At 39.0% G+C, this 72,089-nt stretch overlaps 1 protein-coding gene across 2 annotated transcripts; it reads left to right on the top strand.

The window, feature by feature from the left end:
• The first annotated feature begins 23,477 nt into the window (after window positions 1–23,477).
• LOC103698021 (calcium-dependent protein kinase 26) lies at window positions 23,478–51,695 on the top strand. 2 transcript variants are annotated; one of them, XM_039120687.1, is made up of 7 exons: window positions 23,478–24,617; window positions 27,453–27,596; window positions 27,685–27,837; window positions 28,842–28,957; window positions 31,225–31,392; window positions 48,281–48,505; window positions 51,426–51,695. In XM_039120687.1, the coding sequence occupies exons 1-7, from the start codon at window positions 23,897–23,899 to the stop codon at window positions 51,471–51,473; spliced, it is 1,575 nt and encodes a 524-aa protein (XP_038976615.1). In that variant the 5' UTR covers window positions 23,478–23,896; the 3' UTR covers window positions 51,474–51,695. The 2 variants fall into 2 exon arrangements, with proteins under 2 accessions (XP_038976615.1, XP_008778195.2); XM_008779973.4 differs by having other exon boundaries at window positions 23,479–24,617; window positions 51,437–51,617.
• The last annotated feature ends 20,394 nt before the right edge of the window (window positions 51,696–72,089 follow it).

The raw sequence follows: 72,089 nt of genomic DNA, 5'->3' as shown, positions 1-72,089 counted from the left end.
GTAGAAACCAACTTGACAGCGAAAACGATGCCCCATGAACTTCTTCAAGGTCCCTAAGGTAGTTACCAATTTATTTAACAATTCTATTTTAGTGCATACAACCTTGTTCATATGGTAGTTTACTATAAACTATTCATATGAAGCTGGAAGGGATTGCGGAATCAAATCCGTTTGCAATTCCTTGTGCATGGTCATGCCAAGCTTCTCAAGCTTCTCTAAGTCCTTTATCATGGTCAAACCATGATCATGGACAGACTATCCATCGTGCATCTTGGCTTTGAAGAGCCTCTTGGACACTTCAAACCGAGCTGCGTGACTCTGATCACCATACAACTCTTGCAGGTGATTTAATATGTCCCTGGCAATCTTCATGTTCTCATGCTGGCATTGTAATGCATTGGACATAGATGCCATTGTGCAGCACCTAACTTTATTGTCATTGTTCGTCCACTTAACAAGCGTCTTACGCTGATCAGTGATCGGACGGATTGGCAACATGGGGATTCCATGGTCTAGCATATACCCGAATTTCTCACAATTCAAAACTATTTTTGAAATTTGCTGAGCCAATCTTTATAATTGGGTTTGGTCAAACGGTTGTTCTATAGGATATGAGTTAAGAGTCTAGAAGCTGACTTTATAATCCTCAGAGAGTAAAGATTCTAGTTAGACTTTTGTACTTGATCCTAATCTGTTCTAAGGTCTTTTAGAACAAATGTAACTCCCACTATTTTCTCGAATCCCTCACACTCCCCTGGTAGGGAAACGGAAATTTCACACGACTAGGGTTTCTAGTGGGTACTGCGGTCCCACCAATTTACATGCCACCTCACCTAACAGTTATTGGTGACACATAGATTGATGAATGTACAACTCTTGTACAATGCTTCTCAAGTATGTTGCAGTGTAACTTGGTCTCTAAGCCATGAAAACCTCACCTAACAGTTATTGGTCCCATTTCTTAGTTAAGTCAGACCCACCGTATAACCGTAGGAATAAAGTCGTCATTGGGTCCTCCCCTAACAGTTATTGGTGCCCAACCCCACCTTTACCCTACAACATCTCATGTCTATAGAGAGGTCCAGCCCCCCGATGCAACTTGACCACTGTGTCCAGCCGAGACAAATCAACATCGGAAAGACCTTAGCAGCTCTACTACAGTGGAAGACCTATTGACTTAATATTGGTTAATCAGGTCTCAGTGTTTGCAACTTGAGCTCTTCATAAGAGGTGTTGCGGGATTTTCACCCCGGCAACAGCCTTAGTCCCAACCGAGCCGAGCAGAAAGAGACCGCGTCCCCCACGAGGTATTGTCCGCTTTGGGCGCTCCGGTCCGCGCGTCCAGCGCTGACGGAGGGAGACGTTTCCGGCCCGCGCGTCCAGCGCTGACGGGGGGATTGCCCTCACGGTTTTGTCCCACAAAAGGGCCCTCGTGAGGAAAAGGCTTCGCCCTCCTCATTATAAGGCACGGAACCTTTCCGCTCTAGCCGATGTGGGACTAAATTCAAGGCCCCCTCCCCCCCCACAACATAGCCCCCCCAGCGGGAAGGTTCCGGCCAGGTTTTACCCCAACGGGCCCCCACAGTCCTGGAGGGTAGTCAATGGAGAGAGGAGGCTGGCCCTCCTTCTAGCGCCATCTGTTGCGGGATTTTCACCCCGGCAACAGCCTTAGTCCCAACCGAGCCGAGCAGAAAGAGACCGCGTCCCCCACGAGGTATTGTCCGCTTTGGGCGCTCCGGTCCGCGCGTCCAGCGCTGACGGAGGGAGACGTTTCCGGCCCGCGCGTCCAGCGCTGACGGGGGGATTGCCCTCACGGTTTTGTCCCACAAAAGGGCCCTCGTGAGGAAAAGGCTTCGCCCTCCTCATTATAAGGCACGGAACCTTTCCGCTCTAGCCGATGTGGGACTAAATTCAAGGCCCCCTCCCCCCCCACAACATAGCCCCCCCAGCGGGAAGGTTCCGGCCAGGTTTTACCCCAACGGGCCCCCACAGTCCTGGAGGGTAGTCAATGGAGAGAGGAGGCTGGCCCTCCTTCTAGCGCCATCTGTTGCGGAATTTTCACCCCGGCAACAGCCTTAGTCCCAACCGAGCCGAGCAGAAAGAGACCGCGTCCCCCACGAGGTATTGTCCGCTTTGGGCGCTCCGGTCCGCGCGTCCAGCGCTGACGGAGGGAGACGTTTCCGGCCCGCGCGTCCAGCGCTGACGGGGGGATTGCCCTCACAGTTTTGTCCCACAAAAGGGCCCTCGTGAGGAAAAGGCTTCGCCCTCCTCATTATAAGGCACGGAACCTTTCCGCAAAGCGCCCAAAGCGGACAATACCTCGTGGGGGACGCGGTCTCTTTCTGCTCGGCTCGGTTGGGACTAAGGCTGTTGCCGGGGTAAAAATCCCGCAACAAGAGGTAATCGAACAATTGGCCAGGTAAGCAGGTGGGAGGCTCCCCTTACTCAGAGAGTAAGGTCCTAATTAAGTAACCACCTTTCATGCTTTCCTAGACACCAATTAGATCAATTAATCTAATATGACTTGCTCATGTCGGTTCACTCTCGACTTGATTGAGGAGGTTTTGATTTAGGTCTCAATTGGGTTTGCTACATCACATGTAAACCTATCTACCCGATTCACATTCACATCACATGCAAACGGCACATTGCAGGCAGTTATAATCGCAGCAATAATTAAAGCTAAACTTTAAATAGGTGATGATCATGGATTCTAGTTAGGTCGTATTACAAGCACATGCACGTCAATCGATCAACTGGTCTTCAACTCTTGAATTGGTTCCAAGCCTCCTTGATTCGATCCTTGATCAACTCTTGATCCAATCGCCATCAACCGCTTAGACCCCTGTTCATCTCATGCCTTGTCTTCAACTTGATCGTTGACGTACATCACATCACAGGAATACAACCAGATGTAAAATAAAAATAAAAATAAATTACATCTCCTTTTAGGAGGCACGCAGGCCTCTCAAAATATCAAATAAGATACATGCAAGCATCTAAAAAATTAAATGACATCGCAGATCACATCGCAGGTCATTACATTTGATACCAAAAGGGTCTGAATCCTATGATCATCACCATATGCAACAATTATAATTTCAGATTTGAAAACTAACTGATTATATCATGACATAGGTTGCTGATCATGCTAATCATGATTTTAATCTTTGTAATCCCATTAACAATGCTATTAGAATCATCTTTTTATCACATAAAAATCAGCATGCAAAAATCAGCACCCCTGAAAAATTTGCATGCAGAAATTTTCTGCATGCATGATCATTCAATTTTCAGATCTAATATGCCTTTAGATAATTAATTCTTACCTTAATCTATGAAACCAGGGCTCTGATACCACTGTTGGGAACCCGCCCATGCCGCTGATATTTCAAAAAATTCAGATGGCAGCGGAATCGGCATAAGCGGGATCGACGTTCATCGCATAAACGTTGTTTCATGAATCGTTCGTAGTTAGATAAGAATTAAAACTTTTTAAACCTTTAAGAAGATCAGATCTTCACCTTGTGCGGGTAGATGATCACCGCAAACTGAAGTTCGTGGTCTAGGATGAAGGTTTGCTTGAAGCCGTTCAAGTGTCCGGCCTCTACGGGTATCCACACGAAGCAGTGATCCGATCAAAGCTCTCTTGTCTTCCCGGGGTGCTAGCTCCCTTGCAAAGACTTCTTTTGATGGCTGATTTCCTCTCTTTCAATCAACCCTTGATTGTGCTTGAGAGGAGGAAGAAGAAGGATGAAGAAGAGGAAGAAGAAGAATCCCCATGCAGCCTTCTTTCTTTTCCCTGCGTTGGAAGGAAGAAGGGAGGAAGAGGATGCCGCCAACACCTTTGGCTTTTATCTTCCTTGCTTGCGGCTGAACCAAGAGGAGAGGAGAGGGAGGCGTACGGCAAGGAGGAAGAGGACTTCTTCTATGCCCTAGGTGCCGCCCACAAGTCCCTTTTTATAGACATGTGGAGCTCCTAACATTTAGGAGTTCTTGATGTCTTTCCTAAGAGGGGGCGCCGTCTCTTCTCCCTTCTCCATGTGGAAAGGGGAGGGGCTTATCCCCTTCCTCATGGTAAACCCTAATCCATATTAGGTAGGGATTGGAATGCCCTAATGTGGTCAAGCCCTAATCCAATTAGGCTTAGCCCAAGGGTGAACCAATTTGGATCCAATCTAGGTAAGTCCTAATCCAATTAGAACTTAAATCAATTTTGACTCAATTGAACTCTTCAATCCTAATCCAATTAGGAGTCTTATTGATTCATTAGATTAATAATTAATTGTGACTTAAGAAACCCTAATCCAAATTAGGACATATATAATTTTAGTCCTAATCCAATTAGGACTCTATTTGAATCCGAAGTCCTAATCCGTTTAGGACTCTAGGAATCCTACTCCAAGTAGGAATCCAATTTTGATTCAAAACTCCTAATCTCATTAGGATTGCAGGAATCCTATTCCAAGTAGGAATTCCAGTCCTACTCCAAGTAGGATTTCCAGTCCTAATCCAATTAGGACTCTAGGAATCCTACTCGAAGTAGGACTCTTGTTTCAAGTCCAATTAATTAATTCCCTTTGTTCCTTCTTCAACTGAATATCAATCGAATTTATTACTTATGATTCATAATCACTTTTCAACCATCGGATCGGTCAATACTTCTAGTGTGTGTGACCCCATAGGTTCTACTCTGACTGGTAGTGAGATATATTATGATCTCTATCACTATATCATTGAAAACTCCTTTCAATGGGTTGGAACGATTCCAACTCAACTCATTAGGGTTTATCGATCATCGAGATAATCCCTGTGAGTCCCACCATCCACCAGTGACACCTAGCAGCATGTAGTGGCTACTCAGTAGAATAGAAAGATGAACCTCTAGATGCAGTTACCATGTGATACAGTCCTACTATCGTGGATCCCTACAGGACGGAGGTCATGGACAACTCGTCAAACCCCATCGTCTGTCATATATCAAAATTTATTCGACTCGAGTTCGATAGTGGAAAACTCTTTCTTCACTTTATATTACTGCCCTGGCCAAGGTCTTAGAACTCAGCCTAACAAATCACATAGGATCACTCCTCTTCTGTCAAGGTCGATAGATTCCTTGTAGGTGCATATCCTACTCCTACAGTGAACCTACTGCAGCCAATCTACACTGCATGGACCCATATGGCTAGAGACCATGTATGTGTGCAGTCAAACTACAATAACCTCACTGTGAGTAGCCGAAGCACCGCAGGTCAAAGGACCAGTCACACTACTGCAACATCAAGCAAGTCACTGACGAGTGGATAGACATCCAAGTGACTTCTTGTCTTGGTCACGCTCAGTACCCTTGTTCTCTAACAAGCACCTGTACTATCACTTCAGTGTCCCTACACTGTGGACTCAAGTCTCGTCTATCCAGAAGGAAAGTGATCTGTGCACTGATCGGATCGATCACCGTCCTCGTGATGATCCATTGATCAGGAGCATTTAGAAATTAATCACCAATGATACATGGCTCAAATTCTCAACTCTTGAGAATATGTATCATCATCTTATTAATTTCTTGGACGATTCATAGACACATAAATAATATGAATGAAAAGATGCCTTTTATTTATTCAATAATAAATAGTCAAGTACAAAATTATGTCCCTAGAATTAACAATGTGTCAGCCAGATTGGCTTCTAGGGCATACATCTAACATGAATCAAGTAAGAAACAAATAGTTTGAAACAAGAACAAAAGGAAGCTTCTCAAAAAGCGTATTTAAACAATATAAGCAAAGAAGAGTTAGAAGCCCTCAAACAGATTTTGGAGGTTGAGAAAGGGGCTTTTCAAACTCTTTGACTCCTCTTGAATGTGATGTTGATTTGCTGTCAGGAGGTGAGCCTTGAATGTGAGGAAGACGGTTGGAGAGTTGACTTCAATGCACTTCTTCCTTCTTTTTCTTGTAATTACTCTAGAGAGCCTTTGGTTGGTGGAAATCCCTTTTGCTTTGAATGGAGTCTCTCTTTCTTACTCTATTACTGTTCACTCAGGCTATTTAAGCCATTCCCAATGAAAAATAGCCGTTAGATATACTTTGATGGCCGTTCTGCACACACTGCAACTCCTGACAAAATGTCCGTTGGAATCGGAGTCGACTCGCTCGATCAGGAGTCGACTCGAGTGTTGCTGGAGTCGACTCCGGCTTTACTGGAGACGACTCGGCCACTATTTAAAATTCGAAATAAAGTGCCGTCCCATTCTGGAGTCGACTCAGCTGAACCTGGAGTCGACTCGCCAATTGTCCGGAGATGACTTTCCCTTCTGGAGACGACTCGGTCTTCAGGATTCCAAAATCATCCACTCGATTTTACTTCCTCGAGTCGACTCGGATTTTCTTGGAGTCGACTCGGCTCTCAGAGCCGGAAAGACAGGTCTTCTATCTTTGAACTTGAACTGTCTCGGAGTCGACTCGGACATTGCGGGAGTCGACTCGGCTCTCAGACACCGAAATACCGATCTTCTGTCTTTGGAGTTGAACTGCCTCGGAGTCGACTTGGACTTTGCGGGAGTCGACTCGGCTCTCAGACACCGAAGTACCGGTCTTCTGTCTTTGGAGTTGAACTGCCTTGGAGTCGACTCGGACTTTGCGGGAGTCGACTCGGCTCTCAGACACGAAGTTGGCTCTCTGACTTTTAGCCTTGCATTTCTCTGAGAGTCGACTCTTGCTTCCTTAGGAGTCGACCTGCCAACCGTCGGAGTCGACTCGAGTTCTTCGGGAGTCGACTCGGCTCTCAAAGTCCAAAATGGCTTCTCTGTCTTTCTATCTGTTACTCCATGGAGTCGACTCGTACTTTGCTGGAGTCGACTCGGCAAACATCGGGGTCGACTCGAATTCTTCCGGAGTCGACTCGGTGACAGGTTCTGAGATATATCTTTCTGTCCGGCTGTCTGTTCTCAGTCGGAGTCGACTCGTAATGTGTAGGAGTCGACTCGAGCTTGTGCCAGTGCTTCTGATACGCTTGGAGTCGACTCGTAATCTTCCGGAGTCGACTCGAGATTCAGACTTTGGTTCAAGTTGATTTCCATACTTAGCCAAAGTGTATTGAACCAAAGCTAGAGACACTTAAACATAAAATCACAAATATTTGACTGAAACACTAGATTGAATTCATTAGTATAACATAAGATATACTCAAATGCTTTGAGCTCATCAAAATCAAATAGGGTTATAATCAATCACTCCACAATCTCCCCCTTTTTGATGATGACAAAACATTGAGTATTTGTAAAGTGAATTGCTCAACCAAAAGGAGATTTATAATAAAGTTTTGAAATGAATTCAAGTGTCTAGTCATTTAATTTATCCAAAATTGAAACGTGTGAAACAGTAAATTCTGAAGTTAAAGCTCCCCCTTTCATTTGGAATTATATAAGCCTTCATGTCATGCAATCAATTGTTTGGCTTATATATATTTAATGATTTTGCTTTCTTAAGATTTCAGATTCTCCCCCTCAATACATGCATTCAACTTTGTTTAGATTCTTTGAATTTTCTTTCAGTGTGTTGAAGCTTTTGAGCTTCTATTTTTGGTTTTAGAGGAAAAATCTGCCAATTTGTTCTTGAGTATGATTCAACTAATCTCCGAATATCCCTTGAATAGATTCTGGAGATTACTCCTTTAGGAGCCCCAACAGAGAGATAATGAGCCTCGAGGTATCGAATCCACTTAGAATAAATTACTTTGTGCTTTAAAAGTTTTCTTTTTATTGATTCCCTTTACATTTCAATTCAATATATTTTCTTCCTCTTTTTGTCATCATAGCAAAAAGGCAGAAAGCACAGTAAAATACAAGAACTCAAGAATGCACAATTTTTGCAAAGAATTTCTACTCATTGTATTTATCCAAAATTGAGTACAAGTGTGATTACATATCAAGTGAGTCCTCAAGGGACTGTACAACATAAAGTAAAAAAGAACATACAACTCTAGCCCTTGCTCAGTCTAGTGTGTTTGATGACCATGCTTAACCCCTCATTGATGTTTCCCAGTTGTTCAAGAATCTCTGAGGTGGCTCTAGACTGAATCCTCGATATGTTGTTCACACTTTCTTGGAGGGTGTCGAGTTTGAAGATCAGTGCATTGGCTAGTCTCTCAGCACCCTGACTCTGGTTGCCTAGTTCATGTTTGATGCTATCTCGCATCTCCCTTGTGTCGTCCTTGACGTCACTTATGTTCCAGTATTGACCTTGAACTAGGCTTCGAATGTTGAAGATCTCCTCCTTCAGATTTGCAACCATCTCTGTCACGGCTGCTAAGGAGGGTACTAACTCGGTGGAGGGAGTACTCTGAGGACCTCGGAGCTCCCTCAGCAGATCATCTCGCAGATCCCTCACTATCTCCTGCCGCAACTCTCGGAGCTGCTCAGAAGATATGCGGACCTCCAGTGGCTGCTGCTGAGTAGATGGGGCAGTGGAGGTGGAGGGCTTCGTATGTGCAGGACCAGAGGTAGAAGGATGGGTGGGTAGATCTGTATGGTGGTCCTGGTCATGATCAGAGGCAGGAGAGTGATGAGTGGTAGGGTCAGATGAAGTGGAAGGTCTCCGTACCCAGACTCCCTCTACTCTATGAAATTCCATCCTATGAAGAGTCCCCTCACCCATGCGATCTGTGTGACGCAGTGAGCGAGAGGGTTCCCCCTCAGGAATGGGGACCTCTAACTCCCTAAATATCAAGGTGAACAGCATGCCATAGGGAAGACTGAGCCTAGGTTTATCTAGAGGCTCACAGAGGTACTTGTAGATAAGTTTGGGGAAGTTGATAGGAGTGTCCTGGAGTATATGGTACATCAGGGCTAGGTCCCTCTCTGAGATAAAGTCAAACCTCCCAGTCTTTGGGAAGAGAGTCCTAGAAATGACACTAAGGAGAAGCCGCATTTCAGCCGACAGCTGATTTGCGAACACCTCCTCTATGGGGGACTGTGGAGGACTCCCTAAGACTGCTATAATGGCCTCAGTCCTATCTAGAGGGTGAGTGGGAGAGATCCCTTCTTGGGAAAGATGGAGGACTTGGGAAATGAAGTCCTCCGAGATGAATATAAGGACACCAGCTACGGTTCCCTAGATACCACCACTACCCCGGGCTACAGTCCCATAAAACTTCCTAACTAACCCCGGGTAAGTTGGAAGGTCTAAGGAATAGAAAAACTCTAGCCCTTGTGCCCTAAGATGATGCCCTAGGGTGAAGCCTTCCCGGGAGAGGAAGTCAAAGTCGACTTTCCTCCCGGTGGAGACCGCCTTCCCGGCGCACGGACACGAGGGAACCGGCCTAGGCGGGCAAGAAACCAGAGGTGGTGGCCTCACGGGTTCATTCCGAGCCTTTGACCGTCGCTCAGCCCCGCTCGCAGAGATGGGTCTCTTCCGGCTCGGTACAACTGCTTTCCTAGGCATTTTTGACCTAGACATGGGAGAAGAACTAGGAGAAATGGAGGAAAACTCGATGGAGAAGACCTAGAATGGGTCGGAGACGAGGTCGGAGACGGCTCTAGGGTTTTGGAACGGTGTCGGCTGTGAATAGAAGTATCGATTGAACGTTTCGATTAGGGTTAAAACATCGGATTTCCGACCTCGAGTCGACTCTAGTAAGTCGCGAGTCGACTCCCCTATGATGCCATCGACCTCGAGTCGACTCCGAAATATGCGCGAGTCGACTCCCCCATGATGCCATCGACCTCGAGTCGACTCCGAAATATGCGCGAGTCGACTCCCCCATGAGCCGACTCTAAAATGTATCCGAGTTGACTCGAACTCTGGCACACACCCAAAAATCATGTTATTTTCGTGCCACAAGAGATAGTTATAGACTTATCCAAGATTTAGGAGCTGAATTGATGATCATAGATAAGAAATCCTATGTTTACCATAGACTAATCCTCAAAATCTATGAACTAGAGGAGAGTATCACGAGAATGGATCAATCACTCCTAACCCTCTTCTAAGTATACAAAAGCGATCCTCACTCAGGGGTTTTGTGAAGATATCAGCAAGTTGATCATCAGTACACACAAATTGAAGTGTCACATCATCATTCAGTACATGATCTCTTATGAAGTGATGTCTTATCTCAATATGTTTAGTTCTTGAGTGCTGAATTGGATTTTTAGTTAGATTAATGGCACTTGTATTATCACAGTTAATGGGAATTTTATCTTGTTTAATGCCATAATCTTCAAGTTGTTGTTTAATCCACAAGATTTGAGCACAACAACTCCCGGCAGCAACATATTCGGCTTCCGCCGTAGATAATGCAACCGAGTTTTATTTCTTGCTAAACCAAGAGATTAAATTTTCTCCTAAGAATTGACATGACCCGCTGGTGCTTTTTCTATCAAGTTTACAACCAGCAAAATCTGAATCTGTATACCCTATTAAGTTTATGCTAGATTCTTTAGAGTACCATAAATCTATATTTTTCGTTTCTATTAGGTATTTAAAGATTCTCTTGACTGCAATTAAATGTGATTCCTTAGGATTAGATTGATATCTAGCACACATGCATACACTAAACATGATATCAGGTCTACCTGCAGTGAGATATAATAAAGATCCTATCATACCTCTATATATCTTTTGATCTACTGATTTACCTGATTTATCTTGGTCTAGTTTGCATGATGAACTCATGGGTGTGCTGATTGACTTGTTTCCTTCCATATCAAACTTCTTAAGCATCTCCTTGATGTATTTGGCTTGATTGATGAAGATCCCTTCTTCAGATTGTTTGATTTGGAGCCCGAGGAAATAGTTCAGCTCTCCCATCATGCTCATTTTAAATTCACTCTGCATTAGGTCAGCAAATTCTTCGCAGAGGCGATTGTTAGTAGCACCGAAGATAATATCATCTACATAAATCTGAACTACTAACATATCTTTGTTTTTCCTTTTCAAAAATAATGTTGTATCAACGTTCCCTCTAGAGAATTCATGATCTAACAGAAATTTGCTAAGTCTTTCATACCATGCTCTAGGTGCTTGTTTCAAACCATAAAGTGCTTTGTTTAATTTATACACATGATTGGGGTATTGATGATTTTCAAAACCAAGAGGTTGTTCTACATACACCTCCTCATTAATATACCCATTCAAAAAGGCACTTTTTACATCCATTTGAAATAATTTGAAATCTTTAGAGCATGCAAATGCTAGTAACAATCTAATTGCCTCAAGTCTAGCTACAGGAGCAAAAGTTTCATCAAAGTCTATATCTTCTTCTTGATTATACCCCTTTGCTACTAGTCTAGCCTTGTTTCTAATCACGATTCCATTTTCGTCAAGTTTATTTTTATATATCCATTTGGTTCCTATTATTGAATATTCAGAGGGTCGTTCAACTAGGTTCCATACCTTGTTTCTAGTAAATTAGTTTAGTTCTTCTTGCATTGCATTTATCCAATTTACATCCTTTTCAGCTTCTTCTATGTGTTTAGGTTCAAAGTGTGAGACAAATGCTAGATGATTATTTAAGTTTCTAAGAGATGCTCTAGTCCTAACAGGTTGAGATGGATCATCTAAAATTAATTCCTTAGGATGCCCATGAGCATACCTCCAAGCCTTAGTCAGCCCATGATCCACAATTGCCTCTTGGCTTGATGATGCATTTCCAATTAGTTTTTGTTCATCTTCTTGTAATGTCATCTCATCAATCTTTTCTTCAAGAATTTCTGCATCATCATCAGGAACATCTCTCTTGCTAGAAGAGATATCATTAGTATCATCAAAAACAACATGTATAGACTCTTCAATAACAAGATTTCTTTTGTTAAATACTCTATATGCTTTACTTGATGTAGAATATCCCAAAAAGATACCTTCATCAGATTTAGAATCAAATTTACCTAAGTTATCCTTGCCATTATTATGAATGAAACACCTACATCCAAAAACATGAAAATAGTTTACTTTGGGCTTTCTATTTTTCCAAAGTTCATAAGGTGTTTTCTTTATAATGGGTCTCAATAGAACTCTATTTACGATATGACATGATGTATTAATGGCTTCTCCCCAAAAATACTTAGGGAGGTTACTTTCACATAACATGGTTCTGGCCATTTCCTCTAGGGTTCTATTCTTTCTTTCTACGACTCCATTTTGTTGTGGTGTCCTAGGTGCAGAGAAATTATGAGTTATCCTATTTTTACTACAAAATTCATCAAATAGATGATTTTCAAATTCCGTTCCATGGTCACTTCTAATAGCTATGATTGAAGCATCTCTCGCATTAGTTACTTCCTCATGAAATTTCTTAAATACAGAAAACGCTTGATCTTTATGAGCTAAGAACATGACCCAAGTATATCTAGAAAAATCATCTACAATAACAAGACCATATTTGTTTCCACCTAGACTTGTGGTAGTTGGTCCAAATAGATCCATGTGTAGTAGTTCAAGAGGTCTAGAGGTAGAGACACAATTTATGGATTTAAAGGAGTTCCTTGATTGTTTGCCATATTGACAAGCTTCACAGATTTTATTTTTCTCAAATTTTAGTTTTGGCAAACCTATTACAGAATCTCTTTTAACTAACTTAGATATTGTATCCATACTTGCATGTCCTAATTTACGGTGCCATAACCAACTTGCATCATTAACCTTAGTATCACTAGCAATTAAGCAAGGACTGTTTTTAGCAAGATCATCTAGATCTACTACATAGACATTTTCACGTCTTATTCCTTTGAATACTAAGCTATTATCAATTGAGTTGGTTATGATGCATAAGGATGGTTTAAACAGAACATCAAAATCCTTATCATATAATTGACTTATGCTAAGTAAGTTATGTTTGAGACCATCTACTAATCGTACATTATCAACAAAGGTTGAGGAGGTGATTTGTACTTTACCTATACCAACGATGTGACCTTGGTTATTGTCTCCAAATGTCACTGCACTTCCCTTTTTATGCTCAAGGGTGAAGAATTGGTCTTTGTCACCCGTCATGTGTCTTGAGCAGCCACTATCCAAGTACCAACAGTTTTTGTCGACCTTGCCTGCAAGACACTCCTACACAAGGAAATCATACAATTTTAGGTATCCAAGTTTTCTTAGGTCCTTCATGGTTAGTAATGTTGGTTCCTTTTGGAACCCAAACCTTTTTAATTTTTCTTTTAGCTTTTCCTTTTCTATGATCACACACATTAGCTTTATATCCTATTTTTCCACAGCAAAAACAGGTTATATTCTTAATTTTGCTTTCTCCTGCTTTTACAAAGAAATTACTAAGGAGCTTTTGCTTATTTTTAGGTTTATACCCTAAACCAGCTCTATTGAATACAGCTCGTTGACTATTAAGTATCATTTCTAATTTTTCAGAACTATATGTAAACTTTTCTACAAAAGGTTTGTATTTTTCAAGTTCTTGTGCCAACTTTTGTTTTTCTGTTTTTAGTGCGTTTAAGTCTTTTGTGAAATTATCTCTAATAGTTTGTTTATCCTTTTTAAGTTCAGAAATTTCTTTGGTTAGTTTTTCGTTATCTTTAATTAAGGTATTCGTTTTTTGAATTAACATTTGCTTGCTTGTTTTAAGTTCTAAATTTTCTTTAATGATAAAATCCTTATCCTTAACTAATTTATCGTATTTATGGAGGTGAGATTGATTGGTTAGTTTTAGCTCTTTATTTTTAAGATTTATTGTTTTATATTCATCCATTAATTCATTAAACGCATCATACAATTCATCAAAGGTAAAATCTAAATGCGTTTCAGATGTTACCTCATTTTCGTTTGCCATAAAACAGAGGTTGGCCTTATCCTCTTGTTCCTCATCCGATGATGATGATGATGAATCGGAATCCGATAGGGTGGAGACGAGGACTTTCTTTTTCTTGTACTTGCTGGCCTTCTTGAGCAAAGGACAGTCCGCTCTGAAATGTCCCGGCTTCTTACATTCATAGCATCCGATTCCCTCATTTTCCCTTTTCTTACCTTTATCATTGTAATAGGAACTTGAGGGACCTCTCCTCTGATGAAAGGACTTCTTTCGGTTGATGAATTTTCTGAACTTACGCACGAGAAGAGCCTCATCATCATCTCCCTCATGATCTTCTTCTTCATTGCTGCTACTGCAAGATAAATCCTTGTTAGAAGAAGTAGATTTGAGAGCTATTACCTTTTTCTTATGAGAGGATTCTTCTTCGCTGTGTTGTTTCATTGTGAGCTCGTGCGTCATTAGGGATCCAAGAAGCTCCTCAAGTGGAAGCTTGTTCAAGTCCTTGGCTTCTTGGATTGCCGTAACCTTGGCCTCCCATGACCTTGGCAAACATCGAAGAACTTTCCTGATAAGGTCACTGTTAGTATAATTTTTGCCAAGGCTTTTTAGGCCATTGACAATGTCAGTAAATCTAGTAAACATGCAAGTGATAGTTTCATTGGAATCCATCTTAAATAATTCATACTTATGAACTAGTATATTTATTTTGAATTCTTTTACTTGATTTGTGCCCTCGTGGGTCACTTCAAGTCTATCCCATATCTCTTTTGCAGAATTGCAAGTCAAGACTCTATTGAATTCATTTCGGTCTAAAGCACAATAAAGCACATTCATTGCTTTGGCATTTAGTTGTGCCTTCCTTATATCATTATCATCCCAATCCTTTTCAAGTTTGGGTATAGTAACACCCTCTACAAAAATTGATGGGATGTATGGTCCATTAAGTATGGTGGTCCACATCTCATAGTCTTGTGCTTGGATAAATATTCTCATCCTAGCCTTCCAATATGAGTAGTCGGTTCCATTGAAGAATGGAGGTCTATGGGTGGACTGGCCCTCAATATGAGAAGATCCAAATGGGGTTGTCATTTTGATCTTTTACTCTTTTGGTAGAAGAGTTCCGGCTCTGATACCACTTGTTGCCCAAAAAGACAACCCAAGAGGGGGGGTGAATTGGGTTTTAAAGTAATTATTGCAATTAAAAACTTTGTGAGTAACTAATTAAAACTTATTGCAAGTGGTTTAATTAGTTGCTATATGCAGTGGATGAAGGGAAAGGAAGAGATAATGAAACAATCACAAACTCAAGCGATTTTATAGTGGTTCGGAGCTAACCCTTTCTCCTACGTCCACTTCCTAAGCCTCACTTGGGAGTTCACTATAATCCCTCGGATTACAGCCGGTTGTTTTACAAGTTCACAACCCAACTTGTTGTTTTATGAGATCACGACGAACTCGGTCGGTTTTCACAGGCTCACCGACTAGAACCACCCGATTGTTTTTCCGGGATCACAATCAAACCCTTACACCGTTGGTTTTAACCTCGGCTCACCAACAAACCTTGACACCCTTGATTCAATCCCCTGATTGAATCAAGTAAGAAACAAATAGTTTGAAACAAGAACAAAAGGAAGCTTCTCAAAAAGCGTATTTAAACAATATAAGCAAAGAAGAGTTAGAAGCCCTCAAACAGATTTTGGAGGTTGAGAAAGAGGCTTTTCAAACTTTTTGACTCCTCTTGAATGTGATGTTGATTTGCTGTCAGGAGGTGAGCCTTGAATGTGAGGAAGACGGTTGGAGAGTTGACTTCAATGCACTTCTTCCTTCTTTTTCTTGTAATTACTCTAGAGAGCCTTTGGTTGGTGGAAATCCCTTTTGCTTTGTATGGAGTCTCTCTTTCTTACTCTATTACTGTTCACTCAGGCTATTTAAGCCATTCCCAACGAAAAATAGCCATTAGATACACCTTGATGGCCGTTCTGCACACACTGCAACTCCTGACAAAATGTCCGTTGGGATCGGAGTCGACTCGCTCGATCTGGAGTCGACTCATGCTTTACTGGAGACGACTCGGCCACTATTCAAAATTCGAAATAAAGTGCCGTCCCATTCTGGAGTCGACTCGGCTGAACCTGGAGTCGACTCGCCAATTGTCCGGAGATGACTTTCTCTTCTGGAGACGACTCGATCTTCAGGATTCCAAAATCATCCTCTCGATTTTACTTCCTCGAGTCGACTCGGATTTCCTTGGAGTCGACTCGGCTCTCAGAGCCGGAAAGACAGGTCTTCTGTCTTTGAACTTGAACTGTCTCGGAGTCGACTCGGACATTGCGGGAGTCGACTCGGCTCTCAGACACCGAAATACCGATCTTCTGTCTTTGGAGTTGAACTGCCTCGGAGTCGACTCGGACTTTGCGGGAGTCGACTCGGCTCTCAGACACCGAAGTACCGGTCTTCTGTCTTTGGAGTTGAACTGCCTTGGAGTCGACTCGGACTTTGCGGGAGTCGACTCGGCTCTCAGACACGAAGTTGGCTCTCTGACTTTTAGCCTTGCATTTCTCTGAGAGTCGACTCTTGCTTCCTTAGGAGTCGACCTGCCAACCGTCGGAGTCGACTCGAGTTCTTCGGGAGTCAACTCGGCTCTCAGAGTCCAAAATGGCTTTTCTGTCTTTCTGTCTGTTACTCCATGGAGTCGACTCGTACTTTGCTGGAGTCGACTCGGCAAACATCGGGGTCGACTCGAATTCTTTCGGAGTCGACTCGGTGACAGGTTCTGAGATATATCTTTCTGTCCGGCTGTCTGTTCTCAGTCGGAGTCGACTCGTAATGTGTAGGAGTCGACTCGAGCTTGTGCCCGTGCTTCTGATACGCTTGGAGTCGACTCGTAATTTTCCGGAGTCGACTCAAGATTCAGACTTTGGTTCAAGTTGATTTCCATACTTAGCCAAAGTGTATTGAACCAAAGCTAGAGACACTTAAACATAAAATCACAAATATTTGACTGAAACACCAGATTGAATTCATTAGTATAACATAAGATATACTCAAATGCTTTGAGCTTATCAAAATCAAATAGGTGTTATAATCAATCACTCCACAGTCTCCACACTGTAGACTCGAGTCTCGTCCTTCCATAAGGAAAGCGATCTATGCACTGATCTCATCGGATTGATCACCGTCCTCGTGATGATCGGTTGATCAGGATCATTTAGAAATTAATCACCAATGATACATGGCTCAAATTCTCAACTCTTGAGAATATGTATCATCATTTTATTAATTTCTTGGACGATTCATAGACACATAAACAATATGAATGAAAAATATGCCCATTTATTATTCAATAATAATAAAGTCAAGTACAAAATTATGTTTCAGAATTAATAATGTGTCAGCCAGATTGGCTTCTAGGGCATACGTCTAACACCAACCGCCGCACACCCATAGGAAACTCTCCCCACGTGCATACAAGGCATCTTAACCAAATATCTCAAATATGTAACCAAAATAATTCAACTAAAATAAATGCAATCTTATTTCATTGACTGACACAAATTATAAAGTCTCACAGTTCTAAAATACGCAACGGAACAATAAACTACTAGCATGTAAAACTTGGTTCTTTAAATAACAAAACCTTACAATGTCTAACAATAGTCTAAGATAAAACATCCATTTAAATAAATCATAATCTAAGATAACTTGTGCCTCAGTTCTTCTAGTCGCTCTCTCATTATGTAAAACCCTGATCGTTCTAGTTCTTCGGATCTGTAAAAATAGTAAGAAATCATATAATGAGCTAGACAGCCCAGTAAATAATAAATAACTTAACTAGGCAATTCATATAATAACATAAAATATAAATACAAATTACGACGAATCAGCATAATGACATAATTAATTTTTCTTTTCAAACACAAATCCATTGAAATTCGTATCTTTCAAATATCCATATACATAATCATAAATCCAATTTGAAACAAATCACATTCAACTCAACAGCCTTTAACTACGACCACACTTATACCCTATGGCAGGCCAGAAACAGAACCGCACTTATACCCTGCGGAGTGGGTCAGAATACCGCACTTATATCCTACGGAGTGGGCCAGAATACCACACTTATATCCTGCGGTGTGGGCCAGAATACCGCTTTTATACCCTGCGGTGTGGGCCAGAATACCACACATATACCCTGCGGTGGGGCCAGAATTGCCAATGCATAACCCCCAATTGGCAGGGTCCATAACATAGTCAGGCTGAAGTTCTAAATCTGATGCATATCAAAAATTTTTTGGTAACATAATAGATATATCATAATCCGATCTAAATATGCATATACGATGCAAGAACAGTAAATATGACAATAGTCCAAAAAATATTATTCTAATTCACATATCCATTTTTCATTCAAATCATCATCTCGTAAAATTCATAAATCACATATAAATTCATCAACAATTTATTCAATGCAAAAATAATATTATATAAATGAAGAGTCTAGAAAAAGCAGTTCATTACTTACATCGAACGCGATTCACAACAAATCCAATTAATCTCACAAATTCCTTGCAGAACCTAATATCCAAAAATCATATTTTTTTAAAAAAAATCATCATAATATATATAAAACTTAAATTTTAACATCCTCCCACGGCCGACCCTGCAGAAGTGTCCAGCACCCCGAATTCAGGTTCATACCCGTAAACCACCCTCCTCCTTTTATTATTATTATTATTATTATTTTTATTTTTATTTTCTTTCTTTTCTTTCCTTTTCTTTCCTTTTCTTTTTCTTTTTTTTTCTTCTCTTCTTTTCCAGAATCTTCTCCCGACTTCTTCTCTTCCCCCATTTTCTTTCTTCTTCTTTCTTCTCCTGCAAAGGGAGGTCGGCGAGCTCGGAAGAGGCCAAGTCGAGGCCGGCGGTGCCCACGGTGGCCAGCCCTCTCCTTCTTCCCGTGGAGGAGGCATGCGCACGGGAGAAGAAGAAGAGCCCGCGGCAGTCGGCCTTCTCCGTCTTCCCTCTTTTCTTTTTTCTTTCTTTCTTTCTTTCTTTTTCTTCAAATGGTATAACAAAGAGGTGAAGGTTAGGAACCCTTACCTCAGCCCCGGCGAAGATCCGACAGCACTCTTTCTCTCCGGCGGCAAATGGAGGAGGAGAACCCATGCCGAAGAAGACCGACCCAACAACCCTCTCTCTCTCTCTCTCTTGGGCAGTAACACGAAGAAGAATCCCCCAAGGAAGGAGGGGACTTGGGGTTTGGCAGCTTCTCTTTGGGTGGCCTCAAAAGAGAAGATGAAAAAACCCTAAAATAGGGCTTCCTTCTTCTTTGAGATGGATCCTTCCATCCCGCTGTGCACGTGAGGCCGAAACTTGGGACTGGGCTGGTCAAATGGACCGGGCCCAGTTCCAGGGTCTCACACCTGGAATGGCTTGGGAAGGAGAAGGAACTATCTCTTCGACCTTTGGTTCTTCTTTCTGATGGAACTAGGGTTTTCGTCCACTTCATCAATTGAGCAATCTACTTCTTAGGAGCCATGAGAGACCAATCCACCCAAAAGGAAAGAATTTTAAGTCGAGGATGAACTGATTTTGGAGGAGAAGAGGGTAGGAGAGAGTTTCGAATAGGAGGGAGTAGACAAAATGAACGAGAATTGGGATCATTCGGATATGATATCCATCTTCTGACATAGGGGTTGGCTCGAACTTACTTTTGAGTCAGCTCCTGAGTGGTGAGGTCGTCCCCTCAATTTTGAGAGTTGACTCCTCCACCGCTAGCAGAACTTTGAATTAACTCTTGAGTCAACTAAAAGCTCCTCCTTACGCCAAGGGATTAGCTTCTTATAATCTAGAGTCGACTCCTCATATTCAGAGTTAGCTCACAAAGAAAAGTAATTCAATATTTTTATTAGAATGAAAACTGAAATTTAATTGATTGAATACAATAATAAGGAGTTTAATCATATAGATTTTAGTAGAAAAGATTGTAAAACTCCAAATCCACCTCTAATTAAACAAAACTTGTCTTTACTAAAAGGTTTTATAAAAATATTAGCTAGTTGCTTCTCAAAACAAATAAAATCAATTATTACGTTATTATTTTGAATATGATCTCTTATGAAATGATGTCTTATCTCAATGTACTTAGTTTTTGAGTGTTGTATTGAATTTTTAGTTAAGTTGATAGCATTTGTATTATCACATCTTATGGATATTTTGTCAAGTTTTGTACCATAGTCTTCAAGATGTTGCTTAATCCACAATATTTGAGTGCAACAAGTTTCGATTGCTATGTATTCAGCCTTTGCTATAGACAAAGCTATCGAATTTTATTTCCTGCTAAACTAGAATATTGAGTTAACTCTTAAGAATTGGTAAGTTCCACTAGTGCTTTCTTTATCAATTTTGCAACTAGCAAAATCTACATTTGAATACCCAACTAGGTTGATTTAGGATTGTTTAGAGTACCATAAATCTAGATTTTGTGTTTTATTTAAATATCTTAATATTCTTTTAATAATAATTAAGTGTAATTCTTTAGAGTTAGATTGATATCTTGCACACAAGCAAACACTAAACATGGTATTAGGTTCCATTTAATTATTTTTAATTTATCCAATCTTCAAGTACTTATAACACAAGGAATGCTAGGCCTTTGCATGTGTAGTCAACTTTGGACCTGCATAGGAGAAAACTAACTCAAATTTTACCTCTCCATATGTTCTCGTCTCCTTCCTCATCATTAGGTAATTCAAGAGTAACAACAGCTTGATCAATCCTCCCTAATCCTTAGTTAAGGCTGTAAATGGGTTGGGTTGACTTGTGACCCGACCGGCTTAAACTTGACCCGACCCGACTCGACTTGAATTAGAGGACCCGTGGAGCTGGGTCAGATCCTAAAATTGGACCCATTCTATTTTTCGGGTTGGATTTGGATTTATTGAATTTAGATGCGATTCAATCTTATGGCCCGCTCCGACCCGATCCAACTCGAATATGTAGTTTTCGTACATTTGAACCGTTTGAAAATGAAGCTCCCTTTTGGGGCCATTGTCCTATATCTAGCAATAAATTCTTCCAACTCTTTAGAAAATTCACACCTTCATCCCACAATGTTTATCTTTCCAACTTTCCAGAATCTGGAAATGCTGGAGAGGGGAAGGTCCAGTCCTTGGCATGTCAATGTTGGACAGAAAGACCAGCATGGCTGAAGAAAGATCTGCGCCTCGTGCAATAAAACCTATCGCGCTTCGAAAGCCTCTACGTGGCCTTTTTCTCCTCTTGGAGGCAACGTCGTAAAAGTGCTTATGTTCGGATGCGCAGTGTAACATTCCTTGCACAGACATTCTTGACGTTAAGTATCAGCAATAACATAAAAATATAGAGGGCAACGCATTTTCGTATTTGAAGGTCTGAAGTGTCTCCCCGCTATAACAAAGATCTGCTCATACAAACCAAACTTCGTAACTCCTACTCCCACCACTTTGAAATGTTCGCAGGCAAAATCAACATCCGCCGTGGATCCGTTCAAAGCACGCCTACCCCTCCCCAATTTAAAAGCACCCAACCCCGCCAAGCCCAACCACAGTGCCGTTGTCGCCCATACCGCAAGCAATCCAACGCATACACAAACACACCGAAAGAAGAAAAAAACACGAGAGACGGAAAGCAGACAAAAGCCCACATTTTTCATCGCAGCAGCAAATTAACACCCACAGAACTAACACAAGCACCCTCCAACTAATCTAGAGGATCCATGGCAGTTGCATCCCGCGCTCTCTCTCGGCGCCTCAACGTCAAGGTCGTAAGCTGCTTTCGACGCCGCAAGCAGGCACCTGCTGTCCCCATCGCCACCGCTGCCGCTGCCCGGAGAACGGTGAAGCCGGAAAAGGCCAGGCGCCGATGCGACGTCTTCGTAAACCACAGGGGAGCCGACACGAAACGGACCGTGGCAGGTGCGGAGGAAGATTCGGGTCGGGTCCACTGCCTACACTACCTCATGAACGATGATCACAGCACGCGGAAACGGGAGCAAATATATGCTGGGCTCGGCTTGCCAGTTTATCCGTAGACTGCATCCAAATCCCGCCTGATCTGAACCGGACCCGATCCATACCTAAATTTTTTGGGTCGGGTCCGGGTTATAAATGGATCCGATCCGACTCGAATAATTTATTGAGTCAAAAATTGTAGCCGTGGATCCGAACCAATCCAACCCGATCTTCTTGTGAGTTGGGTCTGAGTCCAAAATTAGAATCCGGATAAGAAACCGGATTAGATCGGGATTACTCAAGATCTGACCAAACTCGATCCATTTGCACCCCTACCTTTCATATTGACATATACTAGAGCTATATATAGGCTAACTGACACATTACTCACACCTAGAGTAGCCTTGGAAAACTTGTGCCAACCTTGGTTGACACATGCGAATTCATGTCAAACAAAGTCCAAGACATATCAAACTAGAATCAAACTAAATACTATAGCCCAATGGAGTCAAATCTTATTAATATTTCATCCAAATCATGGAACCAAAGATTTCTTAGTTAGATCTGCATATAAACTTAAAACAGATAAAAAATAACCCGCATAAATATGTATATTAGTTTCTTGTGAGCCATTCTCTTATGTGCTATTTGGTAACCCAAATAGAATTACTAAGGTAATCGTAGATCACCAGTGGTCCTTATCTCGAAATAATCTGATCCTCGATGATCTAAGATCACCATATTTGGTATGTTATGTTTGCATGATTAAAGATTTTTAGATACTTACAAGTGACCTGTTTGGAATCCCATGGGAATCCAAGTTCAATGACCATATAATACCAAAATCACCCTTGATATATTTCATAAAAACAAATGTATTAGTTCTATAAATTATTAATCCTATAAATATATATTAATTATTTATAAAATTAATATTTTTGTTTATACTTATAATATATTATTTTTAATACTAATATTTATTTGAATAGGAAAATAAGGTAAATAAAAGTAATATATTAAATAATTTTATTATATAAACACAAAGTATAATAATATATTTCTACTATAATTTAAAATTATCATTGAATTGTAATATGATAATAAAATAATTAATAATATATTATAATATAATATATATTATAAATACAATATATGATATCAACACAGTATAATATAATATTTATAATATTGAAATAATATATTAACGGTATATTTATATATTAATTTTTTTGTTAGATTGAAGAGTATTTTTGCTTTTAAATTTCAGCTGAAGATTCGATTTTAAGAATGGATATCTCATCACTGAATTAGATGGTGATTTAAAAAATGAAGATGATTTAGAATCACTATCCTATAAAATCATCGAAATAGAGCTAAATACCATATCATTTTTATCCATATTTTCTTTTGATCTTTAGGGGACCTTCTCATACCAAATGCTTTCCCAATGTCAACTTCGGACGCTCATCCCGCACCAAAATCTCTCATTTTCGCTCCTCTCCTTTCACCTTTGGTAAACTCAACAGCCTCTGCTGTCCGAACTCACCTTTTAATTGACAAATATTCATCTGCTTTCCGTTAATTAATTAAAGCTAATGATGATCTCATCAATTGAACGGCCCTAATCACAGGCAAAAGTCGACATCATCCGTACAAAACCTTAAACTGCGTGCAAGATGCACGGCAATCAGCCGCCAGAACTTAAAATCCCAGTTGGCACCGCGTCATAGTTTACCACGAGAGGAGGGTGGTCAGCACCTTCCTTTCTCCCCCCATCTCTGAAAGAAACGAGTCAATTAAGACTTAAATATTTTTATCTCTCTTTTTTAAGCAAGAATGGTGCTCTCCCTTTTCCAAGCGTGGTCCAGAACGAAGGATCCTTAATCGAATGGCACCCTCCTTTAGATCTCTTCTCTCTTCTCGATTGCTTGTTATCTCTTCTTCTTCTTCTGCTGCAACTTACTGCTGAAATTCCAGCTAAAACCCCATCCTTTTCGTCCAATTCATCGCAAAAATCTCCTTTTCTTTTGCCCCCAGCTACCTAGAGCTGCTGGAGTTAGCAGTTAAGGAAGTCTGGTGATTTTTCTTCGAATTCTCCAAGAAAAGCTTCGAATTTGCGCGTTAGAGTTGAAGGATCTGGTGGTCGTTTGATGGGCAATACATGCCAGGGATCTTTCGGAACCAAGAATCCCCACAGCTTCGGCAAGCCGGCGGACTCTAAGCGGAATCCCTCCTTCTCCCACGCCTCCTACTCCTACTCCGACTACGAGACACCCATGAAGCCCGGCCGCGAGACCGCCGTGAGCCCTAGAGGGGCCCGCTCCGCCGCCGCCGTCATGAGACGGGGCATCGACCCCAACTCCTGCTACGTCCTCGGCCACAAGACCCCCAACCTCCGGGACCTCTACATCCTCGGCCGAAATCTAGGGCAGGGCGAGTTCGGCACCACGTACCTCTGCACCGAGATCTCCACGGGGATCGAGTACGCCTGCAAGTCTATTTCCAAGCGGAAATTGATCACGAAAGAGGACGTGGAGGATGTTAGAAGGGAGATCCAGATCATGCACCACCTCGCTGGCCACAAGAACGTTGTCACGATTAAGGGGGCATACGAGGACTCGCTCTACGTGCACATCGTGATGGAGCTGTGCGCCGGTGGGGAGCTCTTCGACCGGATTATCGAGAGGGGGCATTACAGCGAGCGCAAGGCGGCTGAGCTCACGAGGATCATCGTTGGGGTCGTGGAGGCATGCCACTCCCTCGGAGTCATGCATCGGGACCTCAAGCCGGAGAATTTCTTGCTCGTTCACAAGGATGATGATTCCTCGCTCAAAGCCATCGATTTTGGCCTCTCCGTGTTCTTCAAGCCAGGTAAAGTTATAGGGCAAAAACAATTACAATTTTGGGCCATTCATTTAAGTATGATCCTGTATGAACCAATACCACCCAGCCAAATCCTGTAGGAAAAAATTAAAGATCTCCATAGGTTATTTTTTTCTTCTTGCAGCCTAAAGATTAGGAACTGGGCTACATTTGGACAAGCTTTTAGAAAATACAAGATAGATGGGCTAATAGGCTCAATTTCTATCGTTTTTTCATTCCAATCATGTAGGAATATCCAAACAGGCCACTTAATATTTTACTATTTCTTTGGATATTACTTTATTCAGGAATCATCTAACATGCAATACTTATGGGTGTATCCTTGGTATGATTGGATAAATGCAAATTATTTAGTATATATATATAAAATATATATGTGTGTGTATATGTGTGTGTGTGTGTACACACACACACACACACACACACATATATCTATACACACACACACACACATATTATATGTATACATATATATAATATGTGTGTGTGTGTGAGAGAGAGAAAGATTGACTAGGATCTTGTTGAAAGGATCTCCACTCAGATCCGGCCAGATTATGATTGAAGATGGAGGTACAATATCGATGATTCGAATCATTAGATGTGATCTACTTCCTATTAATTGCTTATACCTAAAACAATCATTTGATTGGAGAGCTCTAGCCTATGCATTAAGTGGTCAAAATATATGTATTGTTTCGTATTATTTAAACTATCAATTTTTTGACCACTTGATGCATAGGCTAGGGGTCTCCAAATCACACGATTTGTACCATTTAAGCATTTTAGAGATAATAGATTCTATTGAACGGCTCGGATTATCGATGTTGAGCCATCATTCTCCAATCATAACCTAAACGGATCTGAGTAGAGATTCATTTCCCATCTCTCTCTTTCTATATACATATACATACATGCGTATGTATATATGTGTACATATGTATGTATGTATGTATGTATGTATCTATCTATATATATGTGTGTGTGATATATGTGGGTCAGGTTCAAGTTACTAAGAATTACTCCTTTTTTGAATTGGATGATGAAAATCCCACATTGATGATTCGAGCCATTGGATATAATCTAGTATATTTAAACTACTTACAAAAAGTCATATGGTTTAAAGACCCCTATCCTATGCGTTAAATGGTCAAAATTAACAAGTTTAAATGTCACGAAACAACACATGTTTTGGACCACTTGATGCGTAAGCTAGGGGGATCTTGAAATCACATTTTTTTTATGGGTGAGCAATTTAGAAGTAGTGGATCATGTTTGAAAAAGATGTAACGTGGTGTAACTTGAATATGATCATACTTATGTATGTATACTGTTTCTTCATTTCATTCTTTTATAATTTGGTAAATGATGCTCTAGAAATCTGAAGATAAAATTACTAAAATCTAGTAAAGATTAGCAGTTGCATAATAATTACGATAATTATCTAGTCCATTCTGAGTTGCTCTTTACTAAGGAGGAAACCCTCCAAACCTTCGCCCATCACCCCCCCCCCCCCCCCCCCCCCCCCCCCCCCCCCGCCAAAAAAAAAGAAGAAGAAAAAAAGAAAATCCAAAAAAGGGAAAATCTCATCATTCCAAAAGGTTGAGACACTTGAATAGTTTCCTGAAATGCTCAGAGGGATCCACTAGAAGATGATTTCTTTAAGCAGTTGTAATTTAGTTTCCTTCTTGATCTAATCTTCTTTCTGAAGAAGCAAAGGATCATTAAAAAGCTAATTTAAACCAGAACAGGGGAAATGGAAGCAGATCCTTGATAAGGCTTACAAATGAGAGTATCTGTTTATTTACTTGATTGATAACGACCACCTCTTCACTCTGGCACAGCTAGGAACATGGTCTAAAAATGGGATTTTTAAGTGAATGTTTCTCATTCTAATATAGCTGGACCTATCACCTTTAGCTACTTAATCAAACTAGGGTCAATGTTAAAGAATTTGAAAATTGCAATAAGAGTTTCTGTATCGACAGTGTCAACCAGTATGAGTATGGGTACCTTCCCAATATGGCTGAACCATAAGCTGAGTTTAAGAGGTCCTTTAGTGCAACAAATGCTGTACCTACCTGTGACCTGTTTCAGCTTGTACCACAATAGTGTTTATCTTATAAAGCACATAAGATTGACTTAGCTGAGCTAGCATTCTGAGCTACAAAGAATAATCAAATGCACAATTGCCATGCTTTGAAACACAAATTGGAAATGGAAACAAAATGGAAAGCTGAAGTCCTTAGTTTTGTTGTTTATTGTTTTTCCAGAAGTGCCTCATGTTTTTTTTCTGTTTCTATTATGATAAATATGTGAAACTCTTAGATAATGTATATTTCAGACGCATGATTCCACACTTTGCAATATACAAATTTACTCAGATGTTTAAACATGTGCTTTAGTATTGAAAGAAAAAAGGCTACCTTTCTTTTTGATGTCTAAAAAATTACATAGAAACTAATATAATACTTAAATCTATACTAGTTATTGACATTAATTGTTTTAAGGATTAGTATATTTAAAGCAAAAATTATGTTATCTTTGGAAACACGCTCTATATGAATAAAATAGGGGTCCTTGAAATGCATAACAGTTTCTGGGTCCTTGTGGCTATGTTAAAATGGTTCCAGGATAAGTTCATCGCTTATTATCTTCTCGTAGAATATATGCTTGGCTGATTAGAGCACTACAAGATGATACCTTGAAATATTTTGTTGTAAAGATCGCTATGTTCTTTTATATACTTTTCGTTCACCTTTTTAATGGTTTAGTATACAATTTTTTTTAACATTAAGGTTCTTTACCTCTACTGTGCAACTTCAGGTCAGGTCTTCTCTGATGTGGTTGGAAGCCCATACTATGTTGCTCCTGAGGTACTATTGAAGCATTATGGACCAGAGGCTGATGTGTGGACAGCTGGTGTTATACTTTACATATTGTTGAGTGGTGTACCACCTTTTTGGGCTGGTATGACTCTGATGTACACCTGCTCACACTATTTCATGATTTATGGCAAATTGGCAATCACTAAAATTAATTGTTTTGCATTTTCCAGAAACACAGCAAGGAATATTTGATGCAGTTTTGAAGGGAGGAATAGATTTTGAATCAGATCCATGGCCATTAATATCTGATAGTGCCAAGGATCTTATCAGAAAAATGCTATGTTCTAGTCCTTCAGAACGCTTGACAGCCCATGAAGTATTATGTATGTTCTTCCCTTTCAGCTCAGAGTATGGAAACTTTTATTAATTTTTATATTTATGTATTACATATGTATAACATCCCATATGAGAGGATTGACTGTTTACCATTGTCATTTTGGACCCTTAAAAAATGGTGACTATGGAAAGTTTCGGGGTCTTTTTTGTGACTCAGCTTTCCACGCAATCCAGAGTTGTTCAGGATAATATATTTGAGGTATTAGGAGACATTTTCCATTAAAGAAACAGGATGAATTTCATCTTTCTTTTCATTTTAATAAGTGTAAAGATATAAAAAGTAAAAGATACATAAAAAGTTGGAAGGAGGTTGAAAAGATGATAAGATGCAAAAAAAAAGATCAAAAGATAGAGAACAGAGTAAGTCCCATGGATCGTTCTCTACTTAGTCCAGAGCTCTTTGCCAACCCGACTGCCTTTCATTTGCAACCTGCAATGAATTACCTTTCTACTGGGAATCCTATAGTTTCTTTATGAATCTCTGATTCCAAATATGTGAGTTTCTTGTGTTTATCGCATTCAATCACCTGTTGCCAGATGTTCCACATTAAGAGATAAGACTCCATGCCTCTTCCCATTTTTGTGAGAAACTTAATATAGAAGTTGTCATCTTGAAGTTACACTTGCTAAAACTGTACCACAGTCTTCACGAGAAGATGGATGTTGTGGGAATTAGGCATAATATAATGGAAGAAATCATCTAATTTCTTTATTCTTAGTGTTCATTACTCAGAAAAGTTCGGAAGCAAAGCTTTTAATGCAGGTCTGAACCTTATCTGGTTCTGGAACTTTTCATTAATGGGTTATAAGAAAGTTAATTTCTGGCTGAATTTACCTTTTTAACAAGTATCAGGAAGGGGTGAATGATCTCTTTCACTGCATTGACATGATTAAATTGTCAAAAGTGTCACTTCCAAGATATCAAAATGGTCTTTTGACATCTGCATATTGGGGTTTTCTGACATTTGCATTTTGTTTCCCATATGCTCAGGTCATCCCTGGATATGTGAAAATGGAGTTGCTCCTGATAGAGCTCTTGATTCAGCAGTCCTTTCTCGCCTCAAACAATTTTCAGCAATGAACAAATTAAAGAAGATGGCTTTACGCGTGAGTACACTATTTTATTGCAAATTGGTGTACTTCTTGAACAGTTAGGAAGCTGTAGTTCCTATAAAGCATAATGATATTGAGAAAACAATCTTTTCTATATATGTTGACATCATGATAAGTTCTCTTTTTCATGAATGATTTATGACACCTGAGAAATAATTTCCATTTTCTTTTCACATCTGTATGTGATGGTTACTTAAATTCACTTCTGAAATAGAAAATTGCACCTTTACATGGTGCAATTATATAAGATGTAATTCTCTTTTTTGCAGGATGTAATTCAGTGACATTCAATTTTCAGGATGTTTTCTCTTTTCCCTTTTGAAACTTAAAAAAGAAAAATTAAGGGATTTTTGCATGTCCACCCTTCAAATATTTCTTATTTGTTTATTTACTTTCAGCAAGTGCAATATGCATATTTACCATCCTGAAGTCAAATACTTGCATATATATATCCCTTCAAAATTCTGAATTTTGCATATATACCCCTCCAAAAATATGAAACTTTCATACGTACCCCTGAAATTAGATGGCATCATTTTAAGATGAAATAATGTAGACAGTTTTTTCCTTTATTACCTTAGATGCCGGCATACACATTTTAAAAGGTGTTTCGATGCTCATTTATCCTAACCATTGTAAAATGAAAGTGCACCTCTAACATTGGCATGTAATACCAAATATGTTCCTTAAAATTTCCAAAAGTCATAAATAATATAGGAAAAATAGTAAATGCCAACTTCAGATATATTTTGACCTGTTCAGATTAAGCTTATGATGTCAAAAGGTAATGCAAGAAGATGTGGAGGGCACAAGTGCTAATTTTAGACTTTTGGAGGGGCACATATGCACTTTCACCTTTTTGAAATAAATTAGCAAGTAAGGGAGTTTTGAGTGGCATATATGCAAAAATCCCAAATGTTAATGTTAGATCATATATATGCATCTTCTTGCTCACAGATGATGAGTGAAATCTTGGATTACATTAATCAAGTCCAAAAACAAAGTGCCCCATCATCATATGATGTCAACAATCGGGTTTCTGAGTAGGTGATATAAATCATGGGGACTGTTCATTATTTATTTGTGAATATTATGTTGCATCAATTTTTATTATTTTATTTTATTTAATTTTTTGTAGTAGCACAATATGATGCACTAATAAGATGAGCTAGAGAACTCATAATGATGGTAATCATGCCCATTGTCCAATACAACATACTAAGAATAAAAGCCATTCCCAGAATAACAGCCATTGCCCTTGTTAAGTTCGCGAATATCCTCAGTACTTCATTCTATTTGTTTTTTAAAATTTCTTTTATGGACTGCAGAAGATTTTTCTAGATGGTAGGGGTGTATGAAAAGCACTAAGATATATTATTCTTGTTCAAAACTCATCCAATACTATAAAGTAAGTTGCATGGGAAATACACTTAGGAGTTAGGATAATGAGTACAAAGTTCTACCTTGAGGTTCCAATGTCAACCTTTGAAGTTTGCTTTATGTACCTTAACCTTTTCATGGCATGTTGAATCTGCTCCTGAAGATGCTGATTTATTTTCTTAGATGCAATCCTTGTGAATTTGTATGTATATATTATCTAGGTCTTCTACTAAACTACCCTAATTTACAATGAGGAGATGCTATAAAACATGGAATCATAATAATGATATAGGACTTTTGCAGACAGGGTCCATCTTATTTTAATTTTTACAGATTCTGACCATTTTTATGATATTTTGCAGAAACTGAGCAATTTTGAAATTTTCAAGTGCTTTTGCCCTTGATCTCGTGAATAAACTCCAGCCTGTAAATGTGCTTTGCATGCTCAAAAAAATATGTTAACAAAAATTTATGCGTTCATATAAAGCATGTACATCCACTAACACAAATATGTGCATTTACCTCCGCTTAGACATATCATTCGAGTATATGCACTAGAGCCCAGGTTCAAGAAGGTCAGAAAATTTTGAGACTAGGCTACTCTTGCAAAACAGAAAAGAGAAAAAAAAGTGACCTAATTTTTGAAATGGAAAATAAAGTGGGTTGTTTTGGCAAAATTCCCTAATAATGTTGACAAGGGAAAACCAGAACTTCTGCTGTGTTTTACATGATGCTACTAATTTATTTTATGACTATTGTAGGAGCTTGATTTAGTGATTTTTACTGTGTCACTTTATCAAGGTTTCTAGATATTGTTTTTGCACTCCAGCATGAAAGAACTACTGTAGGATTGTCTGACAGTTTGTTCTACATCTTATCAGGTAATAGCTGAAAGCCTTTCAGAGGAGGAGATTGCGGGATTGAGAGAAATGTTCAAGGCAATGGACACAGACAACAGTGGCGCTATTACATATGATGAACTGAAAGCAGGTCTGAGAAGATATGGTTCTACATTAAAGGATGCAGAGATTCGTGATCTTATGGAAGCAGTAAGTCAATCAATATAGGAGACTTCTATTTTCTTTTCATGATTATTTAAGCTGTGCTTTCTCTCTCCTATCTCATTCCCTCTATTTTTTTTTATTTTTTGGGCTCCAAAAAATAGATCAAAATCTGCAAAATAAAGAGAGATCATGCCGAAATTTTTGATTTTGGCTTGATTTTATGATATATTGTAGATCTATGGGTGATCTACACGATGACATAAAAATCTTTAATTTTTGGATTATATATAATTTTTAAAAATTTAAAATATATTTTTGGATAAAAATAAAAAAATAAAAAAATAAAAAAATATAAAAACAGAAAAGCATTTAGGGGCATGCAAGCTACTCCCCAGCAAAATTTAGTATTCAGTTATTTAAGTTTTGATGCAATCATACGTACGGTGGCCTAGGCTTAAATTTGAAAAAAATTGAGAAATAAGTAGCCTTTGATGCATGCCTATGGGCCTAAAAAATATATCTAGCATCTATTATTGGGTTCTACATGGATCTGAGCTGAAATTAATTTGTTAAAATATTTATATTTAAAAATTATTTTTTAACTTAAAAAAATAATTAAAAATATATAATTAATACCAAAAATTATAAAAAATTAGTAGCACATAATACATATTTCAGAAGTATTTTCTGAAGTAAAAAACATATTTTCTGAATTTATGGTATTTAAATATTTTTTAATTTAAAATTTGTTAAAAATATATAAATAAATTAAAAATATGAAAAATTAATATTATGTATTAGATAAATCAGGTGTATTTTTTTAGAAAATTATTATCTTTATCGAAATAAAATTTTACTATTGTTATATAATTGATAAACCTACAGAAATGGAACCATCAAAGAAAAATAAAAAGCTAGAGTGTGACATTGGTTGGAATCATGAAAAAATGCTCTCGAGTCGGTACCATTGGAAGTGTAACTGATGCAATACAAAATTCAAGGGAGGAGGGGTAACTAGGTTGAAACAACACTTAATTGGTGGTTATCCCGACGTATCTTTGTGCCGAAAATGTCCACAGGAGATTCGACGGCTGATGAAGTACTTCGCTAATTTTTGAACAATGAAGGAGAGAGTTTTCAAGAAGAAGTTGGAGATGGACTGTCTAGCCGTAGAGCCACCTTCCTATCATTTTAGAGAGTCAGAAGAGAAGTCCGCTCCAGATAACGAGAAAGCACTTATCTAGGCTGCCATTCAGGCGAGCCTGGATGATCAGTGATAGTAGGATGAGGTGGCTAGGCACAGGGCTCGATTTGGACCCTCATATTACGAATCAGACTCCGGTTCTGCGAGCAGCAGGGCAGATCTAGAGTTCAAAAGAACTTCCTCAGTCAAGAAGGCCATAAACAGAGGCGGTGGCCGTGTTGGAGAATTTTGGTAGCAAAAAAAATGTCATCTAAGGAGATTCCATTAGGAGCCACCATCCGTGATTTAGATTCAAATGCCTTTTGTTAGTAAGGATTCGAAGTAGCATGGGTTGATATAATGTTGAAGAAGGATATGTGGCGAGCTATTGGAGTTTGGTTCTACTTCAGCCACATTTCAGCGAATGTGACAGACAATACGTACTATAGGTTTGTCATTTTTTTCATACATGCTGCCGCTCTCAAGTAGATCCTCCAAAATCGAAGAACATCTATAGTGAGCTTCTTGACAATAATTAGAAGCTAAAGAAGTGGATTGCCTCATATAAGAGTAAGTGGCCCACATATGGACTCACCATATGTAATGGTTGGACCGGTTCTACCAAGCGGAGCATTATCAATTTCTTAACATATTGTGATATGAAGACTTTCTTTTATAAGTTGGTTGATACTTCCGATCAGGTGTACGACACCATATACATCATCAGATTGATGGAGGAGGTGATTGATCAGGTAGGAGAAGAGAATGTCGTGCAAGTCATTACTGATAATGGGCCACAATATAAGGCCGTCGGGAAGATCTTGATGGAGCGGCGACCACATTTTTTGGATCCAACGTGCTGCACATTGTGTCGATCTCATATTGATGGACATTGCAAAAATTCTTGGGGTGCAACAGATAGTAGAGACAACACAAACCATCATTAGATATATTTATAACCATACATGGGTCCTTTCATTGATGGGGAGGTATGTGGAAGGAGAGATCTTGAGATAGGAGACAAGATTTGTTGTCAACTACGTTGCACTTGATAGCTTTCTTGAGAGGAAAGTAACCCTACGTTAGATGTTTGTCATTGCCGAGTGGCAGAAAAGTTGAATTGCAAGGGCTGACACTAGAGGAAGCATTGTCGAGGACTTGGTGATGAGGTTGGTATTCTGGCAGCAGGCTGAGAAGATAGTGAAGGCTATCAGATTATTATATGCAGTGCTTCGGGCCGTAGACATCGAGAGGTACCCTTAGATGGGCTTCTTATATCATATGATAGAGAGGTCAAAGATTCTAATCAAGGAGGCAGATCCGACGTATGCTCAGAAGTATATCGACATCATTGAGCAGCAGTGGGATTATGTTGCCCAACTATGCAGCCCAAAAGGGGGGATGGATTGGGATTTCCAAATCTTTAGCTAATAATACAGTGGAATTTAATTCTTGATGGAAGAAGATAAACTGTAACAGCAGGTTAATAAGCAAAAATGCTAAGGATGAACGCAAGTAAACAAATAATTCAAACACAAAAAAAATATAGTGGTTCAGTGCCAATTCTGCACCTCCATCCATTCTTCGAAACTTTGTTTTTTGGAAATTTCACTATAATCTATTATCCAGATTACAACCTAGTTGTTTTCTGGGTTCACAAGGTCAATCAACCAAAATCTTCAACTGATTGTTTTTCAGATTCACAATCAACCTAGTTGATTTTTTAGGCAATCAACCAAAATCTTCCCCCCGAGTCTATCCTAGGCTCAACACAATCCAATTTCTGATTTGGATGGACCTTTTCTCAAGTTTCAATCCCTGAAACTTGTTACAACAAAGAATAAAAAGAAGTTAAGCTCTTACAATGAATATAACTCCAAAATAATAAATGCAAAATGATAAATGAAGCTAGACTATGTTGGCCGACTTGATTGCTCTTGAAGGCACTTTACTAACTCTCTAATATTGAAGATATGATCGTTCAGCTCACAATGAAAGCTCTTAAATGATTTACTCATTGAAGCTCTCTCTTTTTCTTTTTTTTCTTACTTTGATAGATATTTCTTTGTAGTGCTTGAGCTCTCCTTTTTTCCTTTGGTGTTTTCCTGCATTTATATTTTTTAGAGAATGTTGGAAAACTTTTCTAGTCGTTAGACAGTTAATAGAGCCGTTATGAGATGGAAACAACTATTTAGACTCGTAGAAAAACTGGCCGTTACAGGTGTCAGGTGTAGAGGTGTTGACTTGCCATTTTCTAGGATTGACTCGAGATTTTAAGAGTCTACTCGTGATCTTCAGGAGTCGGCTCAAGTTTGCTTCTGCTTTTGCTGTGCTTTGTCTTTCATCTATGACATTTGTTGAGTCGGCTCTCTCAGTTCAGAGGTTGACTCGGCAGTATCGTCTCCCCACGGTGTCCATATAAGGGGGGAGGGCCGGGGGATGGATGGGAGTAGGGGTCACATGCGAGAGCACTGTAGTCTCCGGCACAGCGCACGTTCTTGGAGTGGGGCCGCAGACACGTGTACCGAGATGATGGAGAGGTTCAACCAGGTGACAAGATTGGAGGGGGGAAGGAAGGGGTGGTGCAGTGCATTAAACGTGGTGCCTCTGACACGCACCAAGAAAAAAAAGTGAGATCCGTTTATGTTGGATGCCCTCCTCAGCCTTACAAACTGAATTTAATTGGAGAATAAATTAAAGTTTTGAGAGAGATGCCAAGGGAGAGGAGTCTTAGTGTTATTCGGAGGGATTGACAGATACCGTATACGGCGGGTATGACCGTATATGGTTGAGAGAACTGCGAGGCTCAGTTTGTTCCTTTGCTGTGTTGCCTTTTTCTATCTTTGATGGATTTGTTTTTGGTTATTAGATTGTTTCGGATTGGTTGCATGCAGGAAGAAGCTTGTGTCCAGATTTTTCGCGTGTAAGGACAGGAGATCAATTTGGAGTTCTTTACTTGAAGCAAATCTGCAAAATATGCTCGCACATTTAAGTCATGTGTGGTATCAAGAAAAGTAGAGAGGTTGCTATTTACATTGTGGACATAATTGTGGATAGAAATATGGACCGGTAGTATGAGCCGGAGCTTGATGAGCGAGGATTGCCTCTACAACCGACCAGTTTTGTAGCCAGCGAGGCTAAGGTCGATGCAGGGCAATAGGCAAATCGCAATATTCCACGCATCCTTTAGCTGATCAGCGACAACTATAGGGCTCACTAGGGAGTCGGTCACCACATGACTCTTTGTCCGAGTTATCCTCTCAGAGATATGATCAAGAGATGCTTAGACGAGACCACTACGCTATCCGGTTGACTCGGTAAGTAGGGGACATCCATCCTCCTAATATAGCCAGATAGAGAGGGGTATGAAGAGTAAGCAGGTAGAGAGGGGCATGAAGGATAAGCAGGTAGAGAAGGCACCAAAAGTAAGCAGGCAGCTAGTCAGCAGACCAAAAACGAAAAATAAAAAACACTTGTAGCTCCTATAAAGAGTGTGGAGGAGGAGCAGTTCACTCAGATTTAGAGACCAGAAGCAGCAGTTTTGGTGGTCATGGATCTGCTGGCCAGAGAGAAAGTGGAGGACATAAGACCACCATTTATGAGACAGCCACAAGGTAGTCTTCGATTTATTGGTGAATCCTAGTTTACGCATGCTACACAAGATAGGGACTACGGTGCATGAGTTGGTAGAGTCCACGAGGATACTATTGCATATAGGAGACGAGCTTTTCGAGGTCATTTAAGAGGATACGATGTAGCTGTAGATGATCTCGCACGTGGAGTAGGATTTATAGATGAATTAGGTTTCAAGTCATATATTGGATCTTATTACCCGTAGCTACAGGCAGCCTATAACCCATATGGATACTAATATGGATATGGTGCGTTTGGAGCATCTTCTAGTGGTAACTATCTTATGCAGCCTGGACCATCTTACGAGTCGCATTTTGCTGCCGGCTTATTCGGATGTGCCCCTTCATAGCCGTTTTATTTGCTAGAGATTACCTCTTAGAGCTAGAACTTCAGTGAGAGATCCGAGAGTGCTTATAACCCAGAGCGTGGTCTTTATGGGATGAATATACAAGACTACAACGCCGCTTGGTTAGAGGGATGGGCTGATGTGCCTCCTGACTATATTAATGATCCGGATATCTACGAGAGGCATCGCCACTTGAGGATGATAGTGTTATTTTGATGATTAACAAGTAATTATCAAGAGTATGTTATAAGTTAAATTGATACTTCATTTATAAGTTCATTACTCTCAGTATATTTGTGTGATTGATAATAGATACATGCTTTGTTCATTTGAATGAATCTAACCTTGAGAATGCAGCAAAGTGTGGATTGAGTCGACCCAAAGATTGTTTGAGTCGACCCCGGCACATCAAGAAATCATTTGGCACACTCCTGCAAAAATGGCACAGATGAACAGTTGGTTGGGTCGACCCAAGGTAAGCATGAGTCGACCCAAACTTCAAGAACCTCAAAACATGAAGGAAATATGTTCTCTGGATTTACTGAGAGGGTCGACCCAAACAGTGGTTGAGTCGACCCAAGCTTGAGTCGACCCAAACTCTGAGAGGGTCGACCCAAAGGTAAGACAGAAAGACAGACAGAAAATGGTTCTCTGAAATTACTGAGAGGGTCGACCCAAGAAGAAGTTGAGTCGACCCAAGTGAACTTTGAGTCGACCCAAAGAAAGGATGGGTCGACCCAAGTGAAGGAAGGCTGAAATCAAAGTTTCTGTGTTCTCTGAGAGGGTCGACCCAAGGAATGTTTGAGTCGACCCAAGGCAAAGTTGGGTCGACCCAAGGACAGGTTGAGCCGACCCAAACACGGGCTGAACAGTAACCGCTAGTTCTGCAGATGTACTTTTTGTCCTTCCCAAGGTGAGTAACGGCTAGTTTTTCAAATCTAACCATTGGGACTTGTCCTAAGAAGGTGGGAAGCTATTTAAAGGGGCACTATTCATCAGAGAGAACAACTTTTGAGTGGGATATCAAAGAATACACAAGAAAACAAAAGAGCCCTAATCTCCTTCATCAAGAGCTTCATTCAAGAATCAAAAAAAAGGATTGAGCAGATTCAAAGAGGCATCAAGAGCTCCATCCTCCCTTGAAGAGTGAAGCATCCTTGACAAAGAAGAGCAAAGCGACTTCAAAGCGATAAATACTTTCTAACTCTTCTTTGTAGTTCATATTGTTTTATATGCTCATTTAGGAGTTTGAATCTTTTCTTTTTATTTGTTAAACACTTTGTAAAGGTTCGTTGGTGAGCCCGCAAAACCAACAAAGGTTTTTGGTGAACCCGGAAAACCAAGTGTATAGGTTCGTTGGTGAGCCCGCAAAACCAACAAAGGTTTTTGGTGAACCCGGAAAACCAAGTGTATAGGTTCGTTGGTGAGCCCGCAAAACCAACAAAGGTTTTTGGATTGTGACCCCGGAAAACAATCCAACTGTAATCCGCGGGATTATAGTGAATTTCCAAGGGGTCGCTTGGGGAGTGGACGTAGGTGCTAAGGAGAGCACCGAACCACTATATATTGTTGTGTTTGTGTTGTGCATGTGCTTACGTTTATTCTTGCAATATCTTCCATCTTTGTTCTAGTTTAACTCATTCAAATAATTTAAGAAAGCATCCACCGCACTTAATTAAGAAAACTTTTAAAACACCAAAATTTAGAAGAAACCAATTCACCCCCCCCTCTTGGATTGTCACCTTGGGCAACAAGTGGTATCAGAGCAAGGTGCTCTAATAGTACTCATTGATCTCACAATCAAGAGTTAAAGATCATGACAACCCAAGTGGGATATTCTATGAGTGAGGGACAATTAATTGATAGACCTCCACTATTTGATGGTATAAACTACACATATTGGAAAGCACGCATGCGCATTTTCATTCAAGCACATGACTACGATTTATGGAGTATCATAGTCAATGGGCTACACACAAACACTAATCATGATAAAGAAAGGGCTCAGCAAAATGCAAAAGCCATGAATATTCTTTATTGTGCATTGGATGATAGTGAACTTAATAGCATATCTTTTTGCATAACTGCTAAGGAAATATGGAATATGCTTGAAGTTAAATATGAATGCACTAACGTTTCTAGTGAATTTGAAACTAGTTCCGAAGAAGAAGAGCATCAAACTGAAACAGAAAATCTATGCTTTGGAGCATATGAAGATGAGGTATGTACTCGAACACAAAGTGATTTCTCATTCAAAAATCAAGTACATACTGAAGCTCAATCTGATTTTACATTTGATGAACTTCATGATGCTTTTTCTGATTTATACTTAGAATATAAGAAGCTTAGTTTAAAGAATAAAAAGCTAAATCAGAAAAATCTATCTCTTGCTGAAAGCTATAATATAACTCAGAAAAATAATAAATTACTTTCAGAAGACAATGAAAGGCTAACTAAAGAAGTTAACAAATTTAAGCCTATAGTTGAAAAATTTACTATCAGCTCTGAAAAACTGAACTTAATGATAAATAATCAAAGAGCTGAATTTGAAAAGGCTGGATTAGGATATCAATCTTGGTACACACAAAAATCCCTTAATGATATATGTGTTAAATCCTCCACTATCTATCCTAAAACGGATTCTAATTTATCTGATGAACCTAATGAACAAAAACAGAAAATTAAAAATCCATCATCCACTTATATTAAATCAATGTTTGTTAGATTTAATAAGAGTATGCAGAAATACATTCCTTATAATCCTAAATTCTGCAAGCCTATGGACAAAATAGCCATTAAGAAAATATGGGTTCCAAAAGGAACAATAATAGCTAACCTACAAGGACCCAAAAGAGCTTGGGTTCCTAAGTTGAAAATCTGAATATTTTCTGTAGGTGTGTCTAGCACTCAAGGCTCCAACAAAAGATGCTAATTTAGAAATTGGGTGCTCTAGACATATATTAAAGAATGAAACTTAAAATATACTTTAGAAAAATAATTGAAATGAAAAGAATAATGAAATTAGTAATCCTTGCATCTCATCATTCTCTTTGCCTTAGTATCTAATTAAAACATAAATTGGAGGTATTAATCAATTTTGTGATATAGGTAATATTTTTAAAAATATAATCAAATCACTTCATTTTATAGTATGCCTTACTTACTGTTGGATAAGTTGCTAAATGATTAATCAATTTATTAAGAATAACTCTATGAATTCTCTATCTACTTGATTGAGAGTTTTTATCAATGATATTATCTTATTGATCATAGACATGAGAATGTATACTTGGTATGCCTTTAAATATATGCACTATGAATACCAAGATTAAAGAAACCACTTTTGGCATATAAAATCAACTCATACTAGTATGGACTTAATCTCAAAAGACCTTGTCATTGGTTCACTTAGATTAATTTTTGCAAGGTCAAAGTTTGCTATGTATGTCATCTAGAAAAATAAACTAGAATCATTTCTAAATTTGAAAATATTGTTTCCACCTTTTAGCCGTTGGAAATTCTCCATAAGAACTTATTTGGATCTCTAGGATTGTGAACCTAGGAGATAAGCTCTCTAATTTTGTAATTATGGATGATTTCTCAAAGCTAATGTTGGTTTTATTCTTGGCACTTAAATTGAAATATTTTCTGCTTTGGCACAAACTTACAAAAGGTTTCAAATGAAAAAGGTTTGCAAACTGTGAAAATTCATGGCACAGCTTTGAAAACCAATTTGTTGATAAAATGGTATTGAATACAATTGTGCTTGCACCAAGAACACTATTGCATATAGGGGTTATAAAAATAAAAAAAAAAAATAGAACCTTTGTTGTGTAAGGACAATGCTTTGTGATAGCAGTTGATTAATACTATCATCACAGCTTGTCATATTATAAGGTTTCTATTAAATCTATTTTTAAAGAAAACCCCATATGAACTCATGAAAAACAGAAAATCAAATGTTGCATACCTTCATGTTTTTCAGTTATACATATTATGTTCTCAAGAATGAAATATATGCCAAATCTGATAAAACAAGTATTTCTTTGGATATTACTCTTTAAGCAATGCATATAGAATATTCAATGAAAAGATACTAGTTGTAGAAAGATCAATTTATATTATTCTTATTAAAACTAGATCTTTTATTGAGAATATAGTTTATCACTTTGATTCTATGTAACAATCTGAATTTTGATAGAAACAATTGTTTAAGATAATTTGATTAAAACTCAACTTGTATATCTTATTGATAATTATCTTAAGCAAATAGAATCTAAGCTAAATTAATTCTGAAAATAAAAAAAAAATTGATTTGACCTTGATGAATCCTTCTATTGCCTCACATGCTTGTCCTTGAACCATTTTACTTAATGAAGTTATCTCTTTAGTTCAAGTGACTTGTGCTTGCTTATATTTAGGCAATCTCTTGAGTAAAGTGACTCAAATTCAATTATTATCATGTCTCATGTTGAGTCATCTAGTTAAGAAATATGTTGTATGAATGTTTTTGTATCCTAGAGAACCTAATGAATTGCCTTCAAGAAAAGAAAAAGATTTAGCTAATGATACAGGACTTATGAGCAAGAAATTTCAACTTGAAGGACACCTCGATGAAAGATACAATAAACATCCCCTTGCAAACAAAAAAAAAGAGATTTTCTTCAGCCAAGGATGTAAAGAATTTAAAAGATATTTGGCTTGAAGAATGCTAAATGCATTGGTAATCTAAACCCTTCTCTTGTGAGTTAGTTGAGCAAAATTAATAGTCTGAAATTATATGGTAGCATTTAATTGCTAATCTTCTTGATATCATGCTTCATTCTCATGCTAATGATAATTGTTTCATGGTATGATTAAATTGAAGTTCACTTTTGCCTGTATAATGCATAACCATGAAATACACAAGTTTATGCCTCAAGTTTCTAATTCAAAATAACTTGTGATAAGCTATGAATCATTGGGCATAATGAAAATGCTGTTTGCATGATATATATTTATATGCAGCATATTAGATTAATTCTTTATTCTGCTCTTTCATGTAACTACTTGAAAATGACAAAAAGAGAGAGATAAAGAAAAAGAAAATGAACATTGCTCAGAAGAAGTAAAAGCTAAGTAAATACTCCAATCTTAAGTAAAAGCAGCGTAAGCATAATATATTCAGCATATTTGTGAGACTTGTGTGAACATTCTTTTGGAAGAAATAAAATCCGTAATTAATTATATTTAAATAGGGAGAGTTTGGAGTGAATATCTTGTTGCTAAAGAGAACAGTTTAACATTTCTACATTGCTCATTATAGGGATGGTGCCAATGGGGAGGCTAGTGGTAGTACCCGGCACTATTTGACCCAACTATTCGGTGTAGGGTATATTAGGGACGGCACAAGAGGGAGGCTAGTGGTAGTACCTCGTGCCCCTTCCAACTCCACCGGATAGGGAGCAAATAGAGTATAGAGCATAAGAAGGTAAAAATGAAAGTATATAAGAAGAATCAAGTCAAATTTTTAATCACTTGAAAACACACTTTAAGGATGAAATCAGTACAAGATTATATTTAAATAGGAGGAGTTTATTTGAAAAGAATTGATTTTGATCATTGACATGCTTGCTCTTAATATTTTAATGCATGACTTAACACATAATATATTTTGCATATGGCATGATGTCTTGAATTATGGGTTCTCAATATTTTGTAATGCTCCATGCTTGGACAATTTGATTGAATGTTTGAAATACTACATAAAATTTTTATTTGGTATTATTGAAAAGAAATTTCAGAATTGTCGTTCACAATCATCTTTAAAATCTGAAAGTTGAATAAATTTGTAAAAAGGAGAAGAGAAGGATATCTCTATTTAGGCAAAATGAATTGATTTTGTTTTATCCTTCAACTTGCTTAACTTTGGTATATAATGTTCAAATTCATACCAAAACTCAACATAAATACAAATATTCTGAATATGCTCTTATATGTTTGAAATATGTGTTTTCAATCGTAATGATTTAAGATGAGCTACAATGTGAAGATACATATCTCAAATTACAACTTTGAAAGCCTCCTTGAGAATCTTTATGAAATTCAGAATCTGATTTTGTATAAAAGCTTAAACTCAATATGAATTTCTAGATAAAACTACAGCTTAAGAAAAATAGAATAATTCTGATGCCTTGATTGCTTGCCCCGATACGCATCTGAAACATATCATTTCTTATCTTCAAAGTGTACTAATATTGGTCTGAATGATGTGTCTTTCGATGATCTTGATTGCAAACAAATATTTTTAAATATGTGATTTTATTTTGATATTGAAAAGATTTATTGTGCTTCATATATACATTGCTGAAAAACTTTGATTAAGAAATTGAGTTCTATAAATATATATACTTCAATGATCATCTATATGTTTTTTTTTCCTCTCCTACATTATTAAAGACTTCTATCAAAATATATATGTATATATATATTATTAAAAGAGTGAATGATCTTGAGTTTAGAAATATTTCAGCTCACTCAAATGATTCTTAAAAGAAAGATTAAGAGGAAGCATAACTTGTTCTTAAAAGATTAAAAAGAGTGATTGCTATAAATTTTGAATAATTCTAGATCACTCTACATTCTTGATATCATAAAATTTCAGTTTTATTCACGTTTATCATTAAAATCTGAAATTCAACAAAAGATAAGAATAATTAAAGAAGAATGCATCTTTTAAGGGGGAACTTTAGATATTTAGTATCTTATCCTAAAGTTACTTTAATTTGATGCATACCTTGAATTTTATGGATTGATTTTGATGAACCTCCTTATATTGCAAGACTTGCTTTAATTATATAATAAGTTTATACCTTGAGATGAGTTCTATAAAGGTTGTCTTATCTCAAACCTTGAGTCTTATGAAAATAAAATATATTTTCGAGATTGACAATTTTATTGAACAAATTCTAAAACTCTCAAATGGAATGATTAATTAAGGAGGAGAAAGAAAATTTCAGAGGGAGAGATCATATAGAACTTAATCATGTAAATTCACAACTAAAGATGAGAGAAAGAATACTAAATGTAAAGTGGTATTAAACTTTGTGCCTCATTGAATATCTTTTGAAAGTTGGATTTTCATCTGTACTTAATTGGTAAATCACTTGTTTTGAAAACTAAGTGAAAAGGATTCCATTTGTCTTAGTATTGGAAATTTACTTTGGAATCTACTAATGAGCTCTTATTGGCTTGCACTTTAGTGTTTCAATCATGAGCCAATTCATTTTAATTGATTTTGATGATATGATCTTTAAAGGAGTAAAAGAAAGTCTTTAAGAGAGCTTTCAAAGAACTTTCAAAGTCCTGAATTTTATGTATCCTACATTGCATAAATTCATATTTTGGTATCTATGCTCCAATACTTTTATATCATGAAAGAACTTTGAAGTCATTAAGAATTAAGGATTCAACATAATCTTATGTTTTTCGAGTATATAAGTTTTGATCTTTATCTGCTCTTATACTATACTCTAAAAATTAATTAGATTGCTCTCATGTTGCTATATACTTAATATATTAAAAAAAAAGGGTATTGAAGTTTCATTCGTGCTTTTTTTGAATATTATTCTTGATACTCCTTGAAATAACTTGAAAAAGATTCCATCTACACTTGATTTCAAAACTATCTTTGGAATCTACATTTAGAGATCACTTCTAGCTTATATCCTAAATATCTCATTCCTAAAGCCAAACACATAGAAATAAGATATGATTTTATTAGGAATCATGTGCAAAATGGAAACATATGTATTGAGCATATATGCACTGAAAAATAATTAGCCGACATATTCACAAAACCCTTGAGTGAAGATAGATTCTGCACGCTAAGGAGAGAATTAGGTATATGTGATCCTTTTTATTGAAGAAATATAAAAGGGAGCAAGTAGTCTCATGATACATTCCTCCAATTTCTAAAAATCCATGAAACATGAGTCAAACTTGTTATCTATAGATTCCTTACTCATGTATCATTGTCCCAGAAAGAATTTATAAGGATTGGAAGCAAGAAAAATTTTTAGAAGCAAAAAGAAAGAGAAAAAAAAAATTCTGCACTTGGGTCAACCCAACCCAGAATAGGGTCGACCCAACGTTGAGTCGACCCAAGAAGTTTCTTGAGTCGACCCAACGTCGGGATCCCACTATTAAAAGGGAGATCCGTGAGCTATCTAGGGCACTGTTTACCCTTTGTCCTCTTCCGAAAACCTTATTTTCCACTCTCAAATCTTCTCCAATCATCTCCAAACAGTAGATTACTTCAAGATCTTGGAGAAATGGGACCCGAGAGAGCCGTAGCCAAGCGATCCGGGAGAGTCTCACGATCTTGTTTAGAGACTAGGATATGTATCTAGTTCTCATATGTATTTGGTGGTTATCATGCATCTTTAAACTTTGATTGAGGAATATTGTATTTGCTTTTGCTTTTGATATACTAAAATGTTCCTATTTTGATCAATGAAGTTTGAAGTTTGGTATTTATTGCATTTTTTCCCATGTACCTATTTGATGATAACAAAAAGGGGGAGAAGTAAAGAAAGAGTAATAGGGGAGAAGTAAAGATATAAATAGAGTAACAAAAAGGGGGAGAAGAAAAGAAAGAGTATTTAATTTGAGAAGTAAAGAAAGAGTATTAATTTTGGGAGAAGTAAAGATATTGTTTAGAGAGTAAACAAAGTAACAAAAAGGGGAGAAGTAAAGATGTCTTAAGAGTAAGTAAAGCAAGCTAAAGAAAGGATTATGTAAAGAAAGAGAAATAAGAACTTAAGTAAAGAAAAGAGAAATAAATAGGCAAACAAATTGAAAATCATATAAGAAAGCTTATACATCTAAGGGGGAGCAATTTGTAACAATGAAATTGACTAAATCAAAAATTTCCATCAAAGTTCAGAATTTGGCACATATAAATTCAGAATTTGGCACGCACCTCTCGCACCCCGATACATAACCTGAAACTCAGAGTTTATCTCAAATTTTTGAAGTTTCATCACTAATGAATTATAAATGAAAGGGGGAGCAATTCAAAGAGTCAAATTGGCAACATTTAAATGATATAGGGGGAGATTTCACTCTTATGTATGAAAAGCTGAAATTCAGCAATTTAATCCCTTTTATAAACTGATTTTAAAGACAAGTATCAATAGGCTTATACTCTTTATTTTGTAATCATCAAAAAGGGGGAGATTGAGGATGATAGTGTTATTTTGATGATTAACAAGTAATTATCAAGAGTATGTTATAAGTTAAATTGATACTTCATTTATAAGTTCATTACTCTCAGTATATTTGTGTGATTGATAATAGATACATGCTTTGTTCATTTGAATGAATCTAACCTTGAGAATGCAGCAAAGTGTGGATTGAGTCGACCCAAAGATTGTTTGAGTCGACCCCGGCACATCAAGAAATCATTTGGCACACTCCTGCAAAAATGGCACAGATGAACAGTTGGTTGGGTCGACCCAAGGTAAGCATGAGTCGACCCAAACTTCAAGAACCTCAAAACATGAAGGAAATATGTTCTCTGGATTTACTGAGAGGGTCGACCCAAACAGTGGTTGAGTCGACCCAAGCTTGAGTCGACCCAAACTCTGAGAGGGTCGACCCAAAGGTAAGACAGAAAGACAGACAAAAAATGGTTCTCTGAAATTACTGAGAGGGTCGACCCAAGAAGAAGTTGAGTCGACCCAAGTGAACTTTGAGTCGACCCAAAGAAAGGATGGGTCGACCCAAGTGAAGGAAGGCTGAAATCAAAGTTTCTGTGTTCTCTGAGAGGGTCGACCCAAGGAATGTTTGAGTCGACCCAAGGACAGGTTGAGCCGACCCAAACACGGGCTGAACAGTAACGGCTAGTTCTGCAGATGTACTTTTTGTCCTTCCCAAGGTGAGTAACGGCTAGTTTTTCAAATCTAACCATTGGGACTTGTCCTAAGAAGGTGGGAAGCTATTTAAAGGGGCACTATTCATCAGAGAGAACAACTTTTGAGTGGGATATCAAAGAATACACAAGAAAACAAAAGAGCCCTAATCTCCTTCATCAAGAGCTTCATTCAAGAATCAAAAAAAGGGATTGAGAAGATTCAAAGAGGCATCAAGAGCTCCATCCTCCCTTGAAGAGTGAAGCATCCTTGACAAAGAAGAGCAAAGCCACTTCAAAGCGATAAATACTTTCTAACTCTTCTTTGTAGTTTATATTGTTTCATATGCTCATTTAGGAGTTTGAATCTTTTCTTTTTATTTGTTAAACACTTTGTAAAGGTTCGTTGGTGAGCCCGCAAAACCAACAAAGGTTTTTGGTGAACCCGGAAAACCAAGTGTATAGGTTCGTTGGTGAGCCCGCAAAACCAACAAAGGTTTTTGGTGAACCCGGAAAACCAAGTGTATAGGTTCGTTGGTGAGCCCGCAAAACCAACAAAGGTTTTTGGATTGTGACCCCGGAAAACAATCCAACTGTAATCCGCGGGATTATAGTGAATTCCCAAGGGGTCGCTTGGGGAGTGGACGTAGGTGCTAAGGAGAGCACCGAACCACTATATATTGTTGTGTTTGTGTTGTGCATGTGCTTACGTTTATTCTTGCAATATCTTCCATCTTTGTTCTAGTTTAACTCATTCAAATAATTTAAGAAAGCATCCACCGCACTTAAGAAAACTTTTAAAACACCAAAATTTAGAAGAAACCAATTCACCCCCCCCTCTTGGATTGTCACCTTGGGCAACACCACTCGACAAGATTTTAGATATTGGTATATATGTTGTACTTTAAATATATGTAATTGATTATATTATTTATATTTTTCACCTCACTAGTTGATTTTAGGATATTTCATGTTGCTTCTTGTAGCATACAATATCCTACTAATCATTTTATATTTTGTATCACTTTAAAACAACAAGATGCATCATTTAGGTTAAATCGGAATTATAGAAACATAAAAAAAACATAAAAAAAAATCAAATTAGACTTAAAATCATTGAAAAAGTTGAAAAAGATTGATTACTAATTAATTAAACTTAAAAAACTCAAACAAAAAATTGGGAGTGCCGGTTCCGAAACGGCACACCTAAAAATACCGTGTGTCAGTACGGTACCGGTTCGGTATCATACCAATTTGCTCACTGACCGGTATAGGTTCTAGTACCGATTCGGCAGACCTTGGTACCGATTATCGTTGCATTGATCGAAATTGGTCAATTAGTTTTGTTTGTTGAGGCATAAGGTGAAGTCATTGATTGGTTGGTTGCTGAGATTTGTTCCTTTTCTCTTTTATGTGCAAAGAGGCTCATGTTTCATTGTCTCATTTTTGGGAAAGGAATTGGTATTGAAAGCATAACTTGGATTGGTGCTGGGTTTAAATTATTGTTCTCAACAAGACTTTGTTCTTCCCCCTTTTAACTTTTCTGTGTGGCAAGTGCGGAAGAGCACTGTCATGTGGATACTTCTTTAATGCAGTCCTCTTAAATTAGGCTCCTTTTCAGCACATCCGAAAATGTTAGAAATTTATGCTCACATTTATTTATGAATTTGAAATTAAAATCTGATCTCTTGTATGTGGGAGATGGTTTTGGATACTAGAAAACTGCTCCACAGTGCAAGATCTATTTCTGTAAAGTCTTCCGCAGCTCTTTGGTTGTACTTATAACTACTTTGCTGTTCTTTGAGATGCATTTTGTCAATAATGTAAAGAATGTGATTCCATATGCCTGGTTTCTCTGACTTGTTACAATAAATTTCAGGCTGATGTGGACAACAGTGGTACCATAGACTACGGAGAATTCATTGCAGCCACTGTACATCTCAACAAGTTGGAACGTGAAGAACATTTGGTGGCAGCTTTTTCATATTTTGACAAGGATGGAAGTGGTTATATTACAGTTGATGAACTTCAGCAAGCTTGTAGAGAGCATAACATGACTGATTGTTTCCTTGAAGACATTATCAAGGAAGTGGATCAGGATAAGGTAAGTCACAGATTTTAAAAATCTTTTTGATATAAACCATTTAGTTGCAATAATTTAATTCTATATAGTGCTATTAATGGCTGAAAAATGATATGTTTCACATATTGGTGGTGCGTGACTAGGAGTGCTATGTCTATCAGATTAACCTTTTTTTCACGCTGGAGAAAAACTTTTGAAATTGTCTCATATTTTGAAATTATGTGGTTTCTGTGAGGGCCTGGTCCATTGACCGGCCCACACATGATTGGGCTGCAAGCCCATGTGAGCAAGGGCTCATGGCCCGTGCATGTGGAGAGGAAGAATCAGACTCCGAACAGGAGTCCTCTTTTTCCTTGGATTCTGCAGGGAGGAGGGGACCGTTGGCGACCGAATTCTACCAAGTTTGAGCCGATTTTTGCTTATAAAAGAGTTTCCTTCTCCTTTGGCATCAACCATGGGAGTTCATCCATTAGAGGCATAAAACTCTAGGTTTTTCATTGGAGCAATTCGGAGTTTTTCGCCATTGAACCGGTCGAAAGAGCTCGCTGGAGGCAAGGTAAGCCTTCCCTATTTGTTCTTCAGTCTTTGGGGCCGCCTTTCCACCTTAAATCCGGCCGGTGAATCGCTGGATTGATCGTGGACAAACTCCCTCCCTCCCTCTCTCTCTCTCTCTCTCTCTCTCGTGTTGGTCACCATCGGCGGCCACTCTCTCACCATCATGCCACCGGTCCTCAGCCGTAGCCGCCGGTCCTCCGGCCACAGTTGCCATCGGGCTGGAGGCCTTCTCCTCCCCTCCCCTGTCTCTCGATGGGGTGGGCTCTCACCCCCACCCCTATTTCGCATTGGAGGAGAGCAATAAAGAAGAAAAGAAAAGAAAATCTATAGCAAAAAAAAGAAGAAAAGAAAAGAAGAAGAGGAGAGAGAGAACCATCCCTCTCTTTCTCTCTCATCTCCATCTTTCTCTCTCTAAAAAGATCCATGGATTCATAAATGAGTCCTATTGACTTGATCAACGAACTCGAGTTGCCCCCTGCAAAGGGGCCTGATTTGCCTGGGTCCTGGGCTGTCTACTGGACCGATCATCCCAACTTTGTTGAATGCCCCTGAAACTCCTATTGATGAACCATGTTGATTGATCTTGGCTTGATTGAGTCCGATACAATAAGCGAAATTCTAGACTTGACCCATACAAAACCATCGTACGCTCGGTCAAGTCTTCTCGGATTATTTTTTTAAAGTTATTATTTAAAAATTAATTTTGCTGTTAATATTTTAAATAGGTCTAGCGGAGTCGTCTAACAAAGTCTGACAGTCTAAGACAAAAGAGATAAGTAAATCTTATACTCCTTACTAGTTTTCGAACTTGTAAATAACCCTGACACTCCTTATTAGTTTTAAAATTTTCATATATTTTCCATGCCTATGATACTAAATGTGGATGATATCATGTTTTCTTAAAATTAGGGATCAAGCATACGATCTTATGAAACTTATGATTTATTGCAAAATAATAGTTTCATAAATATTTTAATATTAACTTGTTTATGAACTATGAACTTCATATTTATACAAATTGTATTTCATGATTATTCATTCTATTGTTAAACGTTTATTTATTGACTATGAATTCTACAAAGCCATTTGGTGTTTTATTCATGTATGATTCAAGAAAATATGATTTAAGAAATATGACCTAAGAAAAATTGTTTTAAAAACTATATCAAAAAGGTTCTCAGATAGTTATGTATGGCCCTGAAAGTAGGGTAGATCGACATCCAGTTTCATACATACGACCCTCTCAGGGGATAATAGTAGTTGGCATATGACCCTGCTAGTGGGTAATAGTAATTGGCATACGACCCTGCCAGCGGGTAATAATAGTTAGCATACGACTTTACCAGCGGATTATAGTAGTTGGCATACGACCCAACCAACGAGTAATAGTAGTTGGTGTTTGTCGGTTACGGCCTTGTCACGGGTATAATAGTGACCTTAGCATTTAGTCTAAGAGTAGTAATTTGATCAAGAATATGGTTAAATGGTAAATAATTTATGATTTTATTTATGCTATACACTTGGAACCATGTTTACGACATATTGGCGATTTTGTAGAAGAATTTTAGTATATTAATAAACTATGAATTTGTGGTTAATGATTTTTCGAATATTGAGAATTATGGGTTTGGTATTTATGTCTAGATTTAGATGCTCTGAACTAGTATTGGTTTTATTTAATGGATGATGAAATTGGACTTTTAATTATTATATATTTTTGCGATGGATTTGAAAATCTAAATGTAATGTTGGTTTCGTGTTATTGTGGGTTGTACCTCTTGGTAGCACGGTCATATCATGCTCCGAATTTGGAGCGTGATAGTTTCTGTGTTAGCTAGTATGTTGCTTGAGCTAAAATTTTATTTCTTCAATATCAGCTCTATAAAAGATGACATATTCCATATTGAACCCGAACCGTACATAGCCTAGTGCATTTAGTAACAGCTAAATGATCTGTAAAATGCCTACCAGTATGAACAACCCCCTTTACCATGATTGCCTCGTTCTAGATCGGGACATACTGTTCGATTCTGAAAGCCTCCGATTTCATTGGCTTGGTCTTTTATTTTTGCATATGGGTTTCATTTAAAAGAGTAAAAGATCTTGTAAGAACAACTTCTCATATTGCTGTGTAATATCTGTCATATTTTCCCTCTCTTTAACCTGTAAACGATATAAATATTTCACGAATAGCAACCAGATATTTAATATAGTGTAATTCATGAATTTAATTTATTAACTCAAGTCTTTATGGAAGATATTACATGTCATGCGCTTTAACTTCAGATTACGACTAAAAGATACAACATAGCTGACAAAATAAAAGACGCGGCATCCATGTTTGGCGATTATCTTTGTTATGGAAATGTAATATATAGTGTCATAGTTTTGTTTCAGGATGGTCGTATTGACTATGGTGAGTTTGTTGCAATGATGCAAAAGGGCAATATGGGAGTTGGAAGACGGACAATGCGGAACAGTTTGAATATAAGCACGAGGGATGTAACAGGAGCTTTCTGAATTTTTGTTATGTACAGCTACTGTTAAAGAAATCCATTATTTTCCAAGTTTCTTTTCCTGCCCTTTTTGTATTTATGTTGTGAAATGAAATATGGAAAAATATGGTGTTTGAATCTGATGAGTGTGTTAATATATTCTATGGAAAGGAGCAAGTTAGTTATTCAAAACCTGGACTTACATAATGCCAAGGCAACAGTGAAATCAAACCTTGTCATGCCAATATTGTGTCGATTTTGCAGTACAACTATACCAAGAAGGGTTGACAAGTTCTGGGCTGTCAAATGGGTGCCAGCTCTGCCTTCGATCGTTAGTTTATCTTAAGCCAATTGTGGATTAGGCGGAAGTACTATTCTGTTGCCATTAATTTCTATATAAAACTAGGATCATTTTTATATAATCTTTTGAATCTTCCTGGCGTTTCCCGCAACTTGTATCTAAAATACAAAAACTTTATTCACTCACTCTCTTTTCTTTGTACTTGCTTTACTTTAATTGCTTATTATTATGATCTATATCAACGTTATTGCCCTAGTTTTGCGTCATGTTTGGCATTGTTTTTGAAGGGCTAGAAAGCACCTCTATGAGGGCCAAAAGCTCTTTTTTTGGTGATATTGAGGTGGTTGGTAGTGTAAGGCGAGGCCTAGTCCATTGACTAACCTACCTAGCTTGTATGGCACCTAGCCTTTGGCCTAGCTTGGTACCAGAGCAAGGCCCAAGGCCTGTTCCCAATTCCAAATTGGGATGGAGTCCCTGTTCGACTCGGAGGAGGAGGACTCCTCCCCTCTCACCGACAAGTCCTATGAAACTTAGCCACCATTGGCTGTTTAAGGTTCCCGGCACATCCCTTGATTGCACTGCATCCCAATCCTCTCTCCGCTCTTCTTCTTGTTTCTTCTTGATTTTCACCATGATCTGCTATCATCATTGTGGCCATGGCCAAGCCTTATCGGATGAGGTAGAACTTGCTGCCACCCCTTCGATCTCTCTCTCTTCCCATGTTTTCCATCAAGAAGCTTTGCTATCAGCTTGAATTTGGGTGACCAATCATTGAAAATAGAACCAGGGACCCCCTCCCTTGTTTCACTATATCATTGGTCTTTCCCTTGTTTTTTTTGAAATAGGCCATTATTGCTCCTCTTCGACTATCCCTCCTTGTTGGTCTGCGACTGATGCTGAAGGCCTAGCCACCTGCAAGCAGGCTGAGGCTCGATTTTATGTTGCGAAGCTCCATTTTTAATTCCCCTATTTTTCCAATACTTTGGCTTTTTGTTGGCCATATGCTATCGATAATCACTGTTGTCAACTAGCTGTGACCACCAACACCACCATTAGCCACCACCAGCCCTTGTCCCTTTCCTAAGAGAGGTGACAAAACCTCCTATTTCACCCACTCTTGCACTCTCATCATTTCTCTCTCTTGTGATTAGTGGATCCCTCTTATTCTCTCTTTTCCTCCCTAATGACCTTAAAGCGATCTTGAACCGCCCTGATAATTGCGCTATCACCCCCTAGTGGACTCGACATCATCAACCCTTATTTTGTATCATTACTCTAGTTTGACCCTTATTTTGTAGCTTAACCGGTTGGATTACCTAATTAGACTACCTCAAGTTGCTGGATGCCACCACCCAGCTTGCGTTATTATCTTCCTTCAACTCTTCCCTATATTTTTCTACAATTACCGTACCTTTTCTAATTATTGGATTTGATTCTATGTAGAGATAGAATTGTCTAGGCAAGTAAAGTCTAGGAAGTATCGGATTACCCCCGCACGCGTTGCGACGATCGCAGTGGAAAGACACGCGCAGGGTTGTTCATCTCATGAACATTATAGAGAACGTAGATTTCAAAATTTTTTTAGAGTTCTCTAACTTAGATTTATGAAATCTAAAGGGAAGACTAAAATTAAAATTAGATTAATTTCAGATCTACTACAATTCCTAATTGTTTAGAATTTATAAAGATCTAATCTTTACCTTTGAGCGGGTAGAACTTCACCGCTATCTGATGATCGTAGGATTTCTGGTTCTCTTGAAGCCGCACAAGCGTCCGGCCTCTACAGATATCCACACGAGGTACAGATCCCTCCAAGATCTCACTGTGGTGCTAGCTTCCTTGCAGAGATCATCTTTGATGGCTGATTTTCTCTCTTTTAATCAACTCCTTGATTACTTTGAGAGGAAGAAGAAGGAAGACGATGAATGTCGAAGGGGAGGAAGAAGAAGACAGCGGCTCTTCTTCTTTTTCTCTTGCTCACACCAAAGGGAAGAAGGAGGGAGAGGGTGGCGGCAGCAGAGGGGCTTCAATGCACTCTATGTCCCACGCCAGGCCCTTTAAATAGGCATCTTATGCCCATATAAACAAGGAATGATTTCAGAGATCAATCACTCCTTGATTCATCCCTCCAAATTCTGCAACATCCCTTACTTAATTCTATCGCAACCCTTACTTAAAAGAGTTTGAAGGAAATCTAAGGGATATGCATGTGCCACGTGGCAATCCGCGTGAACCGGAAGGAGGAGGAGGGGCGTCTGCCCCTCCACATGGCGTGGGGCCATTAAAGGAAAGGAGGGGCGGACGCCCCTCCTTCTTTCCTTCTTTGCTCCACACGCATGGAGGGAGGGTTCCATCCTTTTCTTCCATGCGTGGGTCTCCTAATCCTATTAGGATTTACATGGTCCCACCTGACCAATTAAATTCTAATCCAATTAGAACCCAATGTGTCCTCCAAATTGATTTATATGAATCCTAATCCAATTAGGACTTGAATTGGACTTTATGAATCAAGTTCCTTATCTAATAAGGAGTTCTAATTAATTAGGCCTTTCCATCCTTATCCAATAAGGTTAAGCCTAATTTAATTAGGTCCAATTAAATCAATTAAATAGCAATCCAATTGCAATTCCTTTTTCTTTAACTCACTAACTGTTAGAAGTATGCCCTAGAAGCCAACATGGCTGACGCATATTTGTAATCTGGGACATAAATTTGTAATTTGCACTTTTAATAAATAAGATTGGGCAATTTATTTTTCATTCATGTTTGTATGTGTTCATGAATCGTCCAAGAAATTAATAGATGATGACACATAATTTCAAGGAGTTGAGAATTTGAGGCATGTGTCATTAGGGATTAATTTCTAAATGCTCCTGATCGATGGATCCATCACGAGGGATGGTGATCGATCCGCTGAGATTAGTGCATAGATCACTTAGTCAGATGGACGAGTCTCGAGTCCACGGTGTAGAGACACTGGAGTGATTATGCAAGTACTTGTTAGAGAACAAGGTACTGAGCATGACCAAGATAGTAGTCACATGGATGTCTATCCACTCGTCAGTGACTACTTATGCTGCAGTTGTATGACTGGTCTTTTGACCTGCGATGCCTCAGCTATTCACGGTGAGGTTGCTGTAGTTTGACGAGCATGTGAACTTGGGCCCTAGTCATTCGGATCTTTGTAGTGCGAACTGGCTGCAGTAGGTTCATTTTGGAATAGGGTTGCATCTAGATGGGATCTATCGACCTTGATAGATTAGGAGTGATCCTATGTGATTTATGAGACTGAGTTCGATAAATTTCTGGCCAGGTATTTTGGAAAAAGAGTTTTCCATATCTCGAACTGGAAGTCGTATAAATTTGACATATGACAGACGATGGGGTTTGACGAGATATCCATAACCTCCGTCATGTCGGAATCCATGATAGAGGGACTGTATCATACGCTAACTGCACCAAGAGGTTCAGATATTCCATTCTGTTGGGTTGCCACTATTGGGAACCCTCTTATGCCGCTGATATTTCAAAACAAAAATCAGATTGCAGCGGAATCGGTATAAGCGGGATCGACGTTCATCGCATGAACGCTGTTTCTAGACCGTTCGTAGTTAGATAAGGATTAATACTTTTACAACCTTTAGGGAGATCAAATCTTCACCTTGTGCAGGTAGATGATCACCGCAAACTGAAGCTCGTGGTTTTAGGTTGAGGGTTCGTTTGAAGCTGTTCAAACGTCCGGCCTCCACGGGTATCCACACGAAGCAGAGGACCGATCAAAGCTTTCTTGTCTTCCCGGGGTGTTAGCTCCCTTGCAAAGACTTCTTTTGATGGCTGATTTCCTCCCTTTCAATCAACCCTTGATTGTGCTTGGGAGGAGGAAGAAGAAGGATGAAGATCAGAGAAGGATCAACCCCCTTGCAGCCTACTTTCTTTTCCCTGCGTTGGGAGGAAGAAAGGAGGAGGAGGAGGCCGCAAAGGCCTTCTTCTTTTCTTCTCTTGCTTGCGGCTGGTTCCAAGAGGAGAGGAGAGAGGGCGACGGCTTGGAGAGGAAGAGCATTCAATTAGCTAGGGCGCCGCCCCCTTTCATATCCTTTTAAGCATGTAGGGCTCCTACAAGTTAGGAGCCCTTGACAAGTTTCCAAGAGGGGCGTAGGCCCCTCTTGTGTTGCCGCACCAAGGAGAAAAAGGGGAGGGGCGCATGCCCCTCTCTCATGGTAAAACCCTAATCCCCATTAAGTAAGGATTGGGAAGCCCTAATGTGGCTAAGCCCTAATCTAATTAGGTTTAGTCCAAGGGGAAACCAAATTGGATCCAATCTAGGTAAGTCCTAATCCAAATAGAACTTAAATCAATTTTGACTCAATTGAACTCTTCAATCCTAATCCAATTAGGAGTCTCATTGATTCATTAGATTAATAATTAATTGTGACTTAAGAAATCCTAATCCAAATTAGGACATATTTAATTTTAGTCCTAATCCAATTAGGACTCTAATTGAATCCGAAGTCCTAATCCAATTAGGATTTCTAGGAATCCTATTCTAAGTAGGAATCCAAAGATGAATTCAAAATCCTAATCTAATTAGGATTGTAGGAATCCTACTCCAAGTAGAAATTCCTGTCCTACTCCAAATAGGATTCCCAGTCCTAATCCAATTAGAATTCTAGGAGTCCTACTTCAAGTAGGATTTGTATTTTAAGTCTAATTAATCAATTCCTATTCCTTCTTCAACTTCTTATCAATCGAATTGATTACTCGTGATTCATAATCACTTTTCAACCATCGGATCGGTCAATACTTCTAGTGTGTGTGACCCCATAGGTTCTACTCTAACTGGTAGTGAGATATATTATGATCTCTATCATAATATCATTGAAGACTCCTTTCAATGGGTTGGAATGATTCCAACTCTACTCATTAGGGTTTATCGATCATCGAGACAATCCCTATGAGTCCCACCATCCACCAGTGACACCTAGCAGCATGTAGTGGCTACCCAGCAGAATAGAATGGTGAACCTCTAGGTGCAGTTAATATGTGATACAGTCCTACTATCGTGGATCCCTACAGGACGGAGGTCATGGACAACTCGTCAAACCCCATCGTCTGTCATATGTGAAGATTCATTCGACTTAAGTTCGAGAGTGAAAAACTCTTTCTCCACTGTGCATACTGCCCCGGCCGAGGTCTTACGAACTCAGTCTTATAAATCACATAGGATCTCTCCTTATCTATCAAGGTCGATAGATTCCTTATAGGTGCATACCCTACTCCTACAGTGAACTTACTGCAGCCAATCTACACTGCATGGACCCATATGGCTAGAGACCATGTATGTGTGCAGTCAAACTACAATAACCTCACTGTGAGTAGCCGAAGCACCGCAGGTCAAAGGACCAGTCACACTACTGCAACATCAAGCAAGTCACTGACGAGTGGATAGACATCCAAGTGACTTCTTGTATTGGTCACGCTCAGTACCCTTGTTCTTAACAAGCACCTACACTATTACTTCAGTGTTGCCACACTGTGGACTCGAGTCTCGTCCATCCTTAAGAAAAGTAATCTGTGCACTGATTTCATCGGATTGATCACCGTCCTCGTGATGATCCATCGATCAGGAGCATTTAGAAATTAATCACCAATGATGCATGGCTCAAATTCTTGACTCTTAAGAATATGCATCATTATCTTATTAATTCTTGGACGATTCATAGACACATAAACAATATGAATGAAAAAGATGCCTTTTATTTATTCAATAATAATAAAATCAAATACAAATTATGTCTCAGAATTAATAATGTGTCAGCCAAAAATTGGCTTCTAGGGCATACATCTAACAGCCACCACATACTGCTAGGTGTCACTAGTGGATTATGAGACTCGAAGGCATTCACTTGGTGATCAGTGAATCCTAAGAGTAGAACTGAAATCATTTCAGTCCACTGAAAGGAGTTTCAGTGATATTGAGATGAAGATCTCAATATTTCTCACTATCAGTCAGAATAGAACCTACGGGATCACACACATAGAGGATTTAATTAGTCAGACTATCATAATTGTGATTTGGAATCATAATAGAAATCAATCATTAATATGATTGGTGATTGAATTAACCCACTAAGAGTTAGTGAGTTAATGGAAGAAAAATTAAGTGGAATTGATTGCAATTGGATTGCAATTGGGCTGATTTAATGAGCAAAATCAAATTGGGTTCGATCCAAATTGATTTGGATTCATGATTGGGTCAATTTGATTAAACCAAGATTTGTGCGAATTTTAAAGACCACATGTTGTCCTAGGATGAATATGACTTAAGTCATGTTCACACTATGCGGACTTTAAAGTCCACATGGCGTCGCAGGATGCATGCTCCCAAATCAATTAATTCTCCTAATGAGATTAGGAATCCTAATGTGATTAAAAAATTAATCAATTGATTAAATAGACACATGTCATGCATCTATGAGCACAAGGATTGGACACTTGGCATTAATCCAAGGGTGGGTTATAGTTCCATACTCCTAATAAGATTAGGAGAAGCCCTAAACCCAATCTATAAAAGGGTAGCAAGGAAGAAGTTATGAATTAATTTTCTCCTTTTCCTCTCCACGCCTCCTCTTCTTTCTTCCTCCTACTCCACGGCAGCAAGGGGTCTTCATCCTCCTCTTCTTCCACGGTAGCAAGGCAAGGAAGATCCATGTGCAAAGTTCCTCCTTCCTCTTGCTCCATCGCGAGCAAGGTTGAAGAAGAAAGGGTTCTTCTTTAAGGAGGTATGTTGCAGATTTTTATCTTCTAATCTGTATGATAGTCATGAGAGGTCTTTGCAAGGAGATAGAACTCCGGTAAGACCCTATCTCAGATGATTAGATCCTCATGTGAATACCTGTAGAGGTCGGACAATCGTGTGGCTCAAACAGGAACCTAAATAGATCATCAGGCTGCGGTGTTCTTCACCTGCAGAATTTTTGAAGATGAGATCTTCAAATTAATTTCTTCTGATTTTAGTTTCAGTTTGATGAATCTTAATCAACCTTCCTCAGATCCTAATCTTCCCTTCCTAATGAAATTTAAAGATCTTCTGGATTTGGATCCAGAAAATTTTTTGAATTCTATGATCCGAGGCGCGTTCATGTGATGAACGACGTTCCGTTCGAATTTCGCTGCGAACGTCGCATCGAATGGGGCATAACTCAGTAGTGGTATTAGAGCCATGGTTCTAGAGAGCATGATTAGGACCTAAGGATTGATTACCATATTTTTAATCTAATTTTTAAAGGAATTATGCTTGCTGGATTTTCTGCGTGCTGAAATTTCAGGTTGCTGAAATTTTCAGCATGTAGATTTTTATTTGCTATGATCTTGCAAATTATTTTAGAATTGTAATTAGATTACAATATTTTAAATCAAGTAATGCATGATCTGAAATCCAGAGAATAGCATAATAGGTTTAAAATTTCAGATCTGAAAACATACATGAGATGCATATGGTAATCATAATGTTCATACTTGTTTAAGGTTATGTTTAGAATAATGTATGCATGAGATGTATGTATTAGTTAAACAAAAATTTATTTGCATGAGATGTAAATAAAACCCTTAAACAATAGGACATTTACATAAGATGTAAACTGAAACAATTATATTATTTACATAAGATGTAATCACATAATATATGAAAGGGTTTCATTATTACATAGGATGTAAACCTGAACCAATGTGACATTTACATAATATGTAAATCGAATGACATATGGTATGGGGTAGATGGTTACATTAGATGTAAATCCCAAGAGACCTAAAACCTCCCTAAATCAATCGAGAGTGAACGATACATTGAGCTAGCCATATTTGATTAATTGATCTAATTGGTGTCTAGGCAAGCTCAAAGGTGGTTACTTAATTAGGATCTTACTCTCTGAGTAAGGGGAGCCTCCCACCTGCTTACCTGGCTAATTGATCGATTACCTCCTATGAAAAGCTCAAAGTTGGAATCACTAAGATTTGATTATCCCAATATTAAGTCGATTGGTCTTCCACCGTAGTAGAGTTGCTAAGATCTTTCCGGCGTTGATTAGTCTCGGTTGGATACAGTGGGCTAGTTGCATCAGGAGATTGGACCTCTCTATTAACATGAGATGTTGTGGGGTAAAGGTGGGGTTGGGCTCCAATAACTATTAGGTGAGGACCCAATCACAGCTTTACTTTCGCGGGATATACGGTGGGTCTGACTTAACCAAGGAACGGGTCCAATAACTGTTAGGTGAGGACCTTATGACTTGGAGACCAGGTTAGCTCAATATGCTTACGAAGCATTGTACAAGAGTTGTACACTCATCGTTTATGTGTCTCCAATAACTGTTAGGTGAGGTGACATGTAGATTGGTGGGACCGCAGCACCCCACTCGAAATCCTAAGTCGCAGGTTTCCGTATCTTTACCAGGGGAGTGTGAGAGATTCGAAAAATAGTGGGAGGATTTGATCCAATTTTGTTTTAAAAGTTTCTAAAACAAATTAATGTCAAATACAAATTTCTAATTAGAATCTTTACTCTCTGCAGATGTCAATGGCTTCCAACCCGATAGTTCGAATTCTAGATAACAATAAGTTGACCAGACCAAACTATAAAGATTGGCTCCACAACTTGAAGATTGTCTTGAGTTGCGAAAAGATAGTTTATGTTCTTGACCATAAACTCCCGGTGTTACCAACCCGTGCAACCAATGAGTAGCGTGAGACGCATGCAAAATGGTTGGATGAGGACAATAAGATTAGGTATTACATTTTGGCATCCATGTCCAACGAATTGCAATGCCAGCATGAGAGCATGAAGACTGCTAAGGACATACTTGATCACCTACAAGAGTTGTATGGTGAATAGAGTCGCGCAGCAAGGTTTGAAGTGTCCAAGCGGCTCTTCAAAGCCAAGATGCGTGATGGGCAGTCCGTCCATGAACATGGTTTGACCATGATCAAGGATCTTGAGGAGCTTGAGAAGCTTGACATGACCATGCACAAGGATTTGCAAACGGATTTGATCCTACAATCGTTGCCATCTTCATATGGGTAGTTTATTGTAAACTACCATATGAATAAAATTAAATGCACCAAACTTGAATTGTTGAATATGTTAGTAACAACTGAGGAAGCCTTGAAAGGCTCAAGGGGCACAGTTCTCACTGCTGAGCTAGCTTCTCCTTCCACGAGAAAGTCTACTGGGAAGAAGAAGAAGCCTGCGAAGAAGCAGAAGACTGAGAAAAAGCCGAAGAAGAAAGTTCCTAAGAAGAAGGCCGAACCCAAAGGAAAATGTTTCCATTGCAATGAAGACGACCATTGGAAGAGGAACTGTCCTATCTATATGGGAAACATAAAGAACAAGAAGGGTGATACGCCTTCTGAAGGTATGTCTAATATGCTCATTATTGAAACTAATCTAACGATTTCTTCTATTTCTAGTTGGGTTATAGACTCTAGTTCTATTGTTCACTTATGCACTACCATGTAGGGTCCAAAGAAAAGTAGAAGGCTTATGGAAGGTGCGGTAATCCTAAGGGTTGGCAATGGAGCAAGAGTTGCTGCTGTTGCTATGGGCACATTCTCTTTGCATTTACCATTAGGATTTAGTTTGTTACTTAGAGATTATTATTTTGTACTTAGTGCTAGCAGAAATCTAATTTCTGTATCTTGTCTAGCATAGGAACATTATGAATTCAATTTCAATAAAGACTACGTTTCTATTTATTTGCGAAATAAACTGTTTGGACGTGGTTTTATGATTGACGGTCTCTATCACTTACATATGAATGTATCTGTAAACGTATCTGAGCATACAATGAGTACTATAGGATCTAAAAGATCTAGAGATGAGATAAATCAAAAATATTTATGGCACCTCAGACTTGGTCATATAGGAGAAGATAGAATTAACAAATTGGAGAAACATGGACTTTTGAGTTCATTGACTTCTGAGTCATATCCGATTTGTGAATCCTGCCTTCAAGAAAAAATGGCCAAATTACCCTTTGTAGGACACGGGGAGAGGTCCACTAAAATACTTGCCCTAGTACACACTGATGTGTGTGGCCCGTTCGATGTGCAGGCTAGGGGTCAATTTTTCTACTTTATTACTTTTACCGATGATTTCTCACGGTATGGTTATGTCTATCTTATGAGATAGAAATCTGAGCATTTGAAAGGTTCAAAGAATTCAGATTTGAAGTAAAAAAATAGACAGGAAAACTCATTAAGGTTCTTCGATCAGATCGAGGAGGAGAATATCTTAGTGGAGAGTTTCGCGATTATCTCAAACAAAATGGTATAGTTTCATAATGGACACCTCCTGGAACACCTCAACTCAACGGAATGACAGAAAGGAGGAATCATACCCTATTGGATATGGTCAGGTCCATGATGAGCTTCACTGACTTACCCTTATTCTTGTGGGGAGATGCCCTACTTACGGCTATCTATATATTGAATAGAGTTCCCTCTAAGTCCGTTCCTACCACACCGTATGAGATATGGCATGGTAAGAAACCAAATCTTGGTTATCTTAAGATTTGGGGATATCCAGCCCAAGTCAAGCGACAACAGGCGGACAAGTTAGAGTCTAGGACAATTGGTGCTCGTTTCATTGGATATCCTAAAGAGTCGTTAGGATACAATTTTTACATCCCAGAAGATCACAAAGTATTTGTGAGCCAACAAGCCATCTTCTTGGAAAAACAGTTTATTCTTGATAGAGGCAGTGGGAGAAAAATTGAGCTCGAAGAGAAAGTATCTGAAGAGCAACGAGCAATTGAGCCTAGTGAACCTATTCACATTGAGCCAATACATGAAGAACCTCGTCCACTTCGTAGATCCAGTAGGATCTCCCATCCTCCTGAAAGATACTTAGGTATGCTTACAGAGGAAATAGAGGAAGTATTCCTCATGGGAGAAAGAGATCATAGTAATGATCCCAAGATCTACAACGAAGCGATGTTAGACATCGACTCCGAAAAATGGATGGATGCGATGAAGTCAGAAATAGACTCCATACATTCCAACCAAGTATGGACCTTAGTAGATCCGCCTGAAGGTATAGTACCTATTGGGTGTAAATGGATCTACAAAAAGAAAATGGGTCCGGATGGCAAGGTAGAGACATATAAGGCAAGGTTGGTGGTAAAAGGTTATAGTCAGCGCGATGGCATTGACTATCAAGATACCTTTTCACCGGTAGCCATACTGAAGTTCATTCGAACGTTGCTTGCCATTGCAACTTATCATGATTATGAGATATGGCAGATGGATGTGAAAACTGCCTTTCTTAATAGATATCTTGAGGAAGATATCTATATGGAACAGCCTCAGGGTTTCACTTTCAGTGATGGTGATCACAAGGTCTGCAAGCTGCAAAGATCCATTTATAGACCAAAGCAAGCATCTCGAAGTTGGAACACTTGTTTCGATGATGTGATCAAATCATTTGATTTCATCAAGAACGAAGAGGAACCATGTGTATACAAAAAGGTCAGTAGGAGGGCTATAGTATTTCTCGTACTGTACGTAGATGATATACTCCTAATTGGGAATGATATTCCCATGCTCACATCGGTCAAGTTATGGCTGTCTAAGAAGTTCTCCATGAAAGATCTAGGTGAAGCATTTTATATTTTGGGGATTAAGGTCTATAGAGATAGATCTAAGAGGATACTTAGCCTATCACAGAAAATGTACATAGAGAAAGTGCTGAAGAGGTTCAGCATGGAAAACTCTAAGAGAGGATTGCTACCCCTAAGGCATGGGATAAATCTCTCCAAAAAGATGTGCCCCAAAACATCTGAAGAGATTCAGCACATGAGTAGGATCCCTTATGCATCGGCAATAGAAAGCCTCATGTATGCCATGCTATGTACTCGACCTGATATAGCACATGCTGTGAGTGTCACGAACAGATATTAGTCAAATCCAGGCGAGGAGCACTGGATAGCTGTGAAAAATATCCTTAAGTACTTGAGAAGGACTAAGGATATGTTTTTGGTCTTTGGGGGAGGCACATAGTTAAAGGTAGAAGGATATACTGATTCAGACTTCATGACTGATCCTGATGATAGAAAGTCTAATCAGGATCTGTATTCTTATGCAATGGAGGATCGGTAAATTGGAAGAGTTCCAAGTAACCGATTCTTGCAGATTCTACCATGGAAGCAGAGTACATTGCTGCATCGGATGCTGCGAAGGAAGCATTTTGGTACAAGAAGTTTGTCGAAGAGCTGGGAGTCATGTCATCAGATGCCATAATCCTTTTCTGCGACAACAACGGCGCCATAGCACTGGCTAAGGAGCCGAGGTCTCACCAGAAGTCCAAGCACATAGAGCGGCGATTTCATCTAATTCGCGACTACCTCGAAAAGAAATATGTAGAGGTGCAAAGAGTAGCCTCCACTGATAACGTGGCGGATCCATTCACTAAGCAGCTGAGTCAGAAGAAATTAGAAGTCCATCTTGAAAAAATGGGACTTAAATATATGTCAGATTGGCTTTAGTGCAAGTGGGAGATTGTTAGAAGTATGCCCTAGAAGCCAACATGGCTGACACATATTTGTAATCTGGGGCATACATTTGTAATTTGCACTTATTAATAAATAAGATTGGGCAATTTATTTTTTATTCATGTTTGTATGTGTCCATGAATCGTCCAAGAAATTAATAGATGATGACACATAATTTCAAGAAGTTGAGAATTTGAGGCATGTGTCATTAGGGATTAATTTCTAAATGCTCCTGATCGATGGATCCATCATGAGGGACGGTGATCGATCCGCTGAGATTAGTGCATAGATCACTTAGTCAGATGGACGAGTCTCGAGTCCACGGTGTAGAGACACTGGAGTGATTATGCAAGTACTTGTTAGAGAACAAGGTACTGAGCATGACAAAGATAGTAGTCACATGGATGTCTATCCATTCGTCAGTGACTACTTATACTGCAGTTGTATGACTGGTCCTTTGACCTGCGATGCCTCAACTATTCACTGTGAGGTTGCTGTAGTTTGACGAGCATGTGAACTTGGGCCCTAGTCATTCGGGTCCTTGTAGTGCGAATTGGCTGCAGTAGGTTCATTTTGGAATAGGGTTGCATCTAGATGGGATCTATCGACCTTGATAGATTAGGAGTAATCCTATGTGATTTATGAGACTGAGTTCGATAAATTCCTGGCCAGGTATTTTGAAAAAAGAGTTTTCCATATCTCGAACTGGAAGTCGTATAAATTTGACATATGACAGACGATGGAGTTTGACGAGATATCCATAACCTCCGCCACGTCGGGATCCATGATAGAGGGACTGTATCATACGCTAACTATACCAAGAGGTTCAGATATTTCATTTTGTTGGGTTGCCACCACATACTGCTAGGTGTCACTAGTGGATTGTGAGACTCGAAGGCATTCACTTGGTGATCAATGAACCCTAAGAGTAGAACTGAAATCGTTTCTGTCCACTGAAAGGAGTTTCAGTGATATTGAGATGGATATCTCAATATTTCTCACTACCAGTCAGAATAGAACCTACGGGGTCACATACATAGAGGATTTAATTAGTCAGACTATCATAATTGTGATTTGGAATCATAATAGAAATCAATCATCAATATGATTGGTGATTGAATTAACCCACTAAGTGTTAGTGAGTTAATGGAAGAAAAATTAAGTGGAATTGATTGCAATTGGATTGCAATTGGGCTGATTTAGTGAGCCAAATAAAATTGGGTTCGACCCAAATTGATTTGGGTTCATGATTGGGACAATTTGATTAAACCAAGATTTGTGCGGATTTTAAAGACCACATGTCGTCGTAGGATGAATATGACTTAAGTCATGTTCACACTATGCGGACTTTAAAGTCCACATGGCGTCGTAGGATGCATGCACCCAAATCAATTAATTCTCCTAATGAGATTAGAAAATTAATCAATTGATTAAATAGACACATGTCATGCATCCACGCCTCCTCTTCTTTCTTCCTCCTCCACGGCAGCAAGGGGTCTTCATCCTCCTCTTCTTCCACGGTAGTAAGGCAAGGAAGATCCATGTGCAAAGTTCCTCCTTCCTCTTCCTTCATCGCGAGCAAGGTTGAAGAAGAAAGGGTTCTTCTTTAAGGAGGTATGTTGCAGATTTTTATCTTTTAATCTATATGATAGTCATGAGAGGTCTTTGCAAGGAGATAGAACTCCGGTAAGACCCTATCTCAGATGATTAGATCCTCGTGTGGATAGCTGTAGAGGCCGGATAATTGTGTGGCTCAAACAGAAACCTAAATAGATCATCAGGCTGCGGTGTTCTTCACCTGCAGAATTTTTGAAGATGAGATCTTCAAATTAATTTCTTCTAATTTTAGTTTCAGTTTGATGAATCTTAATCAACCTTCCTCAGATCCTAATCTTCACTTCCTAATGAATTCAAAGATCTTCTGGATTTGGATCCAGAAAATTTTTTGAATTCTATGATCCGAGGCGCGTTCATGTGATGAACGACGTCCCGTTCGAATTCCGCTGCGAACGTCGCATCGAACGGGGTGTAACTCAGCAGACTCACTAACTCTTAGCGGGTTAATCCAATTGACAATCAATTTTAGTTGCGATTCTAAATTGCTATTCAATCGTCGGAACGATCAAAATCTCTAATGTATGTGACCCCATAAGTTCTATTCTGATTGGTAGTGAGATATATTATGACCTCTATCATAATATCATCGAAACTCTTTTCAGTCGATTGAAATGATTTCAACTCTACTCTTTGGGTTCACAGATCACCAAGTGTATGCCTTCGAGTCTCACAATCTACTAGTGACACCTAGTAGCATATTGTGACAATCAATAGAACGGAAGAGATGAACCTCTAGGTGCAGTTAACGTATGATACAGTACCTCTATCATGGATCCTGACATGACGGAGGTTATGAAAAACTCGTCAAACCCCATCGTCTATTTTATGTCAGATTTATTTGACTCAAGTTCGAGATTGAAAAACTTCTTTTCCAGAACTGCCCTGACCAAGGTCTTTCGAACTTAGTCTTATAAATCACATAGAATTTTTCCTAAACTATCAAGGTCGATAGATCCCATCTAGATGCAGCCCTAATCCGACAGTGAACCTACCGCAGTGAATCTACACCACAAGGACCCTTAGGGCCAATGTTTATGTGCTCGTCAAACTACAGCAACCTCACCGTGATTAGCTGAGGCATCTAGGTCTAAGTACTAGTCATACAACTGTAGCATCAAGTAAGTCACTGACGAGTGGATAGACATCCAAATGACTTTTTGCTTTGGTCACGCTCAGTACCCTTATTCTCTAACAAGCACTTGCACAATCACCCCAGTGTCGCTACACTATGGACTTATGACTCACCCATCAAGAAAAGTGATCTGTGCACTAATCTCATTAGATCGATCACCGTCCTTCGTGATGATCCATCGATCAGAAGCTATTCAGGAATTAACTATTAATTACACATGCCTTAAATTCTCAATTCTTGAGAATATGTGTTATCATTTTATTAATTTCTAGGACGATTCATGGACACATAATAACATGAATGAACAAAATGTCTGATTTTATTAATTAATAAAGGATCAAATACAAATTTCATGCCTCCAAAACTATTACAATGCATCTGCCAAATTGCCTTCTAGGGCATACTCCTAACAATCTCCCACTTGCACTAAAGCTAATCAGACATATATCTAAGCCCCATCTTCTCAAGATGTGCTTCAGTCTTTTGCTGACTCAGCTGCTTAGTGAATGAGTCCGCCACGTTATCTGTGGAGTCTACTCTCTGTACCTCTACATACTTCTTTTTGAGGTAGTCGCGTATCAGGTGATATCGTTGCTCTATGTGCTTGGACTTCTGGTGAGATCTTGGCTCCTTAGCCAGTGTTATGGCGCCATTATTGTCGTAGTAGAGTATGATGGCATCCGATGACATCATGCCTAACTCTTCAACGAACTTTTTGTACCAGAATGCTTCTTTTGTAGCTTTAGAGGCAGCAATGTACTCAGCTTCCATGGTAGAATCTACAATGATTGGTTGTTTGGAACTCTTCCAATTTACCGAACCACCATTGCACAAGAACATATACCCTGATGTAGACTTTCTATCATCAATGTCAATTATAAAGTCTGAATCTGTGTATCTTTCTACCTTTAATTCTGATCCTCCTCCAAACACCAAGAACATATCCTTAGTTCTTCTCAAGTACTTAAGAATATTCTTCACAGTTGTCCAATGCTCTTCGCCTAGATTTTACTGATATTTGCTCGTGACACTCACAGCATGTGCTATATTAGGTCGTGTACATAGCATGACATATATGAAGCTCCCTATAGCCGAAGCATAAGGGATCTTGCTCATGCGTTGAATCTCTTCAGATATGTTGGGGCACATCTTCTTGGATAGATGAATCCCATGTCTAAGGGGTAGCAATCTCCTTTTAGAGTTTTCCATGCTGAACCTCTTCAGTACTTTCTCTATGTACATTTTCTGTGACAGGCCAAGCATCCTTTTAGATCTATCTCTATAGACCTTAATTCCCAAAATGTAGGATGCTTTCCCAAGATCTTTCATGGAGAATTCCTTAGACAACCATACTTTGACCGAAGTAAGCATGAGAATATCATGCCCAATTAGGAGGATATCATCCACGTACAATATGAGGAATACAATAATCCTCCCACTAACCTTCTTATAAACACACAGTTTCTCTTCGTTCTTGATGAAATCAGACGATTTGATTACATCGTTGAAACGGGTGTTCCAACTCCAAGATGCTTGCTTCAGTCCGTAGATGGACCTTTGCAGTTTGCAGACTTTGTGATCACCATCACTGGAAATGAAACCCAAAGGCTACTCCATATTGTGGAGTGATTGATTATATCCCTATTTGATTTTGATGAGCTCAAAGCATTTGAGTATATTTCATGTTGTACTAATTAATTCAATCTAGTGTTTCAGGCGAATATATGTGAATTTATGTTTAAGTGCGTCGAGCCTTAGTTCAAAGTAATTTGGCTAAGTGTTGAACTCAATTGAACCAAAATCTGAAGCTCGAGTCGACTCCGGAAGATTGCGAGTTGTTCGTTCGATTCCTGTCTAACTAAAAATATGCTAAACAGATCATTGTTAGAACCGACAAACAAAATTTAATTTAATTTTACTCTTACCTTTCCTACTCGAAGAATAGCGGTTGTAAGTGGTCGATCCATAGGGAGGTGATTGGAGTTGCATAAAAATTAAAACGTTCACTCCGATTCGAAATCGACTTTTGAATGATAGAAGAAAAATATTATTTTGAGGAAATTGACTGATTTTCTGGTCTACCAGAGAATCTTCTTTATTTAAAAATAATAAAAAAACAAGTACTTAGAAATCAAAGAGCATTTATAAATTCATGAAATGTTTAACTATTCAAAGAAAAATTTTGGCATAAATTAAAATGGATGAAAACAAGCGCTAAGAAGATCAAAAGCCTAGAACATAAATTGCATAAAAGAAAATTTAATGTATTGCATCAAAGAAGAATTAAAAGATTGCATTAAAAAAAAAAGAAATTAACTTGAACCTAGAACAAGGATTGCATGAAAAAGAAATGACAGATTTGATAAAAAGAAAATTCATTACAAATAAAAGTGGAGATTGGAAACCTAATGTTTCTTCTCTTTTACAAATAACATAGAAAAAATAAAACAAAAAGCTTCTCCCTCCCGTTAGAACATAAAATATTTTTTTTTATTCTTTTCTTCCCCCCAAGAATAGAGCAATGCTCTGTTTTCCTTCTCAACCGAGCTCACCTCCTCCTCCTTGGACCCGCCGGCCAACACCCAAACCGAGCACACACCTTCAGCCGATGGCCTCTCCCCCTCTTATAGATCCGCACCAAAGATTGGATCATGATGACTGGGGCGTGAATGATGGCAGACGCGAGGAAGGAGAGGGCGGACGGGCGCGGATTCGGGAAGGGAGGACGCGTGATCGCTTGCAGACGTAGAGGCTTGAAGCGTGGGATGCTGGGACGAGCAATCTTGGGATGCATCACCAGCTTCAAAGGAGGCGGACTTGGAACGGACGCGGGTTCGTGGGAAGGCTGAGACGCTGGATCTTGATCACGGGATGGAGAAGCTGATCCAGAAACGAGGATGCCGTGGGATCACTAGAGCTGGTGGCGGAATGTCCGAAATGGCTCGCGTTGTGAATGCATGATAGTCAACTTTAAAGACCACGCAATAGCACGTATCTGGTAGGATAGTGATTACGGGTATCAATCCACAAGAATTGGGGTACAGTTATTTTTCTTAAAAATAAAAAAATATTTAAAAGGAAGAGTTTGTGAAGAAAACTTAACTAAGAAATTTTAATAAAAAAAATGTAATTAAAATGATATCAGTTTGGGAGAACTTAGGGCAAGAAATTCACCACTAACATCGGAACAAGGATTATTTATATTTTAATCTATTCTTGGATTAACATGCAAATTGGCTACAAGCCTAATAAGCATTTAAATAAAAATTCACAAAAGTAATTTGGGAATAATCCATCTTCAGTTGGCATGAAATGTCTACCCTAAACTAATGTGGCAGGACACTGCATCTTTCCTAAGCATGGACTATCTTATATTTACTTAGTGATCATGAAGAATAGTTGTACGAACATCATACTTAAAATCACAGAAATTAAATATGATTCAAAAGAAGATATCCATTAAAAATAATAAGTTCATACAACCCCAAGAATAGAAATAAAAAAATAAATACAAATCCCTTATCCTTTTGTTAGGGCTGCATCCAGCCCTAGAGAAGAGCTTAAGCTTCCATGCAGTGGTGGACGGCAGCAGTAGCACATCAGCAGGCTCCCATTTCTATCACGATCGGCTTCCTCTGCCTCAGCACTTCATTTTTTTCTTTCTTTTGAGAAGGCATTCCCAAAAAGACCCAAACTCTTCTCTCTCCTGTAATTTCATCTTCTTCCATGGGAACTTCACCTGTGAACCCGAGCTTGCCTTCCTCCCGGTTGGAAAAGGAGGAATTGGAGCAGTCCTCGGTGGGAAAGAAGGAATGCCTTCCTCTGATCAGAAGTCCTCCCTTATATAGGTAGCCCATCTCCCCCTCGCTCCTCCTCTGTTTCTTCACGGATAAGGATGGAAGCGGCTGGATGGAGCTTTGGTTTTGTTGGCCGCGGGAGATCCGGACGCGGGAGAAGTTGGAGGTGGATCTCAGATGAGAGCTTAGATGGTGATCCGGAGGACGTTGAGCTGCTGATCCTTGGAGTGGGGAGAAGCTTTAATGCGGTGGACGGCTGGGATGCTGGGGAGATTGGTTTTGTTCCAAAACAGGGGATACGGTTGGGAGATGGGTTGTGTGAGGTTGCTTGGATAAAGATGGATCTTTGTTTGCTTGGCAAGCATCGTGGGAGGAGCTGTTCCGGAAGCTTTGGAGATGAAGACACATGAAACAGTGGATGTTTGGATGAAGCCCACGGCTGAGAAGAGATGAGGCTTTGGGATGCGGCTGTAGGCATTTGGAAAGATCTTAGATGGTTGTTCTTTGGATGCGGAAGGAGTTGGATTCCTGGGCTTTATCCATGGACGATGGGACTCCGTTCCAAACGGGATGAGATCTGGGCATTTCGGAAGGCTTATCCCGCTTGAGAAAAGAACTTGAGGATTTGGTTGGGAGGATAAGTTGGGAGGAATCATGGAAGCAGGGGAGATGAACTCTGTTTTGAGGCTGGGATGCTTAATCTGTAGATACGGGATGGGTAGCTTGGGACTTCGTTAACGGCTGGGATCAGGGGGGTGGTGTTCTCGGCTGAGAGGAGATGCCGGAAGAATTGGGATTTGCTGGGAGAAATGGTTTGGGATGTTCATCCGGTTGGGAAAGATTCATGGAGCAAGGCATAGAAGACTCAGTTTCGGGATGTAGGGGATTCATCCGTGCATGATGCGGAAGAGAAGTTGAGGAGGTTTGGAAACGGTACGATTGGGAACAGGGGATTCGGCTTGAAGAAGGATGGATTACTTCCGTGGATGAGGTGCTGGGAATGGGAGATGCACGTAACAGGGGATTTGATGCGGTCGTGGGATGAACATAGATCACGAACGCATCCGAAGGAGGGCTGGGAGCTAGCGGAATCTAGTTGGGATAAGGATTGGTCGTTTTGGGAGTTGGAATGTTATCGGGATTAGCTGGGAATTCACGAAGTTGGC

This window comes from Phoenix dactylifera, unplaced genomic scaffold (assembly GCF_009389715.1).
Source record: "Phoenix dactylifera cultivar Barhee BC4 unplaced genomic scaffold, palm_55x_up_171113_PBpolish2nd_filt_p 000855F, whole genome shotgun sequence".
Lineage (NCBI taxonomy): Eukaryota > Viridiplantae > Streptophyta > Magnoliopsida > Arecales > Arecaceae > Phoenix > Phoenix dactylifera.
This window is presented reverse-complemented; position numbering and strand designations above follow the sequence as displayed.

Excerpts from the sequence above, each read along its gene's own strand:
- LOC103698021 (XM_008779973.4), top strand. The coding sequence starts at position 23,897 with ATGGGCAATACATGCCAGGGATCTTTCGGAACCAAGAATCCCCACAGC. Across the intron at positions 24,618-27,452 it reads CTCCGTGTTCTTCAAGCCAG|GTCAGGTCTTCTCTGATGTG; the intron begins GTAAAGTTATAG and ends GTGCAACTTCAG. Across the intron at positions 27,597-27,684 it reads TGTACCACCTTTTTGGGCTG|AAACACAGCAAGGAATATTT; the intron begins GTATGACTCTGA and ends TGCATTTTCCAG.